Source organism: Aquarana catesbeiana, linkage group LG11 (genome assembly GCF_042186555.1).
Source record: "Aquarana catesbeiana isolate 2022-GZ linkage group LG11, ASM4218655v1, whole genome shotgun sequence".
In the NCBI taxonomy this organism is placed as follows: domain Eukaryota; kingdom Metazoa; phylum Chordata; class Amphibia; order Anura; family Ranidae; genus Aquarana; species Aquarana catesbeiana.
Window position 1 is genome coordinate 131,451,112 of NC_133334.1, and position 72,089 is coordinate 131,523,200.

Sequence of the window (72,089 nt, forward strand, 5' to 3'; positions counted from 1 at the left end):
ATAAAAGGATGAAATATACATTTTGCCTGCACTCTTGAATGCCCCTTGTTCTTTTCCCTCCCTCTTTTCCCCCTTCACTTTGAACCCTTATGGATATTGTAAGGTAATGGGTAGACCGTCATGTGAATCTCCCCTGGATGTGCATGTCCTTCTTATCATGTATGCATTATGTATGTGTTATGATGTCACAATTTAGAGTGCTGCACCTTGCGTGTAGCTGGGTGGGGTGTGTTGCGCACATGGGTGGGCAGTCTGAGCGGATGCCATATTGGCCCTGGCTCTCTATAAGAGACATCACACAACCATTGGGGGAATACCTCTGATGAAGCTGTGTGTTATCAAAACTGGTTAAATACCAACTTTCTACTTAAAGTTACTTTTTGTTAATATGAAAAACTCGCAGGATAGGGGAAGAGATGGGAGATTTGATTTTAATGGGGATTAGGTATACCTACAGGTTTTAATGTGGTTTTGTGAAGTAAATGCTCATTGATGGGGCATGGTCGAGGTCAGTTTTGTTTTATTTTTTTAGATATTTTTCGTGTAGTATTTTTTGGGGGGTTTTCCCAATACTTTGAACTATATCCATAGTAGTTCCATAAAGTAGTGTTGGATTTGGTGTGAGGCTGACATTTTTAATACAGTGCACCCTGAAGTTTTGTGGCTCCCACAGATGATACGCTAGTATCCAGTGCTGCGAGCCTGCTGCAGTAATTCTTGGGCTTTGGTGCTAAAAAAATTAAAGCAAAACTCCCCCTATATTCATTACCCTATCCTATCATAACTGTTAAATAGGTCCTTCAACTCATCGTTGTATCCACATATAGCACTGAGCTTTGTGCCCAATCTTCTTAAAACTATAAAATAATCAACCTCCCCTACATATACCAAATCCTCACCCAATACATCCAATCATGAGTGCAATTCAAAATACATTAACACTTACAATGCAAAACTACAGTTTATTCACTACAGGACTGATATTTTATTACAACAGATGGTCCTGTAGTTGTTAAACTGCTACAGTGGGGACGGAAAGTATTCAGACCCCCTTAAATTTTTCACTCTTTGTTATATTGCAGCCATTTGCTAAAATCAAGTTCATTTTTTTTCCTCATTAATGTAGACACAGCACCCCATATTGACAGAAAAACACAGAATTGTTGACATTTTTGCAGATTTATTAAAAAAGAAAAACTGAAATATCACATGGTCCTAAGTATTCAGACCCTTTGCTCAGTATTTAGTAGAAGCACCCTTTTGATCTAATACAGCCATGAGTCTTTTTGGGAAAGATGCAACAAGTTTTTCACACCTGGATTTGAGGATCCTCTGCCATTCCTCCTTGCAGATCCTCTCCAGTTCTGTCAGGTTGGATAATAAACATTGGTGGACAGCCATTTTTAGATCTCTCCAGAGATGCTCAATTGGGTTTAAGTCAGGACTCTGGCTGGGCCATTCAAGAACAGCCACGGAGTTGTTGTGAAGCCACTCCTTCATTATTTTATCTGTGTGCTTAGGGTCATTGTCTTGTTGGAAGGTAAACCTTCAGCCCAGTCTGAGGTCCTGAGCACTCTGGAGAAGGTTTTCATCCAGGATATCCCTGTACTTGGCCGCATTCATCTTTCCCTCAATTGCAACCAGTTGTCCTGTCCCTGCAGGAAAACACCTCCACAGCATGATGCTACCACCACTATGCTTCACTGTTGGGTCTGTATTGGACAGGTGATGAGCAGTGCCTGGTTTTCTCCACATATACCGCTTAGAATTAAGGCCAAAAAGTTCTATCTTGGTCTCATCAGACCAGAGAATCTTATTTCTCACCATCTTGGAGTCCTTCAGGTGTTTTTTTTAGCAAACTCCATGCGGGCTTTCATGTGTCTTGCACTGAGGAGAGGCTTCCGTCGGGCCACTCTGCCATAAAGCCCCGACTGGTGGATGGCTGCAGTGATGGTTGACTTTCTACAACTTTCTCCCATCTCCCGAATGCATCTCTGGAGCTCAGCCACAGTGATCTTTGGGTTCTTCTTTACCTCTCTCACCAAGGCTCTTCTCCCCCGATAGCTCAGTTTGGCCAGACGGCCAGCTCTAGGAAGGGTTCTGGTCGTCCCAAACGTCTTCCATTTAAGGATTATGGAGGACACTGTGCTCTTAGGAACCTTAAGTGCAGCAGAAATTTTTTTGGAACCTTGGGCAGATCTGTGTCTTGCCACAATTCTGTCTCTGAGCTCTTCAGGCAGTTCCTTTGAACTCATGATTCTCATTTGCTCTGAAATGCACTGTGAGCTGTAAGGTCTTATATAGACAGGTGTGTGGCTTTCCTAACCAAGTCCAATCAGTATAATTAAACACAGCTGGACTCAAATGAAGGTGTAGAACCATCTCAAGGATGATCAGAAGAAATGGACAGTACCTGAGTTAAATATATGAGTGTCACAGCAAAGGGTCTGAATACTTAGGACCATGTGATATATCAGTTTTTCTTTTTTAATAAATCTGCAAAAATGTCAACAATTCTGTGTTTTTCTGTCAATATGGGGTGCTATGTGTACATTAATGAGGAAAAAATGAACTTAAATGATTTTAGCAAATGGCTGCAATATAACAAAGAGTGAAAAATTTAAGGGGGGTCTGAATACTTTCTGTCCCCACTGTATATAACAAAGGTGTTGCACGATAATAACAGCCAAAAGTGATAAAACAAATGCTACAAAGCAATGTATAATAAAAATGTAAAAGCACATAGTCTACTGTGAAATAATTCCAATAAGCTTCCAGAAAAAAGACTTTATCCACAATGATCCACCACCACCAAGAGATCCAAATCTGCTCAGATGTTAATGGCTCACAAGAGTCTAACCTGCATTAAGGAAAAGTTTCCGAACTGGTCATCTCCACCGATATTCTGGAAAGTTAATCCCTGGAAAACTACTCTTACTCCTCCAGGTGACTCCTCAACACCATCCTCCCCAACAAATCAGTGCATGCAGGTGAGTACCCAAAATAAGAGAACCATATGCTCCACATAGTGTGAAAACTGTATGCATTTACTATAAAATTAAAAGTGCACTCTCAAGAATGGAATAAAAGACAGTTCTGTAAAAAAAACCCCATCAAAACAAAATTATGTTACCGGCATACTTCCGGATCACTTCCAGTCAGCGTGGTGATGTCACAGCAAGGCTCCAACCGACATGTTTCTTCATAGATTATATCATCCAGGACAGTGGTTAAACTGTATTTTTTGCACTATAAGCGCAAAAATATTCTGAGCTCCTGCCGTTAAATGTTTTTTTTTAAACTGCGCTTACATGGTAGGGGGCCCCAATGAAAGTGGCTCTGTACCATGTGATCGCTGTGACCAATTACAGTTATAACAAGTGTAAAAAATGCATGTGATCACCTTTGTGAATGGCACGGTGCTGAACACTGGCAGAAAGTACAGAGCTAATGAGAGTGACTATGCACCTTGTGATATCTGTGATCAACCACCACAATTGCACTTGTATTTATTGACTGCTATTAGGTCTGATAGCATCAGATACCTCAGATGTTCCACCACCCAGCATCATAATTTAAATGAGAGGTAGAAAAGAACCAAGAATAGTGTAAAACAGACAAACAGTGTAAAAGACAGATACAAAAACACATTTTCGTACAGTTGTGCTAAACCCAGCACTGGCTCATTTGGCCCTATCTCTGTTTCATGTTTCCATTCTCCAAAGCAAACATGAACATGCCATTTATTGATTATATGAAAGACTGTTTTTATATGAAATATTGATTGATCTATGTGTATATGCAAGTGAATTTTAAAGATTTAGGAAGGTAGGGCACTGAGCACAGTGCTATATGTGGATACACTCTGTCATATCAACACATTGACAATAAGAATAACAGCTCTTTACAGTATATAATCTATGTATAGGTGTATAGTGCAGAGAATTTGGAATATATTAACTCTTCCATTACCTGAATATTAACCCTTCCCCTAACACTTAACATTCAAGTCTTAACAAAACTACACAATGATATCTTAACCATTAACCTTATCCTAGCATTGAACCTCTGCCTAGCCCAAGGTCTAACATTTAACTTAAAGTGTTTGTTACCCCAACACTTCATATTCCTCCTGAAATGTATCTGCTGATCCATGTACTTGTATGAGAAGGTATCCTGTTCTCTTTGTATTGCTTCCTTGTATTGCTTCCTTGTGTGAAATCCCTGGTGATCCTGCTAGTCCCCTTGCTTTACTATTAAAAACTGACCAGAATAAGCAGGACAGCACAACCTGGTCAGTTCTCTAGCTATGCTAGAAACTCAGTGTACTCTTCTCCAATGATCAGACTTGTCCTGACATGCCCCCGCTGCACAGCCATTCACTGGGAAGCTCTGTGTACTGCTTTTTCTCATCCCATCTGCTCTTAAGCAGCTGAGAACAGAGAGAATGTGATCACTTATAAAAACAGGAAAAAATGTATAAGGTTTTTTTTTTATATCTATACAAAAATATTTTGCCTTTCATTTCTATTTTAAACTGAATGGGTTTTACAAGGTGATAGTATACAATCATTTTAAGCATTAAAATTAAATTAGAACTATATTCACCACTGCTGACATATTCAGCAAGTCTTCTTCCAGTATCTAATCTTTTGGCCATTTTGATTGGCCAGGGCAATGACATCACTCCTGTGCATGTGCAGGAGTTCATTCATCCTGGCAAATTCCAAAATTGTACACTGAGCAGAGTGCATAGACAAATCTCCAGTTGCCTGCTATAATATTCTGACAGCTGGCACCTGCAGCTGTCAGCATACCCAAACAGTGACTGCAGATGATTGGCTGAAGCCACTGTTCAGCTGACTTTTCTTCATCCAACTCCTACAACATCTCAATCGAAGTTTGTTGAGCCAAGTGGTGTTGGCAGGGCCACCTGGACTTGAATTTTGGCCATTTCACAGGAACCAATGGAAATTTGAGCCCTGTATGGCCAGTGTAAGACTCATCAGAGAATCTGAACCCAGGTAATGAACGTTTATATTTTTGCTAAAATACAAATTAACATCTCATGCTCTTTTATGTGTTAAATTATTTAGGAGAGAGGTTTAAAGTAAATTTAAACCCCAGATGAATCACTAAAGCACTGTGTATCAAAAACAATTTTCATTTTTATTTATTACAAACTGCTTTTCACCTTTGTTATCCTTTGCTGCATGTCAGTGCTTCTGATATTCTTTAGCCTCTTTGTAGCCACTTTGTGTTTATGTATATGCACTCCAGGGATGGCTGCCTTGTCTTCCTCTGGGTGTATTTCCTAGTGGAGACAGCAGAGGAACATTCCTGCATAATATGTTTCAAAATGGCCACTTGTAATCTCCATCATAAGCCCAAGCAACGGGTGACAATGCAAGAGAATCACTAGGAAACAGGGGCAAAGCACTGTCCTCTTATAAAAGGACATGTCAGAGAAAGAACTTTTATGGAAGGATCAGATTCAATTATTTTAATGACAACTGCAGATTTAAAAATATTGTAAATGTCTTTTGAAGCTATTTTTAAAGCTTATATAAGATTTCATTGAGTTGGTTGACATATTTGAATTACTTCTTTGATGTTGCAGCAACTTCAGGAGATTGCTCTGATCTCCAGGAGGGAACTGCAGACTGCTGGTAGGGATGGGGGGGCTGAAGACTTGATCAGTTATCATTCAAATTTTATGCATGATTAAGTCATTCCCCACCACCATTGTAACTGTGTTACTGCAGGCAGTCAGAGGATGTAATCTGCCAAGGGTTTGTTTATAGAATCCTTGTAAACTTTATGAAGATGTGATTCAGTGGCTGTACAGCCACCTGGTCACGTATAAACTTTGTGCTTTCCCCCATCCCTGTGTAATTTCACCTTCCCAATAAACAGACTCATTTTACTGCCCTGTGCCCTTGAGTCTAAATTATTACAGTTATTACATAACTGTAAGATGACTAGCTTTTAGAAAAGGAGGTTAACAATGGCAGCCACACTATTTTTCTCATGACATGTTTTCTTTAACTCCTTTAACTCTCTCCCAAACCTTAATGCTAAGGCTCCTTTCACTCAGGCTTCAAGATCAGGTCTACCTGTGAGTTTTTTTAGGTGGACATGACAAAAAACTTTGTGCAGGTTTATGGGTAGGCAGATGCAGACATCCCAAGTCTGCCGCATTTCTGCTTCGACTCCCTCACACCCGCAAGCACCTCGCGATCTCTGGAAATGATCAGTGCAGAGGGAGGGTTAGCTGTGAACACCGATCTCCCTGTAATGATTTTTAGCCAACAGCTGCTTCTCCTTCTCGTCCTACCGCGGCTGTCAGCTAAAAAGCTATACAGGGAGATCGGTGTTCACAGCCGTCCCTCCCGCTGCACCGATCACTCCCAGTTGTTCTGTGTGCTCCTCCCCACCCCCTCCATGTCCTTCTCTGCCCTCCCTGTTCTCCTCCGGCCCCTGTGTTCTCCTCCACCCCTCCTGTCCTCTTCCTCCGCCCCCCCTCATCCCCGCAGCCGGCTCCCCTCCTCTCCTTTACTGATGGCTGTAGGGGAGGAATCTGTCAGGAATTGGACACAGTGACAGAGATCACTCCTGTGTCCTGTGATAACTGAGCAGAGTAAACTGTGCTCAGTTTATGAATGAACAGGAGCCTCTGTCTCCTGTTTATTCATCTTCAGTGCTGAGAAAGGGACTGGGGAATCTGTGACCTCAGTCCTTTCTCTGTCTCAAAGGGGATATCTCACCAAAGCCCCCAAAACATATAAAACAATTTTTAAAACAATTCTAAAAAATTAAAGTGTAAAAAATAAAAACTACTGACACCACTCTCCCCTGCCCTACCAACGCTGTGACCTAAACATGACAAATCGGAGGTAGCCTGATGTAAACAAACAGAAGTCTGTTTACATCTGGCATAGATGCAACATAGGTTTGCCAATGTCTGCTGTCAAAATGCAGGCAAAAAACTAACCATCACGGACATAAGAAAACTGACATCCATCTATTTTTGCTCTTATTCAGCAGGGGATCTATAAATTGATCCCATGCTGAATGAAGCAGAGCAACCCTGTGTAAAAGGAACCTAATATTAAAAGCACAATTTCAGCACAGCCTTTTTTTTACATGTGGTCATAGTCAGGTAGGGTTAGAATTTCTGTTATACTTTTATTGTTATTTCTGTTGCCATTGAGAATATTTTCCCACACTTTCTTTTGATAACTGGAAGTGACCAAAATCTCCCTTGCATGGGCACAGATGGAAATAAAACTGTTTTAAAAATAGGGTTGGGAAGGGTAAGAACCTCTCTTGGAATTGTATTTGTCTTTGCCCCATCAGGTAGATGTCTTACTACTTACCAGGACAGAAAGTTATGGGAAATCTCCCTAACAAGTGTACAAGCAGAAATAAAAAAAAAAAACTAAAAAATGTTATGGCTGGCATTGGCTTTACCCTTGATTGTAACAATAACCTAAGCATACCTCTAACCTAATCTACAACACTATACAACAACTTCTGGGGCATACTTACCTTATCTACTGCAGAATGTGACAATGGCAAAGCATAACAGATATGCACTAAAATGCATTGCTAATATGACAGCTCTAAATATAACTGATTTGCCTAAAAGGTACTATGTGTAAACCTGCATGCAGGCAGCTCCAGATACCTGCTTTCCATGGCAACAACTGGTTAAGGTTTTTTAAAGCAGCAGATGTACAACTCACTTGTCATTTTGTGATATGTAACAGTTTGAATAATTCTATAAATATCATGTTTCTATATGTATATGTGAAAATATGGCTGAATCTTCTCAATGTTATTTCACACCCCTAACACCTATGCAAAAATCAAGCTGCTAACACAAAATGATACAATATCTAAACGTGTGTGAAACATGTGGTGCACTAAAATAAATACTGTAAAGAAGCAAAAATCTCTTACTTCATAATCAATATACATCAGAAGCAAATACATTTATCACATATACATTAAAATATTATAAATTGCAAAGTGCTTAATTCATAGATATATAACATGCAAAGTGCTTAATTTATATATACACTGAGGAAAATTATAAACGCAACACTTTTGTGTTTGCCCCTATTTATCATGAACTGAACTCAAAGATCTACGACTTTTTCTATGTACACAAAAGGCCTATTCCTCTCAAATATTGTTCACAAATCAGTCTAAATCTGTGTTAGTGAGCACTTCTTCTTTGCTGAGATAATCCATCCACCTCACAGGTGTGGCATATCAAGATGCGAATTAGACAGCATGATTATTGCACAGGTCTGCCTTAGGCCAGCCACAATAAAAGGCTGCTCTAAAATGTGCAGTTTTACTGTATTGTGGGGTTCTGGGGGGTCCAAAAACCAGTCAGTAATTGATGTGACCACCATTTGCCTCATGTAGTGCAGCATATCTTCTTCACATAGAGTTGATCAGGTTGTTGATTGTGGCCTGTGGAATGTTGATCCATTCCTCTTCAATGGCTGTGTGAAGTTGCTGGATAATGTCAGGAACTGGAATACACTGTCATATACGCCGATCCAGAGCATCCCAAACATGCTCAATGGGTGACATGTCTGGTGAGTAGGGATGAGCTTCGAGTTCGAGTCGAACTCATGTTCGACTCGAACATTGGCTGTTCGCAAGTTCGCCGAACAGCGAACAATTTCGGGTGTTCGCGGCAAATTCGAATGCCGCGGAACACCCTTTAAAAGTCTATGGGAGAAATCAAAAGTGCTAATTTTAAAGGCTAATATGCAAGTTATTGTCATAAAAAGTGTTTGGGGACCCGGGTCCTGCCCCAGGGGACATGGATCAATGCAAAAAAAAGTTTTAAAAACGGCCGTTTTTTCAGGAGCAGTGATTTTAATAATGCTTAAAGTCAAACAATAAAAGTGTAATATCCCTTTAAATTTCGTACCTGGGGGGTGTCTATAGTATGCCTGTAAAGGGGCGCATGTTTCCTGTGTTTAGAACAGTCTGACAGCAAAATGACATTTTGAAGGAAAAAACTCATTTAAAACTACCCGCGGCTATTAATGCATTGCTGACAATACGCATAGAAGTTCATTGATAAAAACGGCATGGGAATTCCCCAAAGGGGAACCCCGAACCAAAATTAAAAAAAAAAAATGACGTGGGAGTCCCCCTAAATTCCATACCAGGCCCTTCAGGTCTGGTATGGATATTAAGGGGAACCCCGGCCAAAATTTTAAAAAAAAAAATGACGTGGGGTTCCCCCTAAATTCCATACCAGACCCTTCAGGTCTGGTATGGATTTTAAGGGGAACCCCGCACCAAAAAAAAAAAAAAAACGGCGTGGGGTCCCCCCAAAAATCCATACCAGACCCTTATCCGAGCACGCAACCTGGCAGGCCGCAGGAAAAGAGGGGGGGATGAGAGTGCGCCCCCCCTCCTGAACCGTAGCCCCCAAAACACCTTGTCCCCATGTTGATGAGGACAAGGGCCTCATCCCCACAACCCCGGCCGGTGGTTGTGGGGGTCTGCGGGCGGGGGGCTTATCGGAATCTGGAAGCCCCCTTTAACAAGGGGACCCCCAGATCCCGGCCCCCCCCTGTGTGAAATGGTAAGGGGGTACAAAAGTACCCCTACCATTTCACTAAAAAACTGTCAAAAATGTTAAAAATGACAAGAGACAGTTTTTGACAATTCCTTTATTTAAATACTTCTTCTTTCTTCTATCTTCCTTCATCTTCTGGTTCTTCTGGTTCTTCTGGCTCTTCTGGTTCTTCCTCCGGCGTTCTCGTCCAGCATCTCCTCCGCGGCGTCTTCTATCTTCTTCTCCTCGGGCCGCTCCGCACCCATGGCATGGGGGGAGGCTCCCGCTCTTCTCTTCTTCTTCATCTTCTTCTCTTCTTCTCTTCTTCTTTTCTTCTCGTCTTCATTTTCTTCTCCGGGCCGCTCCGCACCCATGCTGGCATGGAGGGAGGCTCCCGCTGTGTGACGGCGCTCCTCGTCTGACAGTTCTTAAATAACGGGGGGTGGGGCCACCCGGTGACCCCGCCCCCCACTGACGCACGGCGACTTGACGGGACTTCCCTGTGACGTCACGAGGAATGCCACAGGGAAGTCCCGTCATGTCCCGTGCGTCAGAGGGGGGCGGGGTCACCGGGTGGCCCCGTCCCCCGTTATTTAAGAACTGTCAGACGAGGAGCGCCGTCACACAGCGGGAGCCTCCCTCCATGCCAGCATGGGTGCGGAGTGGCCCGGAGAAGAAAATGAAGAAGAGAAGAAGAGAAGAAGAGAAGAAAAGAAGAAGAGAAGAAGATGAAGAAGATGAAGAGAAGAGCGGGAGCCTCCCCCCCATGCCATGGGTGCGGAGCGGCCCGAGGAGAAGAAGATAGAAGACGCCGCGGAGGAGATGCTGGACGAGAACGCCGGAGGAAGAACCAGAAGAGCCAGAAGAACCAGAAGAACCAGAAGAACCAGAAGATGAAGGAAGATAGAAGAAAGAAGAAGTATTTAAATAAAGGAATTGTCAAAAACTGTCTCTTGTCATTTTTAACATTTTTGACAGTTTTTTAGTGAAATGGTAGGGGTACTTTTGTACCCCCTTACCATTTCACACAGGGGGGGGTCGGAATCTGGGGGTCCCCTTGTTAAAGGGGGCTTCCAGATTCCGATAAACCCCCCGCCCGCAGACCCCCACAACCACCGGCCAGGGTTGTGGGGATGAGGCCCTTGTCCTCATCAACATGGGGACAAGGTGTTTTGGGGGGCTACCCCAAAGCACCCTCCCAATGTTGAGGGCATGTGGCCTGGTACGGTTCAGGAGGGGGGGCCGCACTCTCATCCCCCCTCTTTTCCTGCGGCCTGCCAGGTTGCGTGCTCGGATAAGGGTCTGGTATGGATCTTTGGGGGGACCCCACGCCTTTTTTTTTTTTTTTTGGCGCGGGGTTCCCCTTAAAATCCATACCAGACCTGAAGGGTCTGGTATGGAATTTAGGGGGAACCCCACGTCATTTTTTTTTTTTCATTTTGGCCGGGGTTCCCCTTAATATCCATACCAGACCTGAAGGGCCTGGTATGGAATTTAGGGGGACTCCCACGTCATTTTTTTTTTTTAATTTTGGTTCGGGGTTCCCCTTTGGGGAATTCCCATGCCGTTTTTATCAATGAACTTCTATGTGTATTGTCGGCAATGCAATAGCCGCGGGTAGTTTTAAATGAGTTTTTTCCTTCAAAATGTCATTTTGCTGTCAGACTGTTCTAAACACAGGAAACATGCGCCCCTTTACAGGCATACTATAGACACCCCCGAGGTACGAAATTTAAAGGGATATTACACTTTTATTGTTTGACTTTAAGCATTATTAAAATCACTGCTCCTGAAAAAACGGCCGTTTTTAAAACTTTTTTTTGCATTGATCCATGTCCCCTGGGGCAGGACCCAGGTCCCCAAACACTTTTTATGACAATAACTTGCATATTAGCCTTTAAAATTAGCACTTTTGATTATTCATGTTCGTGTCCCATAGACTTTAACGGTGTTCGCGTGTTCGAACAAACTTTTTTCCTGTTCGCATGTTCTGGTGCGAACCGAACAGGGGGGTGTTCGGCTCATCCCTACTGGTGAGTATGCTGGCCATGCAAGAACTGGGATGTTTTCAGCTTCCAGGAATTGTGTAGGGATCCTGGCAACATGGGGCCGTGCATATAATGCTGCAACATGAGGTGATGGTTGTGGATGAATGGGACAACAATGGGCCTCAGGATCTCATCACAGTATCTCTGTGCATTCAAAATGCCATCAATAAAATGCACCTGTGTTTGTTGTCCATAGCATATGCCTGCCCATACCATAACCCCACCGCCACCATGGGCCACTCAATCCACAACATTGTCATCAGCAAACAGCTCACCCACACAGCACCATACACACTGTCTGCCATCTTCCCTGTACAGTGAAAACCGGGATTCATCCATGAAGAGAACACCTCTTCAAAGTGCCAGAAGTCATCTAATGTGAGCATTTGACCACTCAAATCGGTTATGACAACAAACTGCAGTCAGGTCGAGACACCGATAAGGACAATGACCATGCAGATGAGCTTCCCTGAGATGGTTTCTGACAGTTTGTGCAGAAATTCTTTGGTTATGCAAACCAATTGTTGCAGCAGCTGTCCAGTTGGCTGGTCTCAGACGATCTTGGAGGTGAAGATGCTGGATGTGGAGGTCCTGGGCTGGTGTAGTTACATGGTGGTCTGCGGTTGTGAGGCTGGTTGGATGTACTACCAAATTCTCTGAAACGCCTTTGGAGATGGCTTATGGTAGAGAAATGAACATTCAATTCAAGGACAACAGCTCTGGTGGACATTTCTGCAGTCAGCACGCTCCCTCAAAACTTGCAACATCTGTGGCATTGTGCTGCGTGATAAAACTGAAAATTTATACTGTAGAGTGGCCTTGTATTGTGGCCAGCCTAAGGCACACCTGTGCAATAATCATACTGTCTAATCAGCATCTTGATATGCCACACCTGTGAGGTGGATGGATTATCTCGGCAAAGGAGAAGTGCTCACTAACACAGAAGTGTGTGTGTGTGTGTGTGTGTGGGTGATATATCATCAGAGTATTTCGCTGATTATATATCTATGAATTAAAGAGGAACTGCAGTCTGCTCAATTTGTAATAAAAACATCTTTGCCATTATGAAGCTTCCCTCCAACCACTTTGCATATTATTTTACATATACTGTGATTCTTTACTTGCCAAATATGCTGCAGAAATCTCTCTCCACTGAGTCTGGCTGCAACCATTTTAACTGTGGGCAGCTGAAGCTGCTGCATGTTCACTTCCTGAATTTACACAGATGCACACCTCCAGCTCTGCAGCTCTCATTGGCCCTCTTATGACTCATCCCCCTCCCTTCCTTTTTTGTGAAATGGTAACGGGTACATTGTACACATTACCATTTCAAACAGGGCGGGGGCTGGGATGGGGGGGTCAGGTATAGGGGATCTGGGGATCAGGTACCTGAAGGGTCTGGTATATATTTTGAGAGGGACCACCAAGCCATTTTTTTTTTTAAATTTTGGTGCGGGGTTCCCCTATATTAGACCTGAAGGGCCTGGTATGGAATTTAGGGGAACCCCACGCATTTTAAAAAAAAAATTTGGTTCAGGGTTCCCCTGTGGGGGAATCCCATGCCGTTTTTATCAATGAACTTTTATGTGTACTCCTGGACCGACAATTCATTATAGCCGCGAGTAGTTTTAAATTACTTTTTTCCTTTAGAAATGTCATTTTGCTGTCAGACTGTTCTAAACACGGGAAACATGCGCCATTTTACAGGCATACTATAGACACCCCCCAGGTACGAAATTTAAAGGAATATTACACTTTTATTGTTTCACTTTATGCATTATTAAAATCACTGCTCCAGAAAAAACGGCCGTTTTTACAACTTTTTTTTGCATTGATACATGCCCCCTGGGGCAGGACCCAGGTCCCCAAACACTTTTTATGACAATAACTTGCATATTAACCTTTAAAATTAGCACTTTTGATTTCTCCCATAGACTTTTAAAGGGTGTTCTGAGGCTTTCGAATTTGCCGCGAAAAACCCAAATTGTTCGCTATTCGGCGAACAGCCAATTTTCAAGTCAAACTCATGTTCGACCCAAACATAAAGCCCATCCCTACTCATAGGTAGTTTGAGGCCTGGGCAACAGGGTGAAGTGTTCCTGGTTCCAGGCCTGCAGGAGAAGATCCCCCGTGCAGGGGATTTTTCCCTCTGGCAGACAAGCCAATGTAAAGACATTGAGGTCCCAGTTAAGCATAGCTGGGAGGCCTATAAGAAGATCCATTGTCCAGGGATTGAGCTGGGTAAGGAGGAAGCTCACTGGAGAGAGCCAGGAGGAAGTTGTTAGGAAGGAGTCCAACTGTCCTGCAGTTCACTAGGAAGAGTCTGTGGATATCAGAAGGAGGTAACTTGTGATCCTGTGGCTAAGTGAGTAACTGACCCCCTAATGCTGAGGAAAAGTGACAGCATGTAGCTTTTAACCTCTTGAGGGAGTACAAGCCACCAACCGCATTAAGAATCCTGTGGGGCACTCACTGTACAGCCAGCTAAGTGTGAAATGGAGCCAGAAGTACAGCCACAAGTGCAGCCAGCAGTGTGTGAAGCTGAGGAGTTCTCAAGTTGTTCAGTTACAGTTCACCAGGGTATCCCATGCTCCCTAAACCAATACTAGTTCCTGTTCCAACAAAAACCCTAGACTGTGTTCTGAGCCAGTGAATTGATTAGGAAATGCTGTGTGCCTGGCTGTGTGAGCTACAAAGGGGGAAATAGGACCACATTTACCAGCTTTTGTTTTTCTAAGCCTCCCTTCTTTCCCCATTATATAGTTTTATTACATATTGATCCTGTATCAACTATAAATCACTCACCAGGTGGCATTACACCCCAGTTAGACTACACCAAATGTTCCCCGCCAGTTCCCCATTATGCTGGAGGAACTGTGGGAACAAAGCCACTCATGCGCATATCTGGTGGTTTTGCCCACTCATTCGTCCCTTTTGGACTGCCATTTGCAATCTGATCCTACATATTTCAGATGTCAATCTACCCATGAATCCTTGGACTATCCTTTTTCATGCCACCAAAGCCCCCATAGGTTCATATAAACGTTCACTCATCCCTCACCTACTGAATGCTGCCAAAGCTTTAATTCCTACCTTATGGAGCCAAACAACAATCCCATCTATAAAAGTCTGGTTACAAAAGGTAGATGAAGTTCATCTCATGGAGAATATTACCCACAACATTAAAGGGACTTCCGGGAAACATTCGCTAACTTGGGCACCCTGGGTAAAATTTCAGTCCACCCCCTCCTATAAGGATATCATATTGCAAACTTCATAAGTCTATCAATTACGCCTTGCCATCTAAATTCCAATAACTCATAATTTTTTGGCTGATTGACATGCACGCCAACAATCCCCTCCCTCCCCTTTTCCTATCTTACCCCATCCCTCATCCACTATCCCTTCTCCCTTTCTTTATTTTCCTTCCTATCATATAGTTCTCCTAATTTCCTCTTCTCCACTTTTCCTACTTTATCTCTTTCTTCTAACTAAAGCAATGTTTCTCTTTTTGTTTTTGTATTTTGACTCAAATGCTCGCATAGAAAGAAGCCTCTGTCTACATAGTCATTACATTTGATTACACTCCTCCTCTTGTATTTCCAGAGGTAGATTTTGTATTATTGGCTCCATATCATTCGTTGTAATTCTGTGAGCATTGTTACTAATGCTGTTTTTTTTCATCAAGATTGTATTCAGCTTGTGATATAATTTATCTTTTCTCTATTTTTCTTTGATAAAAATGTATTAAACAAAAAAAATTACATATTGATCCTGCAAATAGAGCTATTATTTTTCCCCTTCCTGTAAGGGGTAAAGTGAAATGAAGTTAGTCCTAAAGGTGGATGGAGGAATATGCAGTGTGGGGACATTGGGGTTACTTAGCAAAAGGTGAGTAGGCTGTTCCCTTGTCAAGAGAATGGAGTTTAGTGAATTTGGTGAAGTTTCACAATTGAAAAGAATACCCAATCATATGCAAAGGAAATTAAAAAAGACTGCTTTTTTTTGCTTGCATGTTTTCATAGTCAGTAGAGCTTTACCTCACTAAGCTCTGGGACAATTTTTCTTGCAAAGTAAACAGCCCATTTGCCTTTTGTAAATCAACCCCATTGCGTTTTGACAGCTGCAGCTGGAAGAATACACTGATTTGCCGCTGATCGAGAACCATTTTACAACATTCCTTCAACAGAAGTTGATCAATCGATTGACTTCTGTTGAGTGGGGAGAGCCACATATTGATCAAAATTCAGCCTTTTCAGCAAGGAATTTAGATCAGTGTATGGCCAGTTTACCTACTGATAAAATAATTTTCTATGGAGACTTTGCTGTTGATTTAGAAAAAATGGACAAGGAAAATGTTGAAAATAGTGGGACAGGTGCCCTCAGCAACAACCCAATTACTTGTTTTATAGGTGAATGAATCTTAGGCTGGGCCAATGGGCTGATTGAAAAAAAATGAAGAATTTCCCTATCCACACAAGCAAGGTGGATGGAGGAATCATAGACACAGACAGTAGGGACACCTCTGCTGTCAGAATATACTGATCAGCACCACAGCAGTATGGCTTCATCCACTTATTGAATACAAATGGTTGATAAGATCAACTGTTGAGCAGGACGGCCAAAGATGGATCAAAATTCAACCAGTTCCTACTGAACCAGCCAAATTTCAACTGCTCTATGGCCAGTTTTAGTTTCATGTTTCCCAGTTACCTTTCCTTACACATCTTTGTATACTGTACTACTTTACATGCTCAATTACCTGTTAACAACCCCGGTATTGCTAGTTATGAACAAGGAGTATCATATAAAAACTGCTTAAAGTGACACATTAAAAAAAAGAAAATTCTACTCAAAGAAAAAGTACAGCCAAAGCTCATTTGGATGTACTTCTCCTATGGATCACAAGAGTGCAGTTCATTCTGCACTCCTCTGACCCATTTTAAGCAGACAGCGGGCTGAAGCAGAGCCAGTCCAGGCTGGGGAAAGATCACATTCATATGGTCAGGATCCACCTAGGAACCTGGACTGGCACCTGGCGCAGGCTCTCAGTGAACCGCTGAGAGCCTGAGCCAGCCGCTCCCACACCCTCCACAGCCCAGCGTTCCAGTGAGCATGGGCAGAGCAGAGAACCTGTGACTGACAGACATCAACTCTCTGCTCATGGAGCACTGAGAACTGAGCGATCAGCTGTTTTTTATTGCTCAGTTCTCAGTCTTAGAGCCAGCGGGGGAAAGATGCAGCATCACACCAAAGCTGCATCCACCTACTGTAGGTAAGTATTATTTCTAAAAAAAAAATCCCAAACGTCTCTTTCAATATGTACCCATAACTTAAAATACCTTCTATTGTTCCTAGCCTCCATCAAACCTCCAGTTTAAATTTTTTTCTGCTGTGATTCGACTTCCTGTTTGAGGGCGAATATGTTCATTCTTCAAGGTCCCACTGTATGTAGCAATATTGCCACCCTCTCTTGCTTGTTCCTGAGATACACTAGGCACTATGGACTAAGGGTTATGGGATTTGTAGTGTGCTTAGAGCAATGCACGTGATGGCAACTAATATACACTGCTCGTTCCAAGCGAATGCAAGTGAGAGGGAAATAGTGAGGTTTGGGGGATCACAGAGGATAGTACCAGGTGACAGAAAGACAAAGTAAGACATGATTTCATTAAAAATAGATTACAGAGCTATTAAGTTATGGATGTGTATGGATTATTTTTTGGAGAATAAGGATATTGTTTAGTGTCAATTTAAATGTTGCCAAAAGCCGGTAAATGTTCTGGTTTGCTGATGTTCCTGGTATTGCAACTTTTTTTTTCCATAACTGCATTTAATAATTGTACCAAAGGGTGATTTAATAAACATTTACTCCAGCCTAGCAAACAGTTGAATTTTAAAACATACAATGAAACTGACTAGAATTTAAAAAAAAAAGTTATTTTGGTTAAATGACTATACAGACTTTTAAACAGGTATTAAGTACAGCACAAAATGTAACAAACAGTGATGTCTTTATATTTGAGAGCGGTAAATACCAGCAGATGGTGCTGTGCAGCATCTTATCAAGTATATATCAGGAAGGATATTATCAGCTCCTAAAACTTTCAGTGTGCAGCAATTCTTGAGCTGAAACAAATGTTTGTTGAATTAAGTACTGATTTCCTTCAGTCTCGAGACTGTTTTACAGGCTGAGTTTTCAGACTGTTTGCATATGCCAAAATGTACCCCAACCACATCCAAACTGTTAAACCCTCCTACACTTGCCGTTTAACTGTTTGCACGTTCCTTTAGGATTTGTAACACGCCTTTCTTTAGTTTGCTAAAATGCTAGAGAAGACACAGAGGGGCTGAAAAATGTAAGTAAACCTTGATCCTTGCTACTTTACAACAATAAATAATTTAGGGAGAATTTTCACTGCCCATTGCAAATATAACAAATCAAAGCTGAGTGAACACAGAAAACCAATAAAACTATCAACACTTTGGCTAAACAAACCATTTCCATGATGTTCAATGCAGTCTGATCAGATATAGCACATTGGAAAAAGGAAATATAATGTTACAAGGAGTTAATCAAGGCACAGTAGAGAATTGGTCATGTGTGTGCAGGACAATATGATTGTGTCCTTGTTCTATACACGGCTGACAATTAGGCTTTCACTTCCAGTATATAGCAAAGGCTTTCTTCTTGAATGTGGCTGTGCAATAGATACATGTATATGCTTTGTGTCTTCTTGTACTTTGTTAATATTTGCATGCTTAAAACACAACATGTAGTCTGTGCAATTCTGGAAAAGATTAATGTCTTAGTTGTTTTTAATGATACATGTGGCTTAATGACATGCAATCTCCATGAAAGTAAAATATGGTAAGTGCTACTGTTATGTATGATTGTGTTAGTGCACTATATTTCTTAATAAGCAGGTGAGTAATTGTGTTGGTTTTGTCAAGCACCTTATATGTTTGTTAAACCTTTTTTTATGCAATTAATAAAAGTTTTATTAATAGGACTAATTAAGAACCCAAATTTGTGTTACTTTGTTAAAATGATGCAACAATTTGCATGAGCCCTGATTCATTTCCCCTGCCTCTAAAAATGTGTTTTATTTTCTATATCTCCAATTAATATCCTGCTAAAGCAGAGTTTAAGAACTGATAATGCTTCATTTTTTTTTCTAAATAGGTGAGTTATTAGTTCCCATTAAGCAATCAGATGTTATGTGATGGATCTTAATTAAATGAGAAAGACTCTTGTTATAGAGATGAGATGACACAGGAATTAACTTCAGCCTTCTTTTAAATGAAAGAAACACAATGAAACACTACATAAACAACAGCACAGATCAGGGCTAGAGAGAACCTGTTTTTTAGATGTCACAATTTACTGCAATAAGAATAAATGTAATACTCTTGAAGAAATGTAATTTCACAATAAAAGGATGCCATTGCAAGCATTACATTAAAGTGTAGACTCGTCTTATGTGTTTGTTTGTAGTTTAATCAAAAATGAAAATAGGCAAACAACAAAAAAACACATATTTGAAATAATGTAAAATGTGTAGTTTGATGTATTATTATTATTATTATTATTATTATTATTTGTAGAAATGTAGTAGCATAATAGTTTGAATGTCTTTTCCATTTCCTTCTAATATGCAATTAATTATTATAATTATTATTAATATTAATGAAACTACGCATTTCTTTAGATGACAAAGAATGACTTGTACTTCAGACTACAAGGTAAGCATAAATATGGTGTAAAAGCAACAAGTAACTATCACATTGACTGCAGAAGGATAATTTAGTAAAAGCTTATCAGACAATTTACTTGCAATGAAACCATAAACGTAATAGATTTAAAACAAAATATAAGAAACAATCTTTATTCAGTTAATCGACTAAGTTTATGTTAGAGGATCTGGCATAGCCTTAGCAAATACGATCTTTACACCAAAAAGAGTCACAAAAAGTTGTACTCAACTGCACAGTAGTATCTGAAGTTTGAAATGAAAATATCACAGGGGAAGTTTAAACATTTTTTTCATTATTACATTTCCCACCTTAGTTTATTCACTTCCCTTCAGTGAAGCAAGTGTAGCTAGTGACCCTAATGACAAAATGGCAGCTATATGGTCTAGGACAATGCAATGTCTTACCCCATGAAAATGTCAGCTGAATCAAAACCTTCACTATATGAGATGTAGAATTTTTTATAAAGTAATATAAAAGCTTGAGAGACATTTGGTAATATACAGTGAGACATGGCGATTGTTTCCTTCAGGAGACAACAAACAGTAAAAATTGAAATATGTCATTTATTTCTCAGTATAATGTGGCAAAAGAAATGTGATTTACAAATATAAAACTGTCTCTTAAGTTTTTCTAGGAATTCTGAGTTTTATGATGATGAGCTTTTGATGATGAGTCACTTTCCTGTGGTTTGTAATGTCTTATTATGTGATAATATCCAGAGAGAGAACCAGGCCTAATATCAGCAGAGTTAGTACAAACATGATATGATTTGGAAAAAAAAGATTTTGACGTTTACCTGACTGGATGTATGACAGTACAAATAACACTTGACCTTTCAATGTAGGTGAATATGTAGAGCCAATGACACCATTTGCTTCACTAAAATAACTTTTATTGTACACAAAGACATTAGATTTTAATGTCTTCTGTTTTATTGGGAAACACCTACAAGAGTAAAAACTTCAGCAATTCTGATGACTGCCCTTAGGGTGAATAATCACAGGGCCTCTGGGTGTTAAATGCCATTAGTGTTGCAGAATGCTTGACAATTTCAAGACATAATACTATTGGGTACAATCATCAAACATTGCTTATTTTCATTAGTTGTTTCCAAAATATGTAAAGATCACTTAGAAAGTGTCCACGTTCTAATAAGATCAGTGTTTATATGTCCATCCATAGAATAATACTGATAACAAAACAATAATATAATAAACATGTTTGGTAATCTAAAATAGTTTAGGATGATTCTTCAATAAATCTGTAAAAGTATCGGAGGTTTATTAAAGATCAATATATTAAAATTAAAATGGCATATTGTGGGTGTTTTTTTCCAAGGCACAGTTGACTCTTAATGTCACGTAATCCTTTATGAAGAATAATGTCAACTGTTGCTTTATCTTCTTTAGCCTAAAATTGCAGATAGCATAAAACTGCATGCTGCACATGGGAATTACATAAAAGTCAAATTTCTTGAATCCTGTGTGGGCATAAACACACTTGCATGTGTATTTGAGATTGTTAACTTTAAGTAAATCTTTTAATTAATCTTTTATTCATGTAATAATATTACTAATATATCTGTAGCATGAACTTTGCAAATAAACAGAACATGTTTTAGAATGCTGAGTTGCTTTTAAGTAAATGTAACTCCTTTCATAAACTGTACTCACCAAGTATATATATATATATATATAGTTATATATCTATATATATATACTGTCCATGCCAACAGAGTGTTTAAAAATACCCAGATTCTTCAAATCTTAGCAATTTAAGGCAGTGTTTTATTTTATTTAAGCAAATAATGTGGTTTACCCACTTCTTTACATAATATGGGGGCTGCTTTCACTACATTGTGGAAATGACCAACTTTGTCACACGATTCCTTGCCAGAGAACAGCTGTCAGTTAATTCCTTCTCTAACTTTTAAACATGGTGGCAGCTTTATATGTTTAGTAAGATCTGAATCATTCCTTTTTTGCAGTTCTTGGGATGGGTGAAACCAGCTTGAATCGGCTGAAAATATTAATAAATTAATTGTATAATAGAGCATTTTTAAAGGGTTTTTGCATTTTAATAAGCCTAGCTAATTTACTCCTTAAAGATAATATTATTAGCATTTAAATAGTCGGCAAAGCAAAATATAAAGTAAGTGTTTAACTTTAGAAAAAAACGAACATCAGAAGATGGTGTACAGTGCTCCTTAATGGATAAAAATGGCTGATTATTAGGAGTCAGCTGTAGACAGAGACCTTGGCTGATACAGACAGCCATATAGATAAGCAGAAAAACAGAAATAGAAGTAGATGTTTAGAGACAAGTAAATGGATGGACACATGGACAGACAGATAGATAGAAAGACACAGCTACAGTTGTTGATTGTTTTTTTTATTTTAAAATTTTACACATTCTTGATAAATAAATGAACACGCAAGTGTGCTCAATTTTAGATTTAATAATAATAATATCACTACTACTACTACTACTACTACTACTACTACTACTAATAATAATTATTACTATTATTATTATAAACATTAACAGAATGCATAAATGTTTGTTTAATAAAAAAAAAAAAATACATTAATAAGTGTGTTTTTGAGCATATGCTATAATAACAATCAGTCAATATGTGATTTCATTAAAAAGCATTACCACTGTGGTCAAAGGACAAGTAGCATAATACAAGAGCTCTGATCAATAGCACCTGCAGTTAATTGACATTATTATATGGTACTGCTTCAAATTTATATCAGTTATTCCTATTAATAAATACACTTTACAAAGCATACTTAGCCTTTTTTCTGTCCAAAGTATATCCAAAAATGGAAATTACAATATCTATAAATTCAAATAATATGTAATGTTTTTCCAGGCTTCATAGTTAATGAGTAAAAAGAAAACCGCAGAGTAATTTTCACGCAGACAATTAACAAGCTACATCGGCCCTGTAGCCAATGTAACCTTTTCACATACGTCTTGTACACCTTCCAAATGATTCTGTCTATTTTTAATTTTAAGTGGATTACTTTTCTAGTACGTTCCTTTCACAGCACTCCCTCAGATGCTCTATATTATTAGGTACAATAAGTTCAGCTTCACAAATCTGTTAATACATAATATAATCCTCTTATGTTTAAACCAGGTTAGAGGGAAGACATAAGATTTATATTTGATCATGCAGAAGTGCCCTTAATCAGATTTACTTATTTCTTCTGCGTTAGTGTTTTTGCAATTATCATAATTGTTGTTCTAAATATGTTTGTCTTAATGTCTGACTTTGGGTATAATCTTCTCTCTACAAGCTGTCTTCATGGCAGCGACTGAAATTCCTGTACAGAAAAGACCTAATTAATATTAACATGGCGTCCCTAATGCTTTTACAAGCAAGGAGCAGCTGAGCTGACTGTAACATTTTAAGCACACAGTACTATAGTGATCAAGGAGCTTCTCTTACAGCCATACAACTCAATAATCCCTTTCTCAGAAAGTCAAAATTCCCTGAGAGATAAGGGGAAAATCAAAGCTGTACATCACAAAGAAAATGACTGGTTCAGCCTCTCTATTAAAATGCAAAAGTTATGGATTTTTGTAAGGGTGATGGGAACCTTTGCTGTTCCATCGATTCCTTTTTATAGTTTGGTGATTTTGTTAAGATCACCTTAAAAGCTTAAAGAAAAAAGACATTTCATCAAAAGGTATCTTAAGTCATATTAACAACAGTACAGTAACACAGTGTGTGTGCGTGTGTTACTTTGCATTTGTTGATATGACTTATTATACTGCATCTTTTTTTGGTATGTCTCATTGTATTTTAAAGTAGATCTCAACCAAATCACTAACATCTTTAATGTTTATTTTGTAATGTTAATGTAATTTTAAAAGTAAAATTTTATTAAAAGTAATTTTATTAAAATAATAGCTGCTGATTATGCACTGAAGGTCCTTATTCAGTTATTTCTTGTTATTGGGTTGACACCAGTCTCCAAGTTGTGGTCCTTATTTGTTGCCTTATCATGTGCACCCTTGATGATTCCAGGTGGCCATGAAGACACATAGCTGTCACTTTTAGAAAACTAGTCGAGAGCAATGATGTTTGATGTTTGGCTAACACTAGTGCAAGTGCCTGTGAACAGTAAGTACCTGAAAGGGGCTGAAGGAAGCAGTAAAGCTGAAATTAAAGATATGATAAAAAATAAAACATACTCTACTCTACTTTAACATATACCTAAAGACAACACTTTGGACATAGTGGTGAAGCGTTAGAGGCACTGTGAGGTTTTTATTGTTGTCCATGACTCAGTTAGGGAGATTCACCCTCTGTATCTGTCCTGATCACCAATGCTGGAAAAAAGTGATGGTAAATCCAACATTTTGAGTTTCAACCAGAACAACAAGTGGAGGCACATACACAGATGGCAAAAAAAAAAAAAAAAAAACCTGACAACAACCCTCCCTATTGAGTAGGACCCCATTTTGCTACCAAAACAGTCCTGACCCATCACAGCATGGATGCTACTGAACCTCTGAAAGTATGCTGTGGTATCTGGCACCAAGCCATCAGTAGCAGATCATACATCATACAGCCCATCATACATCCTCATACAGCCCTCTCATGCAAAATGGTTTAACCCTCTACTTACTGCTCATGCCGAACTGCAGAAACTTGATTGTACATGTGCTATTTTAATGTTGTAATAAACAATACCAGCTTTTAATTGGATCCGGCACTCCTGTGTTTATGTCTTTCTGTCAGCCTGGATCTTTTTGAAGGTAGCTGCAGGACCCATTGGCTGTTTACCCAAACCCTATTTGGCCTTTTGATGGACTGCTGACTCTGCACCTGTCACCAGAGGTTGTAAGCGGATGTTTGATTGTGTGCTAAAGTTGTTGTTTTTTTCTTATTCTGTTGAAAGACACCACTGCCTTCAGGGAATACTGTTTCCATGGAGGGATGTAAGTACTTACTTACTTACTTGCAACATTGTTTAGGTACAGTAGGTGGTAAGGGTCAAATAACAGCCACATGAATGGCAGGACCCAAGGTTTCCCAGCTTGCCTTCTTCCCATACTGCATCCTGGTGCCATCTCTGTTCCAGGTAAGTGATGTACAGGCGCCAGGCTATCCACATGATGTAAAAGAAAAATGTAATTGATCAGACCAGGTCACCTTCTTCCATTGCTTTGTGGTCCAGTTCTGATGCTGACTTGCCCATTGCAAGCACTTTTGGCTGTGGACAGGGCTCAGTATAGGCACACTGACTACACAGCCCCATACACAACAAACTGCAATGCCCATTTTTTTTTTCTCTTTCAACACATCAACATCATGAACAGCATGTTTATTTGCTGCCTAATGTAGCCAACTTTCAGGTGCCAAACTGAACAAGATGATAAGTGTTATTCACTTTACCACTGTCAGTGATTTAATCAGTAGATCAGTGTTTATATATATATATATATATATATATATATATATATATATATATATATATATCTATCTTGTAAGCTTATCAATACAGTGGAGTTGACTAAAAACTCTGGATTGTGCAAAATCTGGTGTAGCTCTGCATAGAAACTGACAAGCTTCCAGGGTTTTTGTCGAAGCTTCATTGAATTTACAAGGAGATGTCTGTGACAATAAGGGACAGAGTTTAGTAAATTTGTAAACATTTTGTTTTGAGTGTCTGATTTTTTTTAATGCATGCACATGTTTTTTGCATCTTTTCAGCATCACAGAAACTGACAACCCATTAAGCAAACCTTCAACTTTAATATATTAGACTTGTGAAGCTCCTTTTTTAATAACTGCAAGGCTATCTTTTTTGTTTAAATGATAATGCATTCACTCATAAGTTCAAACTAATGTTGCACATATTAGTTCCTAGTCACTAAAATCCAGGTCAAGCACCCCAAGGTGTTAAGCAGTGATGACTGACAAAATGGTGTTCACATGTCCAAGTGTCTTTGTTAAATGGCAACATACAGGTGAATCATAGCAGTGTTCAATAGTTAATTCCAGTACCCATAATAGTATAATTACAAATAAGAGGACACATGTAACCCAACTCCATTATTCTCCAACGATAGACAGTATAAAATTGTCTAAGCACAATTAGGTTTTGGGCCATTTCATACATTTCAATTTAAAGTTTACATTTAAAAAAAATAGTGCATGAATGAATCCAAAATAAATCCTTTTCAAATATCCAACATTAAATATTCTCTGTAATATGTAAAACCATATTTATGGTAGTATGAATCACTTACAATTACTTTGAAAATAATTTAGGTTCAAACTAAATTCTAGAAACAATTGCAGTCCATGTAATACTGCAAGAAGCTGCTTTCCAGATAAAATGATGTTGTATCTTTAAGACAGAAAAAAAACATAGTGTTGGAACTGCTTAGTTTTATCTTAGACCCAATTTTACATTGCTGCCTCTAATAGTCTGTCCCACAATCCCTCTGTAGGTTGCCTCTGTAAAGCCACTAAATGTGGCCCTGCTTTCTATACTGTTGTTGAATGATAATAAGCCAAAGTCAGCAGGGCATTATCTCATTCTCATTCACTAAGCTCTGGTGAAAATTCCCTTACAAAGTACCACTTCCTTTGCAAAGTAAACAGTCTATGTGCCTTTAGTAAATCAACCCCGTTAAGTATTGGCAGGTTTATGTTACTTGTGTAGTACTAATGTTTATAATTTAATACAAACTCCACTCACCCATTCCTACCAACATTGCAAATTAGCTGCAAGAGCTGTGGATCAGCTAATACTGGGCTGCTGAACAAAATTTTAGTGACATTACAAGCAAAAGCTGCTTTCCAGCTTTTATTACAATTTTACATGTCAGTATTGTTATTTTTGTTTCTACACTGCTTTATGTGACCCCAACATTTGAAGAGACAAACCACTAAACTGCAATTTAAACAGTTTATTTTAAAATTGTTTCTTTTAATGACTTACACCCATACATTGCAGATTTTTTAAGGGGAGCCTGGGTTTAGGCTTTAATTAGATTCAGCACTACTTTTTTCCCCTCTACTGAACTGATTTGAAGGATCAGACATAAGCAGTGTACAACAGCACTAAGTGGATACATGCACGTTGACCATTAAAAGGGTAAACTGTATTAAGTGGCTGACTACAAGCTCAAGAGATCTATAGAGATTTTCAGAATAACCATTATGGGAACCTTTCATTGGTTCAGGGCAATTACTATTCTCTTTCTTAAGCAGAGTTTAAAAAATAACCCCCCCCCCCCAGGAGTTTTCAGCCATAATGCACTAGTATGCATAGCATACAGTACATTATGGCAGATTTACCTTGGAAGCGATCCACTAAACCAATATAGAGTCAGCGCTTCTGACAATCATTGGCACTTCCATCTTCTCCCAGTCTTCTTCCTGGGTTCAGACCCTTTGCCTGCATGATTGGCTGAGTCAGGATGACATCACTACAGAACATGCATAAGTGTACACTGAGCTGCACAAGGGTGTTTCAGTGTATACAAATGCTAACAAGCAAAGTAAAGCAGTTATGACAGGAGAAAGCAGTAGGGTCTGACATTTTTTAATTTTTAAATGTAACTCTGCTTTAACCTATATGCAACCCAAGCATTACATTTTCTTTGAAGCTTTAAAAATATAATGCAATTTTCCAAAGTCATTTTAAATATTTCAAAATCTACAACTATAAAAAAAAAAAAAAAGAGTAGTATAACAATGCTGTTTCTCAGAATTGTTCTTCTGCATTGTCACCGTGTGAAAACTTCTTCCAGTGGAGACTTCAATCAGCCATGACAACATACACTGCACCATCGAGAAACCGACCTTGAGAAATGTCCTGTCACAGGAGCAAGTACATGTAGACAGAATGTAGCTGCAAAAGGCTGTGGGAGATAAACAGTTCTGATTACAATTAAAGAAAAAAAATGGTGAACACAGTATTTTATTTTCCCACTTGCCACCCATCAACAGTACCTTAACTGCAAACTACCGTAGCTGCAAGCTAAGAGATGTACTGGTACATCGCTTAGCACATGCACACTGGAGCACCCCCTGAGCACACAGTGGCACAGTCCCATAACAGCTGTGTTCACTGGATTCGGTAACTGGCCGCTGTGAGTGGCTGAGGTATCATGTGATCGCTATGACCAATCATAGCGATCACATGAGTACATGTAAGCAAACTGAAGCAGTCTGCTTACTATTGTGATGCTGTGTTTGCCCACAGCTATCACATAGTACCTGCATCAATCACAGCACTCTGTACCATGTGACAAGCTGTAGTCAATAACATTATCACAAGAGTAAGGAAACTGTCATGAATGAAAGCTAATCATAGTATTTAAAACTATTGCTTATAACAGTGATCATCACTGTTAAAAGCATATTTTTTTTTATATGCTATCATCAGTCAGTATACCTGATCACTGCTCCACCAGTCATATGATGATGCTGTACTGCACTGGTGACAGTATGTAAAAAAATGTGAGAAACAAAAAAAAATTAAATTAAATTTCTTAATATTCCAAAAAGTGATGACAAAAAATTACAACTTCAAAAAACTTGTCATGTCTCTTACTAAATACCTAAGACTGTCTACTTTCAAAAATGGGGTCATTTTGAAGGTATTTGTAATGCCCTGGCATTTTGGGACCTTAAGAAATTAGATAGGCCATAAGTACATCAGGATTGATCAAATATACTGTATATACCATACAGTAGTTTAGTAAAGAGAATGAAGGGCGCATCTGGATAGCAGCATCTGACAAGAGAAAGCGTCCCCAAAAGGAGCAGGTGTAAATCTGTCTGATAATGTCAATTCAGGGCACTGAGGCAGCACTTCAAGAGGAAAGCAACAACTCTGAAAAGAAAGAATAAAAAAGAAGGTGCCTCTAAGTACAGAAACACCATGACTTTAATAGCCTAAAGATTAAAAACACTTACTAGAGAACTGTAATAAAAAGACACATCATGTATAAGAGTCCAGCAATAGTGGTCCAGCGTCCTATGCTGGTTCCAAACAGAATGGCAGCTTCCTCACTAGTCTTTTTCCTAGCAGCTTCCCTCTGCTGGATGGCTGGGATATTCAACACCTTGCTGCAGATCAGACCTTTCCAGGATTACCACTATTGCTGGACTCTTTTATACTACAGTTCTCTAGTAAGTGTTTTTAATCTTTTGGCTATTAAAGTCGTGGTGTTTCTGCACTTAGAGGCGCCTTCTTTTTTTATTATTTATTCTATACAGTAGTTTGCAGACTCTATAACTTTCACACAGACTAAATAATATACACTGATTTGGGTTATTTTTGCCAAAGATATGTAGAAGATTATATTTTGGCCTAAATTTATAAAGAAAGATTTTTTGCAAAATTCAAAGAAAATTCAAAGAAATGTTTTTTTTTTCAAACTTTTTGGTATTTTTTTTGTTTATATAGCAAAAAAAAAAAAAAAAACAGTGGTAGTTAAATACCATCAAAAGAAAGGTATATTTGTGCGATAAAAATTATATATATTTAATTTGCGTATAGTGTTGCATGACCGAGCAATTGGCAGTTAAATTGTAAAGTCTCTTTTTTTTTTAATTAAAATAACAAACATTTTATACTTACCTGCTCTGTGCAGTGGTTTAGCACAGGGCAGCCCGGATAGTCCTCTTTTCGAGTCACTGGCTGGAGCTCCTGGCCCCTCCCTCCTGCCCCCCCAACTGTCTCCTAACTGTCTACCTTGTCTGGAGAGGTATGGATGGTGGGCTCTTGCTACATTCACCAGCTCTAGCCGTAAGACTGTTGGAGCTTTATTGGCCTCTTACACTTGAAGTGGATTCTATATAGGGATAGCCATTATGGGCCTTCACTTCACAAGTGTATGCTACTTGTGCCTATCTGTTTCAAAGTTCCTTAGTTTGGCTGTTGAGGATTTGGTGACCACCCCTGTCCTAAACAATCTATAAAGATATCTTGCTCTATACTGCTTAAGGCATGAGAAGGACCTGAAGAAGGAGACCACGCCTCCGACACATGTTGTCATAGCAACCGCTTGTATGCGTGTCAGAGGAGTTAGCAGATTGACAGTGAATTCTCTCTCTGGCCACGAGTGATGTCACGCAGCGCCGGCTGGTCCGTGCGAGTGTAAAGTGGCATGTGAGATAAGGAAGTGGGCTTTTAGTACCAACAGCTACAACCCTTCACCACACTGCAAGTCGCTGTGAGCCAATTGATTTACACAGACCAGGAGAGGAGGCTTGCATCGAGCTATTCATGCTAATTTACACTGGATGTTTGTGAGTGCAACTCTTGATTTTATGATTATTTTATCAATAAATACAGTATAACACTAGGGCCAGCTTGAGCTCTCTCTTGCCTTGTATACTTTCAGATTTATGTCCACCACCCAGTGAGTGGACTTGTGGGAGAGCTGTAGCACCTAGAGCAGAGAATGTTCACAGAGACTGATACTGTTGTAATAGAAGCAGTGGGGACAGCGCTGAATTTGGTTTGTTTTGTGTTTTTACTAAGACTAGAAAGTACAAAATTTGGTGCAGCTCTGCATAGAAACCAATCAGATTCCAGGATTTTTGGCAAAGTTTAATTGAACAAGCTAAAGTTAGAAGTTGATTGGCTATCATGCACAGATGCACCGGATTTTGCACTCTCCAGTTTTTGTAAATCAACCCCATTGCGTGCAGGTGACATTCAACCATACAATATAATGGGTATCATGTCAATACCACTCTCTGCACCATTGAGGACCATCCAGGCCATAGAAAAAATGAGGAGGAAGAGGAACCTGTGTCATCACCCATCCAACCTAAAGACTTCTGGAAAAAAAATCATACAATGCTGCCTTAGGGGCCTTCAGGGGGAGCAAAGGCACTTGGGAAGTGGGGGCCCTGGGCTCTAAAGTTGGACTTTAACAACTTTTAGGATAAAAACTACATAGTGAAAGCAATGTTTTCAATGATTGAGCCAATTAAGACATTTACATTGTGAGAAAAATCAGTATGGTGTTGGTACAGTATGTAGGTAGAAAAGGCTGTGTATGTAATGAGCAAGTATGGTTGGTCCCATGTAAACAAAAATGTAAAATTATACAGGAACAAATTTTTTAAGAAAGAAAATAGTCCATATTTCCCTTACACCTGGGCTCCTCTTAAACTGTCTGCCTAAACATTATTATTATATATTATTATAAATTAAAACATATGCAAAAACACACACAGGAGGGTGTAAGCTCCTACTGCGTTACCACCATACAACTTTATTTGTTACTAAAAAACAATTACATACACACCAACATAAGTCGCACTAAAGGCATCACATAAAATATCCAGACTTAGGTGATGTCATCTAGCCATGTAGTACTATGTGGGAAGCTGACGCATTTCGGTGGACATGCATCCTTCTTCAGAGCTAAACCAACCATAAGCAATGCTACAGCTCAAATTGTCTCACATCAAATGAATCAAACTTCCTCAATGAGCATATGGGTGGAGCTAAAGATACCAAAAACACAGGTTCACCCCCTCAATGTAAGAACCCACTGCACATGATCTATTGTCCATTGTGTATTGTTTTTTGATATTTTTTTTGTTGATATTTTTGTATTTTGTTATTTATGTGTGGAGGGCATCCTATGTGTATTTTTGGTCAACTCTCTCCTTTTTCTCCTGGGGTAGGTGGGTGTCATGGGCAGTGCATTGGGGTTTTGGAGCAGGCTCTTTCACAGTTATGGAATACAGCTTAATTCGGCTATGAGGTTTGCAGAGCCAGGCGTGCGTTCCAGCAGTCCGCTCCTCGACATTACACGGGAGCTGCACCCCTGGTCTGACATACTTCTGGTGCTCACGTGCATTCCAGCGGCTGATGCTTGGATTGCAGGAGCTGGAGCCAGAAGCCACATGGATTATTAGGAACAGTTCCATTTGTATTGTTATTATTTTTTGCTCAGATATTGCCACAAACCTATTGTTTATCTGCAAAAACCGTTCATGAGGTGGTCCAACAATTGTCACATGCTCCTATGGGCTATAACATTGCTACTGGGGTGAGTTCCATCTGTCACAGCACTTAAGTTTATTAGTAAAGACTGCTTATAAAGTTGTGTAACAGCTGTTGTGTGTACATATGACTAATGGGGATTTGTAATTCAGTTTGTTATGTGGACAATAGATCCTGTGCAGTGGGTTCTTACACTGAGGGGGTGGACCTTTGTTTTTGATATCCTTATCTCCGCCCATATGGTCATTGAGAGGTTAAATTGTTTGATGTGAGACTATTTAAGCTGTACCATTGCTTGTGGCTGGTTAAACTCTGAAGAAGGGGGTATGTTCCTAAACATGTCAACCGTGCTCTACATGGCTCGATTATATTCCCTACAGCTGTAGATTTTATGTGATATGCCTGTTGCTATTTATGTTTGTGTGCGTGTAATTGTCTTTTAGTAACATATAAAGTTGTATGGTGGTAATGCGCTAGGCATTTGCACGCTCCTGTGTGTGTTTTTGCAGTTGCTTGAAAATTTCCTGATCTGTGGAGGGCTACACCGGATGGAGCATTATGTTTGAACACCATTAGGAGTACCACCACTTGTGTGCTTGAGTGTTATTGAGACTTTACTGAAAAACATATCTTCTTTGGTAATGTTTGGCTTTAACACTATTTAAGTAATATAAAAAATAAAACATACATAACATACTGTAAGTATGATAATAATTTAAAGCTAATCATTTTCAGTTTTACCATCCTGCAAAAATCAGAGCAGTACTCATTCAATTTTTTTTATGAAACTCTTACATTTTTATAAAAACATAAAGGCAACTGGAGAACATACACACAGCATTCAGCTTTTATTAGACATAAAATTGAGCCTAACAAATCTACTTCTACGTAATAGTAAGCACAGAATTCACAGTTAAAAGCGAGGCATTCGAAGGCTTCTCTTGTGAGCTCACCAAAAACAAGATGTACTGAGATGCAATAAAAGGGTATACTACAAAGCTCCCTAGCACTTAACCTTAGTCAAAAGAGGACCTATAAACATATTTATAAATGACAATTACTAATTTAAAAAAGAGAAAATTTAGCTGCACAATTCAGGTGGAAGCTACACAAGACACCTCTGTGGACGGCAATCCAGCCCAAATCCATAGGAATATGCACAATGGGAACTATGTAGCAATAAACAGACAACCTTACAGTTACTTTTATCCACCTGATGGAACATTATATCACTTCTATGTTTGAGTTGCATTTTTTACCCATCTGTTTGGTGTGTAGATCTCAGGAATGTTTATTGTTGTAATGATTAGCTGTTACAGTAGTGGCTTGGAAGACACGTATGTAACACTTTGTTTCTGAGGCATTCTTCTTTATAGTAACTTTATAGTATCTCATTTTTGAAAAAATAAATAAATAAATAACAAACACGCTGCAAGAGGAAAATGTTGATATTGCTCTCTCTTTCCTTGTCAAAAGAAGTTTATTGAGTATACAATGTTATAAAGATACATAAAGTAAGTTTACAAGGATCTATAAAGTAAGCTCATTGTTTTACAGTAGGGTTTATATAGGTAAATATCATGAAATTTCAAATATTAAACATTGGGTTCACGTAAACCTAAATTAAAGATATATATCATTTCCTTAGTTACTTTTGTAGGTATTTAAATGATTTATACCTACTATACATATTGTTTACAAGTAGAGTGTATATAGGTCAAATAAATTCTGATAATGAGCTTTAATCGTAAGGTGGAGAAAAGGAAAGAGAAAGAAGAAAAAGGGTTGAAAGGTAGAGGTATGGTCCACAAGGTTGTCCCGCTCGTCAGTTTATTATTCTTTTTAGTTCTCTTTGAAGCCTTAGAATGGGTGTCTCTGTAAGTCATTTAATCTGTTACCATGGCAACAGGACAGAGTCATTGAAATTTGACAGGAACTGTTGTTTTATCCAAGGATGCCAAAGTTTTTCAAATTTTGGAATTTGATTTTGATCGATGGCTACCATTTTAGCATGGGACATTGTATTATTCATTCTGTGAATTGTTTCTGCTAGTACCAATGTAGGAGATTTCCATGCCTTGGCCACTGTTTGTTTTGCAGCCGTTATTAGTTGGATCATAAGTTTGAATTGAGAGAGTGTTAACCATTCCGGTTTTAGATTAAGTAAAGTTAAATATGGATCTGGTTGTATTATTTTTTTAAATATTTTAGATGCAATCACGAAGACTTCCTTCCAGAAGGTTTGGATTACTGGGCACGTCCACCATATGTGTAAATATGTGCCTATTTCTGGGCATCCTCAAAAACAAAGAGTTGAGGTATTAGGTGAATATTTTGCCACTCTAGCGGGTACAAGGTACCAGCGAGTTAGGACTTTATAATTTGTCTCCAGTGCTAAGATGTTGGGTGAAGATGACTTAGATGTGAGCCATATATTAGACCAGTCCGTGTCTTCTAAAGTTCGTCCCAGGTCCTCCTCCCACCTCTGAACGTAAGAGGGTCTATTAAGATTTGCTACTCCATATAATTGATTATAAAGTGATGAAATTGTACCTTTAGCAAATGGATCTTTTGTACAGATTGATTCAAAAATGGATAATTGGGATAATGGTGTATCCCCCTTTAGGAATGGTGTATAGAAATTTTTGATTTGGAGATATCTAAATATCTCAGAGTTTGGTAGATCATATTTTTCTCTAAGCGATGGGAATGAAAGGAATGATTTAGATGCTATGAAGTCATTTAGTGTCTGAATGCCTGATGTTGTCCAAGCTTTAAAAGAATTTGGGTAGATCCATGCCGGATAAAAGGCTGGATTTCTGATAAAAGAAAGGAGAGGATTGTGTGGAGATTGTAACTGATATTTGGTTTTTAGTTTATCCCAGAGAGATAAGAAGTGTTTAGTTATGGGATTATGAATTTTAAAGCGGTCTTTAGGATCAAGCCATAATAAATTTGATATTAATAGAGGGTCATTTTCTGAAGCCTCTATAAATACCCATAATGGGATTTCCTGTTTTGCATGGTATTTGGACAGACTGGCCAAATGTGCTGCTCTGTAGTAGTTAGTAAAATTAGGGTATCCCAGGCCTCCTTTATTTTTGGGAAGATGTAGTGTGTGTATAGGTATACGTGGTTTAGAAGAGCCCCATATAAACGAAGTTGCTCTTTTTTGTACTATTCTCAAAAAATAGGAAGGAATTGGAATAGGGAGGACTCTGAATAGATAAAGCAATTTGGGTAGAATAGTCATTTTGATTGCATTAATCTTCCCTATCCAGGATAAAGGAAGTTGCGACCATTGTTTTATTAGATTTGTGATCTGTCTTAATACAGGAGGATAATTGGTTGAGAATAAGTCAGAATGAGATGTTGTTAAATGAATTCCAAGATATGGGATTGATTTTTCTGCCCATGTGAATGGGAGTGCAGCCCTAGCCGGGATCAATTCCGTGTTTGTGAGTGAAATATTAAGCACTAGGCATTTCTTAGGATTAATCATAAGGCCGGATAGGGCTGCAAATCCATCAAGAGCTGGTATTAAGTTAGGACCAGAGACCTGTGGTGATGATAGAAAAAGTAATATATCGTCTGCAAATATACATAATTTGTGTGTAATACCTCCTACTTCAATGCCAGTTATAGTTTGGTTTGTTCTGATGTATTGGGCCATGGGTTCAAGTATAAGGGCAAATAATAAGGGAGATAATGGGCAACCCTGTCGGGTACCTCTTTCGATATTAAAGGCTTCAGATTTGTATCCAGCATATTTTATATAGGCTTTGGGTTTATTATATAATGCTTTGATCCATGTTAAAAAGTGGGGTCCAAAACCCCATTTTTGTAATGAATATTGCATATATTGCCAGGATACTGTGTCAAATGCCCTCTTAATATCGAGAGATAGAAAACATGAAGGGATTTTCCGTTTTTTAGCAATATGTGCCAATAACACTGCCCTGCGTATATTATCGCCTGCCTGTCTATTTGGCATGAAGCCTACTTGATCTCTATGTATTAATTTTCCTATAATGCTACTGAGGCGTTTTGCTATTATTTTTGCTAATAATTTAATATCGAGGTTTAACAGAGAGATAGGCCCATAATTCACACAGGAAGTATCATCAGAAAGGGGTTTTGGGATCATACAAACAATTGCCATTAGTGTTTCTTGCCGAAAAGAATGTCCATCTAGAAGTTTGTTAAAAGTTTCAGTGAGAATGGGAGAGAGTATTTCTGAGAATGTTTTATAGTATAAAGCCGAGTAGCCATCTGGGCCTGGTCTTTTGTTAAGTTTTAGGTCTTTTATGGCGTTAGCAACTTCATCTATAGTTATAGGCTCATCCAAACTGCTTTTTTGATTCTGAGATAACTCAGGTAAGGTTATTTTTGAGAAGAAGGATTCAGCCTCTGTAGGATTAAATTCATTGTTTGTCTTGTATAAAGTTGCGAGATGTGAGTGAAATTTATGGACTATTTTAACTGGATTACAAGTGTAAACATTTTTTGATAATTTCAAACGTATTGGTTTGAAAGATTTGTTAGTTGAATTTAATGCCCGAGCCAAATATGTACCTGGTTTGTTTGTAGATATTGCTCTCTCTTTCAACTCATTCATGAACTCTTCAATGTCTAACACTGGGAGTGTCAGATTCTTGTGTCCCATCCCCAACTTGTGCTGAGGGTCTATTTGGTAGACTCAACAATACAATACAAAAACAAAGAAAAAAAAACAGTAACCCAACAAGATACTTTTTATTAAGATATTTTTTTATTGAGGTCTGATCAAAGAAAATAGATTCTTCTTTTTCCTTCCAAATGAAGATCCTTAGCTGTGAATATCTCCATATTTGATTAATTTATTGGAGTAAAATGATGCCAATTTTTTTACAAACCACATTTTTGTATTCTTTAATATATTAAAACAAATATAGCAAGGGGAACCTGTGCCCAGATTATGCACATTAATGTGTTACATATTTTTAACTAATAAATGCACTTTCACAAGCCCTTGTTCAGCTCTGTAGCTGTATGTATTATGAAGAAATTCATCTTAAAATATTCACAACAGGGATACTGAAATCACAAATCCGTCCCTCTTTACATTTTCCTTGTCAAATTTGTTCATTGGTATTTAAGTAAAGCAAAATATAATAAAATCGTTTCATACACAAGGAATGGTAAAATAGGGGAGCAGATATCTTTTCCATTGTGTCACAAAGGTATAGATATAAAACTGCATAAGTCGAGAACTAGCATTGCAGTAGGGCTAACAGAAGTTTACTATTGAAGGAGCTGATGGAGTAGGGCTGAAACAACTAATCGATTAATCGACAATGAATCGATTATGAAATTAATCGATTACTATTTTCATAATCGATTAATCGGCCAGTAACATAATGGGGTTAAAAATATAAAATTAGCCCTTTATAGTACAAAAAGAGCAAATAATCGCTACTGTAAATATTACTTTCAACGTTCTGCAGTAAAAAAATGAACCCCTTACAGTAGCGATTATTTGCTTTTTTTGTACTATAAAGGGTTCATTTTAGTTTCTTTTAACCCCATTATGTTACTAAACGAACGTCTTATGCCTGGTTCACACCTATGTGTTTTTTGGTGCTTTTTGCAGAAACACACTACAGTTCATTTAACATGGTTTCCTATGGGACACGTTTACATCTATGCTTTTTTTCAGCCGCTGCGTATTTGGAAAGGGTCAGGGACTTTTTTTTTTTTTTTTTTTTTTTTTTACGCAAAACGGTGCTTTTTAGGTTCAATATACTTCAATGGAGAAGCTGTAGAAAAGCATATAATGCATTTTTGCAGCAATTTGTATTTTTTAATCTGCCCAACAACAAATTGGCCAAAAAACAGTATTTCTCTTCTAATAGTGTATATACCGTATATCTCTTCTGTCTGTTATTCTCAGAGGGGATTCAATATTTTGCTCCCTAACCATATAGTTGGTTGTTTATATTTACCACTGCATAGAGATATTTAAGAATAAATTGCCTTTTTTTAAACTTTACATTTTAACTAAATTATACACCACACTTTTTTTTTAAGTTTATTAACCGATTAATCAAAACAATAATCGGCCAACTAATCGATTATGAAAATAATCATAGTTGCAGCACTATGATGGAGTAAATATTGCATAGACAAAAACAAATACTTCAGACAGATTACCAGCCTTCACTGCTATCACAGTAGGTAGGAACTAGCAAAGATAAAGTCAAGCTTGTAAAAACAAAGTTTAGAAAGCAAAAACAAAGAAATGAGTTAGGATAGTAAAGAAGAAAGGGAAGGAAGTGGAAAGTGAGGTAAGAAGAAGGGTGTATAGGTGTATATGTATAGCATAGGCAAGCGGAGATAATAAGCAATGTTTAATCCACAGGTGCCATTTCTTTTCAAATTTACGAACTTTGTCACTCCCGATAACTTCCATTTTAGCATAAATCAGGGCTTGGTTCACTCTATTCTTGGTTTCAGCTATGAGTTGGGGATTTCCAGGCTTTAGCCATGGTTTGTTTTGTGGCTGTAAGAAGCTGTATAAAAAGTCTTCATTGGATGCGTGTCAAGATAGCCGGAGAGCTACAGATGGATCTGGCTAGATAGTAGTCTTTAATATTGGTGAGGCTAGGTCAAAGATGGCCTTCCAATATTCGTGGGCCATCGGGCATTACCACCATGTATGTAGGTGTGTGCCTGTATGAGTACAGCTGCGAAAACAAGCCGCTGAGTATTTGGGAACATATTTTGTAATCCTGGCTGGGACTAGGTACCACCAAGTAAGGACCTTATTTGTTTCAACCGCCACAAAGTTTAGTGAGGAGGACTTGGCAGACCATATTTCAGCCCATTCTGCTATGTCCAGGGTGTGGGCAATGTCATGTTCCCACTTGGCAAAATATAAGGGTGGACCAACATCGGGTTTAACAACTAGCTGAGTGTAGAGAATCGAAATAAGTCCTCTTGTGTTGGGGTCATGTTTTCAAGTAGATTCAAAGGGGGTCATCTGTGTAAGATTGGCCCCGGTTCAAACATATAGCATACAGATGTTTTTTATCTGCAGGCATCGAAACAGTTTAGAATGAGGGAGGCCATGAGTCTCACAGAGAGTAGTGAATGATTTAACCAATGTCACTGTTACTAGTTTATGTAGCCAAAATAAATGAGCTGTGGTTCATGCCTGAAAGGAAGTCAGAGAATTCTAGGCTGGATAGAAGAAGGGGTTTCTAAGGAAAGAAATATATGAGGTGATTGGAGGCAATAGGAAAGTTTAAACTTGTCCCAAATATTCAGAGAGTGTCTAATTATAACGTTGCGAAGGGAGGTATGATCCGAAACACAACAAATTAGCCATAGAGATAGGGTAGCTGTCGACATGGCAGCCCAAAGTGACAACCTCAATGGCAACCCAAAGTGGGATTTCCTGAACGGCATGATATTTGCGAAGATTTGCTAAATGTGCCACCCAATAATAGACGGAAAAATTTGGGAGCCCTAAGCCTTCCCTAAGTTTAGAAAGATAAATAGAAGATAATAGAGTAGATTTAGGGAAGCAGAGCTTAGAAGCATCCCAAACAAATGTCATAACCCTACATTGTACAATACGGAGGAAATATGATTGTACTGCGGTTGGTAGGACCCTGAAAAGATAACGGTGCTTGGGCAGTATAGCCATTTTAGGCATGTTTATTTTTCCTATCCAAAACAATGGAAGTGAGGACCATTATGTCATATGAATGGTGACTTGCTTGGCTTGAGAGGAAAATTGGCCACGAAAAAAGATCAGAAAGGTTAGCTGTGAGTTGTATACCTAAATAAGGGAGACAATTAGATGACCATGAGAATGGTAGAGCCGCCTTAGCTTGTTGGAGTTCTGATGGGGATAGGGAGATATTCAATGCAGTAGATTTTTGTGGATTAATGGTTAGGCCCAATGTCTGAACAAAACGATCAAGATTCAAGATGTTTAAGGAGGTTAGAAGCAGAAATATGAGGTGAAGACAGGAAGTCCAGGATGTCATCTGCGAAAAGACATAACTTATGTTTATATTCACCTAGTTCGAGACCTTTGACATTGGGGTTCATGTGGATTAATTGGGCTAGGGGTTCAATGAGTAGGGCGAAAAGCAAAGTGGAAAGAGGGCAACCCTGGTGTGTTCCTCTCCCAACATCAAACAGGGACAACTTATAGCTGGCATATTTTACATATGCCCCTGGCTTATGACACCATGTCAAATGCCTTTATTATGTCGAGGGATAGAAGAAATGTTGGAATACGGCTTGATTTGGCAGCGTGGATAAGCATGAGCGTCTCTCCGAACATTACCTCCTAGTTGCCACATTGGTATAAAACTGACTTGATTGCGATGGATCAGATCCTCAATGATGCGGTTTAAATGCATTGCCAGAACCTTTGCTAGGAGTTTAATATCAAGATAAAGAAGTAAGATATGGCGAGAATTTGCTCAAGAAGTATCTTTAAAGCGGGGCTTATGCAACATAGAGATTATGGCTGTGATTTGGGATGGGCAAACGGTTCAGCCTGAGCATAAGTTCAGGCTGCATGCTCTCAACATGGGGAGAATTCTTTGGAGTAGCATGCAAAACATCTTGTCCCCATGTTGATGGGGACAAGGGCCTCATCCCCACAACCCTTCCCCGGTGACTGTGGGGTCTGCAGGGGGAGGGCTTATCGGAATCTGGAAGCCCCCTTTAACAAGGGGACCCCCAGTTCCCGCCCCCCATGTGAATTGGTAATGGGTACATTGTACCCCTACCAATTCACAACAAAGAAGTTAAAGGTGTTAGTCAGGAGAGGAGCCAAGATATCTGCAAATTTCTTGCAATAAGTAGCCAATCAGCCATCTGGGCCTGGGCGTTTATTAGATTCCAAAGCCTTTATAGTAGCGTTAGGTTCAGTTTCAATGATCAGGCTTTCCAATCGGTCCATTTTGACAGAGGAAAGAGTTGGAAGAGTTATCTGGGAGAACAAAGCGTCTGCAGCAGTTCTGTCTAGTGTGGGGCTGGGTGCATAAAAGAGTAGCGAGGTGCGTTTGCAAAGTTTGGATTACCCGAATAAGTATCTCAAAACAATTTTAAGCAGATGGGTTTAGTTGGTCTGTCTAATGTTTTAAGGCTTTGCACCAAAAAGGTGTCCAGCTTATTAGATTTTAGAAAATAAGTGTGTGTCTAGCTTTTTGTTTTAATTTTATCTGCAGAATAAGTCAAGAAAAGATCAAGACGGGCCATCACATAGCATGTGTTAAAGTTTATTTCCAGCTTTGGCTGTAGAAGTTTCCTTTCCCACTTGAAAAAGGCTGCTTGGCAGAGACACACTCTATGAATCACAAGTTTGTGAGCCTTCCAAAATGTTAACGGAGAAACATCGGAGGAAGTACTGTATTATGGGTGAGATAGTCCTTGAGTTTCAATACCTGCTTTGTGAGTTGGATTAGATAATATGGTATCATTGATTTACCAGGTGGGGTGTTGTGCCTTCGGAATAAGGGAGGCAAAAGTAGTAAATTTAACTGAACTGTGGTCAGACCAAGTGAGAGGTAGAAAAATAGACCTAAGAAGTTCAGGAGCCGTACCCACTGTGAGTAAAATATGGTCTATCCTGGAGAATGTCTTATGAGGGTGAGAGTCATAAGTATACTGTTGCTTAATAGGATTAGATTCATGCCAGGAGTCAATGGGATTATATTTATAAGTAGCTGTTGAAACATCAGTTTAGTGGGACTAGGGTTAGGCGAGGCTGGGCATTTATCCAAAAGGGGGAGGGGGACTTGGTTAGAAACTTACAAATCAATATGGTACCCATCTTATGAGCATCAACTACATGTAAAAGTTGGGAGAAAAAAGGACCTAATGGTGATAGCAGAATCCAACAAATGGGCAGTAAGCATAAGGTATCTCCTTTTGGGGTCTTTAATCTCAGCTGCAAGAGTAAATAGTTAGAGTGATTGATAGCAACTAGAACTCCCCTTTGCTTAGTGGTAGCCAAAGCCATGTAGACTTGGGGATATGAGGAACTAAAGAATTTTGAGGGTAGTCTTGGGAATAAAATGTGTCTCCTGTGTGCAAACGATGTGAACCTTCATAGAGAAAGGATCCAAATGCCTTAGTGCATTTATGTGGCGTGTTGAGACCTTGAACATTCTAGGTAAGGATTTCCAGGTGGCCATAATTTAATCTAAAGAACATATAAGCTAGTATGTATGAGTATGAGCCATAGGACCACATCTACCTCAAAGGGAAGGAGCAGGGAGAAAAAGAAAATGAAGAAAAGATAAAGAAAGCAAGAACAGAAAAACACAGTACTGTAAACAATCATTTAGAACATAACATTGTAATGAAAAACCAGACTGGAGGAGTGGAAAATAGTCTGCTAGAGGCCATAAATCTACCTTTGGATGTCCACATAATATGAGTGGGAATTCGGGGGTAGCTAAATGGGGGTACAGTGACAATCCCCAGAGGGAACGCAAATCAGTAATGTCAATCCATACAATAGGTATTATCATCAAAGCCCTTTACACATTTTACCTTAAACTAACAATAGAAGGAGGATTGGGGGAAGAAATGGGGAGGGTGGAAAAAAAAGGGGGGGTAGGAACCAGAGGCAAGATATTTAGTATGTAAAAAGCATCGTGGTAACCACAGCAAGAGTTAACTGAACCTAGAGCTGTAACCATTAAACTGCATTGGTCGGTCATTGAGCTCTAGGGCAAGGAGTGTAAAACAGCATCACATACTATAATGCAACTAGAACATAATCAGTAGCAACAGAGGTAGGGAGTTTAAAATAGCACAGAACGATCAAATAATTAGTACTGGGGGAGTGGGATATTGAGGGGGGAGGAGAGGGGGAAGGATGGGGATAGAGGGAAAGGGAATATGGGAAAGGAAAGGAAATCACTAGGAGTCACTAATATTGATAAGAACAAAAACAATATTGGGTGTAGTTATGAAACACTTGCATAAAACCAACTTAAAGTATAACTAAAGGCAAAACTTTTTTTTAGTTTTGGAAAGAGGGGAGAAGAATGAGAATATCTGTCAGTTTTTATTACTGTCTGTGCACCTGTTAAGGAGATTCACCCTCTCTATTTGTCCTGTTTACCATTATCATTGAAAGTGAAAGTAAAAGAAAACTCCAAAGTTTGGGTTGTCCCCAGAAAAGTAATAGAGGGGAAATCTTCCAATGGTGACACTAGTTTTGGTCACCTGGGGGTCCCCAAGTAATTCCCTTAATTTTCAGGGATTTCCTCTCACTTCCCATTTGGCTATGGGACAGGAAGTGAAAGGAAATCTCCCCAATGGGACAAAGATGGCAAAAATAAACTTTACAGTTGTTATAACCCTTCCTTTCTCTATCTAATACAAAAAAAGTTATGCCTATAGTTCTACTTTTAAGGCGGGAGTGAAAAGACTAGTTCAGTGGTTCTTCCATCTTTACTGTTGGATAAAGTAGTAAAGAAACTAAAACAGGTCTTGGTAAAATAATCAGTCCATAGCATTCATATGGACCAGAGAGGGGGAGAACAGGAAGCTGAGCATTGGTGGGGACCATTCAGACCTACGGGACGATCTATCAGTTTAAGATCCTGGACAGTAGCTTGAAGTTCCTCAGAAGACCAACATACAAATTTGGGTTACACATTAGGTGAAGCAGATGGAGAACAGGAAACCCCATTGATAAGTTATTTGATGACACTGGAGAACTATAAGATGAGGCTTCAGGGCATGATATTTAGAGATTGGGAGTGGGAAGAGATTTACAAAAAGCTGTAAGTGTGGACCTGAAAGATCAGTGAGTCCCTGTCCCTAGCCGCAGCCAAAAGTTGCTCCTTGGTGAGGAAATAGTGAAATGTGGTTATTATATTGTGGGGCAGACCTTTAGACTTGCAGGGGTGATGGCTCTGTGAACTCTGTCCATCTCTAACGTGCTCTACAGGGATGGATGTTTGTAGTTCTTTCAATAAAGCTATCATAGTAGCCTATAGGTCAAGGACAGTCTCAGAAATTCTGCAAATGTGCAAGTTGGAAGTTTGTGCCCTGTTTTCATGATCTTCTAAACGCATATGAAGGATCAAGTTTTCATCTTTGAGGTATTCCAATTCTGAGGTGTAGGTCTGAGCATGGCATTCCAGATCATCAACCCTTAGCTCCAAGTATGCTGTGCGTTGGCCCAGCTTATGGATCTCATAAGTCAAGCTGTCAGAGCCTTCTGGAGCATTTTCTCAAACTATTTAAGTAAAATGGGGCACTGGGTGTCAGAGTGCATCACTGCCGATGTAGTGCCAATATCAAAATCTGATTTACTCTGTGCCTTAGCAGCCAACAGTAAGAATTTGGAAAAGCCAGGGAGAAAAGATGGAGATGGCACTGGATTGCGAACTAATTCTTCCTTGATTGCTTTTGGCTTTGCCTTTGGCCGGGCCCACTCCAGGTGATGCACTGGAACAAGGTAGCGCTGCTGGTGCAGATAGACAGTCCGGGCGGATGTGTTATGCAGTTGTATTGTCCCTCGGGAAGCAGAGCTCTACAGAGGCATGTCCGCTTAGCAGGCTCCACTCCCTGCAAAAGGGGCCAGCCTGGAGTCATCTATCAGGACCTAATTTTCTGACTAAAGTTCCACTTTAGGGATAAATTGTTTTTCTCTTCCTAATTAGTGTCAAACTAAAGAAGTAATGCTCCTGTTAAATGTCCACAGCATCATATTTGTGTATGAAGTGTTTCATTGTTTTATACAACATGAAGCTATAGAGCTCACATGTTTTAAAGTTTTTTTTCATTGCTTATTAAAGTGAGCTAACAGCAAAAAATAAGAATTGCAAAAAGGTAGGATTTTATTGCAGAAAAGACATGTATATAAGATTAACGACTAAGTACAGCTACCAACACACCTGATATAGACACAGGTGACTCTATGAGCACCATGCAACTATATGGAAGCTAGGGCTATACAAAATAATCTTTAAAATGCCTTTCACTGAATTAATGGGCCAGTTAACTATTTAAACCCTTGCAATTAACAATGTTATCAACCTAAAATTTTGAGCAAAATAATATCCATATACTTTACTTTTTATGCAAATAACAATTGATCCTAGACAGGATGCTGAGCTTTTTTTGGTTAAAGCTATATATTCTGTAAATCAACTTGGTGTACACTTACACTAGCCATGATCTTCAGCTATTGCATAGAGAAATATAGATAGCCAGGGATGGGATCCCAGGATATAAAATTAAACATGTTTAATAAGTGTGATGAATTTCCCCATTAGTGGCAGCAATCCCAGCCCTATTCATTGTTGCAAAGGTAAGCTAGTCATTACTAAAACGCTCACTTCACTCTTGCTACACATGGCTAAGTATATAGTATGATGGTGTATGCATCATATTACTTCCACAAACATGCATGTGTCTGCCTCACTAGAGCGTGTTATCAGTGCATTTTCAACATTCCATCTATCACCAGGTGTTTTTGTGCCAAACACTACACAAGCATACCTACAGTCATGTTATAAAAATAGCAATAGTTTATTTTGGAAAAACTATTTCAGTTTATCCACTGAGTGATATGCAGGTATAGGTTCACTTTATAATGTTAAGCTGACCATAGATGGTTCAGCAGGCTTAATGAAGACAAAAACAAACAGATGCCCCCATTCAAGCAAGGTAGATAAAATAATCCCCCTCATTAGGATATTGTTTTCTGACAGCAGCTCCTGGTGGTGTCAGAATGCACTGATCAGTGGCTACAGCTGCAGATCAGTGTTTTCTGACACCTACTTACAATAGGAAGAAGAATCTACTAAATGAGCAATTAATCTGCTTCTCCATTGACATTTATTGAGAAGAGGCAAATAATTGCTGTTACTTTTTGCTAAGCAATTAAATAGGGGTTATTACACAATCATAGGAAATTGATGATCTATTGTTTCTTAAAATTTCTGTGTATCAGCTTTTAGTGAAATTAATACATGGAAAGAAAGCAAATGTTTACTCAACAGATCAAGCTCAAAATTAAAAACCAAGTGACTCATCTCCTCTCTCTTCCCTTCACTGCCTGCTGTGTTTGGATGGGGCAGCACAAGATTACAATATGCGAGATAGAGAGAGACTGAAGGCAAGCAGCTTCTTGTTTGCTGTTTCTTTAGAAAACTCACAATGCTATATTATTCATGTATCATGGGTACATTGTTTTCCTTTATGCAGCAGATTCCCTTTAAAATAACACATCTCAAGGTTCTTGTTTTGATAGACTCAAAGAGAGATATGGAAAGTACTGAATCACCTGAAATACCTGACTGATCCTGCCTGGTTCTGCCCTCCCCCTGTAAACTGACCATGGTTTGTCATGGCTGCTGAGCCCTGACACAGTGGTCAGTTTACGTGCCTCCGTCATCCGCAGCTTTCCTCTGTCCTCCCTCCCTGCCTGTTAGCTGTGTCAGTGCCCACTCCTTCCCTCCTGTTGCACACATTATTGTTTTCTTCCTATAATCCAATGTGTTACAGTATATTCAAGTATGTTATTTATTTTAAAAAATGACACTTTATATCTAATTTCAGAGCGCCGCTGGACGCTCACGTGACCGCCCGCAGCTCTCCTCCCGGCTGAAGTCAGCCAGGTATTCTCAGCCTGCCCGGTCATGTGAGCACCAAGGGGCACGCTGAAATTAGATATGAAGCGGCATTTATTTTATAAACAACATGCACTGGGGCACATGCTTTAAGATAACACATTGGATTAAGAAAAGTGGCTTTATAACCACTTTAATGAATTTGTGAAGTATATCGATGTCTTTGGCAGATGTTGATGTCTGAAGTTGCCAGAGATAACATACAGTTTATATTACAGCTTGATATTAAATTTTTATGATAACCTGTTTAGGGCACAGTACTCAAGTGTTCCATGTTAAGAGTATTTTTGATTCCTTTACTCACAAATGAAGTGCTCATTTCTAGAAACTAGAGTAAATTAAACTGCAGTAAAATGTGGGACTGTTCCCCATAGCAACCAGTGCTCATATTTCTCAACCCTGTACTAGGAAATAAAATTGGTGATTGAATTTGTCCCAGTGGGTTTCTATTACAATCATCAACAAAATAATTGCTTTTTAGATAAACAAATCTAAAATGCTGAATGAAATTTAGTTTTCTATTTTTCTTCCTTCTCAAATTATTCCTCTTTTAAGTAAATGTGTGTGTATTCATGTGACAGACACCCAGTACATTATATTATTGGGTCTCTACAAAATTGCTTAAAAAAAACAAACTAATAAAAGCAGACCTAAACCCTGATGACAAGTCTGTTTTTGTATATTTCTCATAACTTCTGTAACATCTGTATAATCTGTTAAAAAAAGTCACATTACCACTGTCAAGAAGTAGGAGGTATGTAAATGAGGAGCCATCAATTGGCCAGCAGCCACCACGTGACCTGCAATTTGAGCTTGGAGAAGTGGTGCAAAACTATGGAAAATCGTTATCTAAAATAATCTAAATATTTATTTAGAACCTTTAGAATATTTATTCTGTTCTACAACTTAACAAAATGTCAGGTTGTTCCTTGTTTCATGTCTGACCCGGATACGTGTGGCCATCTCTCCTTAAGTGCTTGATCGGAGGTATCACTGGACTTGCTGAGACAGATCTCCATTTTCCAAAGTTGTTATGATCTCTGTAATAGGGATCATCTTCATCTAGTGAGTAGGCTGAGTGCTTGGTGTTGGTGGAGGATTCCTACAGTTACCCATTCATTGGATTAATGAAATCACCTTCTCACTGGAAAATATCTGATGAGCTTCTTTGGACTTAAACTATTTACTTTATCTTGGTTTTTTGGACATTATTGTTTTGTGATTGTTATCAAGTTGATGGAATGTATATGTTTGATCACTGTTTTATGTACACTTATGTTTGTTATTTAGTGTTTGATCAACTTTCCATTAGAGTAAATTCGGTGGTTGTACCATTTTATTTTGCACTGTACGCACTTTATATTAAGGTATTAAAACATAGGGAGCGCGGTTCATCACACACATACTTTCATTTTGTGAATGTTCACTTCAGTTATATAAATCAAAATCCCTGTTTGCTTTAAATATCCAATCAGGTGCAGATGTTTTTCTTATAGTTGGATAATTTAGGTGAATATCACATAATTCTTTGACTAATAATTCCCAACCCCTTTAATAAACCAGCCTCTCCATATCATAAAGCCCTGGAAGGTTTTACCCCCTTAATGACCAGGCCTTTTTTGCGATATGGCACTGAGTTACTTTAACTGACAATTGGGTCATGCGACACTGTAACCAGATAAGATGTCCTTTTTTCCCCCACAAATAGAACTTTCTTTTGGTGGTATTTGATCACCTCTGCAGTTTTTATTTTTTACACTATAAACAAAAAAAAGAGCGACAATTTTGAAAAAAAAACAAAAAACAATATTTTTTACTTTCTGCTATAAAACAAATGTAAAAAAATCGAATTTCTTCATCAATTTAGGCCAATATGTATTCTGCTACATATTTTTGGTGAAAAAAAAAATCCCAATAAGCGTATTGGTTTGCGCAAAAGTTATAGCAGCTACAAACTATGGGATATTTTAATGACTTTTTTTTACTAATAATGACAGTGATCTGCGATTTTTAGCGGGGCTGCAACATTGTGGCGGACAGATTGGACACCTAACTGACACATTTGACACTTTTTGGGGAACCAGTGACATTATTACAGTGACGTGAACAGTGCTAAAAATATACACTGTTACTGTACTAATGACACTGGCTGCAAAGGAGTTAACATCAGGGGTGATCAAAGGGATGTGTGTCCCTAGGAGGTGCTTACTAACTGTGTGGGGGATGGACTGACTGGGGGAACACAGTGATCCGTGTTCTTGCTTAGCAGGAACAGAAAATCTCTGTGTCCTCCCCTGACAGAACATCAATCTACCTTGTTACATTGCCATTCTGCCTCTCTGGGGAATGAATGCAGGTGGCCTGCCAGATATTGCCAATTGGCTCCCCCTCTGTCCAATGGGCACGTGCGTGCATCCCCAGTATCTATTGCACAAAGTGAAGTACAGGTAATTGATTGTGCGCAATAGAGCCACCCTGCCACAGTATATATGGTAAACTTATATCCACTTTAACTGCGTTTTGTTTTTTTTTATGCAGTTTTTATATAATCAGACATTTTATGATACATGATGGTTATTTATCAGGATTTATTATATAGTCATGTGTTGTTTAGAATTGACATTAATAATTTGAATTCATTTTAATGTGATAGTGTGGTATAAATGGTTTTAGTTTGTTAGATTTTTTTACCTAGAACTAACAAAAAATGTGGTTAAACTCCAAGGTAGGCACCAACATATAAAGGTGATTACAGTATTGTACCAGACATACTGTATCTGTATTATGCAAGGATGATAGAACTCTGTGAGAATCTCTCAGTAGTAATTATCACGCCATGCACCCCATTGGTACAAATACACTAAACTCCTAATTAACATCCATAAGATTAGATTCCCCACGTGTTACATTTGTAGGAGCAAGGTTGAGTGAAGCATTTTAACAGTTTCAAAACATTGCAGTCTCTTCATTACAATTTTTACAGTTCGGTAAAGATCAGTTTCGGTTAATATGCACTTCAAAATAATCCAGCACTGTCATCAAATATAGGAGTGAGAAGGTAATTGTAGTGTCTTCTAGGTAAAACTAGACAGTAAATGTCATAGGACCAAATGTTTGAATAATCCCATATAAAACCTTTGTCATTTATCAATTATATTTTTAAACTTGTAGCTAGTACATTTACATTGGACCTGAAACCTATTTTGGCCCAGTAGTCAAACATTTAATGATATATTATTATTATTATTATTACTATACAGTATTTATATAGTGCCAACAGTTTGTGCAGCTCTAAACAACACGGGAGCAGACAGTACATTTAAAATACAATTCAATACAAGAGGAATCAGAGGGCCCTGCTTGTTAGAGCTTACAGTCTAAGAGGGAGGGTCAAGTGATACAAAAGTTAATAGCTGTGGGGGGTGAGCTGATGGAGAAAATAAAATGTAAAGTTGTTAGGTGAGGGCAGGATATGCTTCTCTGAAGAGAATGTCTAAAAGCATACAGAGTAGGAGATAGTTGGACAAATGGACGAGGCTTGCAAAGTCTTGGAGGTGAGCATGGGAGGAGGTGACAAGGGAGCTAGAGAGCAGAAGGTCTTGGGACGAACAAAGTGACTGATTTGGATGGTATTTTGAAACTAGGTTAGTGATGTAGCTGGGGCTGCATTGTGGATATGGCTTTGTAAGTTGTGTTTAGTATTTTAAATTTATTAGGTATGTCAGCAGAAGCCAGTTGGATTGACAAAGAAGAGTAGCAGACACTGAACGGTTGGTAAGGTGGATGAGCCTGGCAGCAGTATTCATGATGGACTTAAGGGGGATAGCCTATGTAAGGATAATCCAATGAGGAGAGAGTTGCAGTAGTTCAGGTGAGAGATGGCTAGGAAGTGAATTAGAAGCTTTGTGGTGTCATTGGTTAGGAAGGGGCATATTTTGGAGGCGGCAAGCTTTGAATAGTGATTGGATGAAGGGCCCAACTAAAAAGATAGTTCAGAGTTCAGGATAACACCCAGAACCTTGGGATGCAGGGATGGGTTGATAGTTGTGCCATTAATCTTGACAGAGAAGTCAGGGGAAGAGGCACATGGGGGAGCAAATATTTTGAGCTTAGGTTTTGGATAGATTGAGTTTAAGGAAGTTGTACGTGACATCCAGGCTGATATGTCTGTTAGTAAATTAGTGATGCGTGTGGAGACTGATGGAGTTAGCTGAGATGTAGAGAGATAGATTTGAGTGTCATCAGCAAAGAAATTGTGTTGGAAGCCATGGGAGGCTATTAACTGTATAAACCCAAAGCCTCCATGCTCTGCCACTAAACTGATAAAGTGATATATGCTCCCTTTTGAGCTGTTGCAATCACCTCAGTGCATTCTCCACCTTGTCTGATAATATAATACTAATTAATGTGTTTCGCTTCTGACAATATAAAAGCGATTAAAAAGATAAAAATAAAATAGAACTTCAATTATTCACTTTACCACCGTGTCTGTGTGTGATTGACATAAACATACAAATTCTCATGTACAACAGTGCATATAATTGACATGCCTAACTGTCCATATAGTCCAAAGTGCCTTCAATCAACTTCAGATTTACTCTTCCACCAACATCAAATTGTGATTCCAAATACCACTACTGTATTCACATGGACACTGATCCCACGCTCCCAGTGCTGCAAAATATTCTTCACACTTTGTGCAAAAACCCAAAAAGTGTCCAAGATTGTGCTTTCCCTTTAAAGCCTTGACCTATAAGTAAAATATAGGTCTCTAGATCTCATCACAAATTGCATCCATCCTATTTTTAAGTGTTTGGTGATCTCCTGGGCAGTGAGTGAGTTAGTGGGTGGAGCCACAGAACTATTGCTGCTTTAAATTCAAATAAATCAAGGTTTTTTATTACTCATTACTCATACATTGAAGATTTTTAATCTAGTTTGTTATTGTGAAGGGTTCATATCCAATCTCAATTTAAGCCTATACTAACAAACAATTCACATACATGTATCTTGGGTTAATATGATTTTTCTTGACTAGATAGCCATATTTCTTTGGCCATTTCTAGAGTGCTAATTGTGATACACACAATGATTGTGCTTATATGGGTTTCTGACCAACCTCCAACTTTTGATTTTTTGCTGCTGGAACTAGACAGAATCATTGCTTTTGTAAAAAAACATCAATCTCTGGGTTCTACTTGTAGCTGTAGCCATGGTTTTGATGGCTGGCCTATCAGTCATCCCCATCAGCCATTCATGCACTGAGAGTACAGTAACCCTTTACACTTCTCTTGCTAAGATTTCTGATATAGACAGAACTCCTACTCCTACTAGCTTAGATATTGTGTTTAGGTATCTTACTGAAGTACTTCATATGCCGATACATGTTGATATGTAATCTGCTAAAGCCTTCTCCTTTGTACCTGACAATATCATTACTATACATGAAATTTACTTTGTCTGAAAATCTGGCAGATTTTTATTGCACCATTTGTATAGAGTACCTCTCTGTAACGTGTGTGTACCTTTTTCTTTTGTTTTGTCTTTTGCTTGTTTTTGTTAAAAACTTAAATCAATAAACATTAACTTATTAAAAACGTTTTTTTTTTATGAATATAATGTGTTCCTACATCTTATCAACCTCTAGTAAACTCTATAAAGCACTAATAACTTATTTCCCCTTCTCCCCGTTATTTGTTGCTACTTTTTTTATTTGTGTATTTTTTGTTGCCAGTAATATTTATTCTTTTATTGGTTTGTTTGGTAATTTTTTAATGTTGTATTAAAAATATAATGGTATAGTACAGTGGTTTGTACTATAATCAGGATTATCAGGATTGTAACGTCACTATAAATGGGACAGATTATTGATTAACATTTCTTTGGTCTATGGATTGCATAGAAAATAAAATACTTTTTGCAAGACAATATCCACCAAAAGAAAACCTTGTTTATCTAAAAAAAAAAAGAATATATATGTATTACTTTGGTTATCTTACCAAATAATCAGGTCCATCACAAAAATGTTAAAAGAATATGGGCTCTTTTTTACAAAGAAGAGCCATACCTATGTTCCACAGCCCAAACTCTCATAGCGATAGAGACCGGTCAAAGGTTCAGACTTTCCCACACTCTCTTTGTATTTAGGGATTTATTTTTCTTTGTCTTCACCTATATATTGTATAGTGTCAATAAAATAGCATACTTCTTGTCCTAGAATGACAACAATGTTCACCCACTGTACTGTATCTTTGAGGGAGCAGCATTGTCACACCAGGACATTAAATATTTAGGACTACAAGACACCTCCCCTTCTCATCTTCTCTACAGCATAGGGAGAGATGTTTTGTATTCCACATAGATAACTGGAAAATGATAAGAGTACAGCACAGACAGAAAAGACAGGAAGGTATCAGCTCACAAGATTTCTGGCAAGATCAACAGGTGTTTTTTGGCAATCATTGAACAAATATAACAAATCACTTTCAAGGCATATTTAACACACCAAAAAGGAGCAAATAAGAATAAGGGTTAGTGTGCCATTGACAGCCTGGAAAGTTGTTTCTGGTCTGTGCTAATAGATCTTATTTCTATCAGTGTTCTTCTACAGTGCACCAAGAATAAGCCTAAATGAATTAGACTGTGATTTTCTCCATGTGTCACAACTGACAACTTGCCAACAAGCTGTGCTAGAATCATGTGTTTTGTTCTCAACCCATCTATGACATCTTGTCATGTTTAACAGCATGTACTGTACTTCATCTCTTATAGAACCTCAGTACAGGCTTCTTAAGATCTATGCAGTTGTGGATTCTGCTTAAGCAGGTTGAGAGAAGACACAAATACTATTGTATGAAGACAATTCCTTTACAAAAGATATTACAACAGGATAAAAATAAAGTGGTTGTTAATGAAAAGAAGATGGACAAGAGGTCACAGATTCCACAATCTCATAACTATATCAAAACTCAGTAACATTTACAGATCTATAGGTGGGCAATTCAAATTGGGTACTGTATATATAATAAAAAAATACAAAGTACAGATTATAAGTTGCTGCAAAATATTGTTTTTTTTTTCTAAAACTGGAGCATGTAAAATCTGGTGCAGCTCTGCATAGGAGCCAATCAGCTTGCAGGTTTAATTTTCAAAGCTTAATTGTACAAGCTGAAGTTACAAGCTGATTGGCTGCCATGCACAGCTGCACCAGATTCTGAGTGCAATAGCTTTAGTAAATCTCCCTCTATATCTTGCTTTAGTTTATGCAAAACTTTTCTTATGTGAGATGAAGCTTGGCACTACTATTCTTCTATTGGTTTATTAGGTCATCTATTACATTAAAGTGCCAATAGGCAGAATTTGGAGGAGAAATGTGTGAGCCCAAGTTCAGCTTTTGAAGATATTCAGTCATAAGATATGAAGGTTGTGAATGCTGACCTTTCCTTCTAAAAATGCAAGTTGCTTGGCTGTTGTTCTGACTCTCTAGCTATTACATACAATGTGGACGACAAGTTAATGAGAGGGTTTCCCTTACATCTCCTGTCCAATTTTCCTTGGAATTTATGACAAAGTATAACAGGGCACAGAGTGGCAGGCGTGCCTTCAGAGGATCCTTGCTGGGAAACACTGAAGTCTGTGTAGCAGACAAACTGGTACCTGGCAGATTCAGGAACTCTGGTGCAGGGTCAGATAGTCAGGGATTGGCAACAACCAAGCAGCAGAAGTACAGAATCAGGAAAAAGAAGCAAAATCAAAGCTGGCCTGAGGTCAATGTCCAGTAAGCAGAGAAGGTCGTGCAGTACCAGGCAGGAGACAAGGTCGAAACACAAGCTGGAGTCAGAGATAGAGTATCAAGAGTAAGCAGAGTCAAATGAAGCTGGGTCAGAACCCAAAAGCAAGCAATAGATCAGGCCACAGGCCATAGGATCGGATGACTACTCATTGATCTTCTGCACTCCTGTGCAGCTTTAAATAGGCCACTGGGTGCCAAAATGTTTATGCTCACATGCACACTCACCCACACTAACATGCGTGCACATGCATATAGTGTACATGCATTGATATACAGTATCTCACAAAAGTGAGAACACCCCCTCACATTTTTGTAAATATTTTATTGTATCTTTTCATGTGACAACACTGAAGAAATAACACTGTACAATGTAAAGTAGTGAGTGTACAGCTTGTATAACAGTGTAAATTTGCTGTCCCCTCAAAATAACTCAACACACAGCCATTAGCCGCTTCAGCCCCGGAAGATTTTACCCCCTTACTGACCAGAGCGTTTTTTGTGATTCGGCACTGCGTCGCTTTAACTGACAATTGTGCAGGCGTGCGACTTGGCTCCCAAACAAAATTGACATCCTTTTTTTCCCACAAATAGAGCTTTCTTTTGGTGGTATTTGATCGCATCTGCGATTTTTATTTTTTGGGCTATAAACAATATAAGAGCGACAATTTTGAAAAAACGCATTATTTTTTACATTTTGCTATAATAAATATCCCCCACAAATATATAAAAAAAAATTTTTTTCCTCAGTTTAGGCCGATCGTATTCTTCTACATATTTTTGGTAAAAAAAAATCGCAATAAGCGTTGATTGATTGGTTTGCGCAAAAGTTATAGCGTTAAATATCCCCTAAATAGGGGATAGTTTTATAGCATTTTTTATTAAAATTTTTTTTTTTACTAGAAATTTATTGTGACCGCGACGTTATGACGGACATGTCGGACATTTTTGACACATTTTTGGGACCATTGTCATTTATACAGCGATCAGTGCGATTAAAAATGCATTGATTACTGTGTAAATGACACTGGCAGTGAAGGGGTTAACCACTAGGGGGCGGGGAGGGGTTAAGTGTGTCCTAGGGGAGTGATTTCTAACTGTCAGGGGGATGGACTGGTGTGTGACGTCACTGATCTCTGCTCCCAATGACAGGGAGCAGAGATCGAGTGACACTAGCATCTCCCCGTTCGTCCTCTCTGTGAGGCGATCGCGGGTGTCCCCGCGGCGATCGAGTCCGCGGGACCCGCAACCCGACTCACGGAGCTCCCGGCCGGCGGGGAATTCAAATGGACGTACAGGTACGTCCATTTCTCCAGCCGTGCCATTCTGCCGACGTACATCGGCGTGTGCTGGTCGGGAACCGGTTAATGTCTACTTTAAAATGTGAGGGGTGGACTCACTTTTGTGAGATACTGTATGTATAGTTCCTCCTCTGTGTGCATATCTTCATGCACAGCTGCGCATGTGATTATAACATATATATTATAACATTGTCTTGCAGGAGGAAACTTTTTTTAAAATAAGTTTACTACCACTTAAAAGAGAATTTAGAGGGGGCTTGGTCTTGGCATGGAAGCGTGAAGCGGTGTCTTCCCTGAGCTCCCGGTCCACGGCTCTTCAGCAGCTCTTTCGAACAGCTCTGACCAGCCACATGTCCAGGGCCTGCAGCACAAGTGGAGTGCTTCTCTAACCTTGACTGGCCTACTGAGCATGGCTATTGTTCCTGACCTGATGGTTCCCCAGTTCGCTTGTTGAGACCGCATCTCCTACTGCAAGTTCCCCTATCTACATGAGCAGGCACTCATGTTTCTCCTGTCCCTCGGCACCCTCTGTTCCACTTTCAGTGGGGCCTGGGCTAGAGATACAAGAGAGGCCTACCTCGGCTTGCCCGACACTGCATCCTTGATCGCATGATATGAAGAGGTAAAAACATAATAGATGAAAAGTAACATCAGGTATGGCTTATAGCTCGACGCGTTTCATGAATAGGTTCACTCATCAGGAGCAGATACTATAATTTGCCTATAGAATAATAAACATGGTAAACCAACTCTGTATAGAGGAGGATAGAAATAAATATTCATAGCCATGAATGGTTAACCAAGCACACTTACCAAGGCAGCAGTAAATGCGGCATGTGGTGGCCGGCATGAGGTGCACAGGAGGCATGGACCTTGCCGCGGGAGCTGAGGTGGCGTGCACATAGGGTTGCAGCGTCAGATGGTATGGGAAAGTGCATGGGTGCATGGATGGTATCCACGTGGCAAAGAAGGTGATGTGGCTCATCGGATGTGAATATCTGAAAATAAATGTAGTGTTAATGTTGGGACAAAAAAAAAAAAAAAAATATATATATATATATATATATATATATATATGAATTGATAGTGTAATGAATGATGGACACAGTGCTTCCATGGGGAGTCGTCATAGATTGTATGTGGGATGGAATCAAAACTAAAGTGATGTGATATTTGGTATTTAAATGAACCCAATGAGGTTCGATGAAATGTGATGGTGGAAAATGAGTGTGACTAAGAGTGTATAGGACCTGGTGATATGTCAAAGTGATGCATGCTGATAAACTCATATAAATAATGGGGTGAATGAAAAACTACAAGGGAAAAAAATATATATGTGATGTGACTAAAACCATAACCATAACTACCGGGGTGAACTGAAACAGGAAACACTTACCCATAAGCTGCATCCATGCGATACCGGTGGAGAAATCAGCCGGTACGCAAGAGACCCCAGGAGGAGACAGGCCATGGAGACAGCCCGCTCCAAATGGGGTATGTATATGTGCATGCCACCAGCGTCACGTGCGTGCATGGTGGGAGGGGCGGCGACTGCACCCGAGCTGAACAACCGCTCAGCGATTGGGGCCAATTCCTCCCCGCAATGAGCACATGGGTGGAAAATCGATACGTAGGTGCGGCGACGCCAAAAATGACGTCACAAGCACGACGCAGATTATATTGTAAGCTCTCAGGAGCAGGGCCCTCCTAACCCTCTTGTATTGAATTGTATTGTTGCTGTGCTGTCTCCCTTTATATTGTAAAGTGTTGAACAAATTGTTAACACTGTATAAATCCTGAATAATAATAATGACATATATCAAGGGAGATTAAGACCAGAACCACTATTCTTGCCCCCAGATGGGCTATTATGGCACCTGAAAAGGCCCACAGATGTTGATTTTTTTGAGGGTGTCCCCTCATCCTCAGAATGGAGTGTTTGCTGCAACATTGTGTTCTTATATACTAAAAATGTAAAAGGACTAAAACCACCGGTTCCTCTTTCACTTAGGAGGCTGGGTAAGCTTATCTTATCAGGGTACTCCAGACTTAGGCTCTCAGGGCCAATGTTATAAATAAGAATGTGATAAACAACCCATATACATTCACTTCTATGAACACTGTATAGTATAAGGTAAAGTATGTATAATACAATATAAATAGGGAGAAATATAAATGCATGTATTCCAGGCAGTCAGAAGCTTGGTGCTTTTAAAATCACTTCTGTGTGATCTCAGATTGTGTACACAGGTTGGACAGGCAACCTCAAAGTCAAGGTCACCAGAAACGGTAGAGAACCAAGTACACTTATCCACAAAGTATAACAATAGAGCTTTTGAAATCCAGCGATTTAAAAAAAAATGGGAACATCTTAAAGCAAGACTTTGTTTTAGGCGAGATCTTCAATGCAGACCAAATTTGGTTTAGAGATTTAGGGGCATGATTGCTCCCAGCAGGGTCAAGAAAACTGCCAGGGAGGTTCATTATTCAACCAAAAGGGAAACTATAGGTGTGAGATAAGGAATTGTGGGGCATATAAGTACATATGGCATCCTAAGAAAGAGGTCATGGGGACAGATGGTAAAAACCATGCACCCCTGAGAGTCAGGTTCTGGGAATACAAGCGCAGTATAACAAATAGAAGTGATAAATACTCTATTGCCCACCAGTTTTGAGGGTCTTTGGTATTGAAACCTTCACAGGTGATCTTGATAGTGGCATAAAACATCAAAAGCTCAGTAGGAGATAAACATATTGGATTTATAGCCTGGGGAGTCTAATTCCCAAGGGTTTGAATGAAGACAGAAGTACACACAGTGAGGTGAGTCTAATGGGACGTACGCACGGTCCAACTTTTTGGCTACAAAAGTCCGACAGCCTGTCCGACAGACTTTCGACAGACTTTTGACGGACTTTTGGCGGACTTTAAACAGACTTTCTAACAACCGGACTTGCCTACACACGATCACACCAAAGTCCAACGGATTCGTACGTGATGACGTACACCAGACTAAAATAAGGAAGTTGATAGCCAGTAGCCAATAGCTGTCCTAGCATTGGTTTTTGTCCGTTAGACTAGCATACAGACGAGCGGATTTCTGGGTCCAGTTACGACGTAAAGATTTGAAGCAAGTTCCAAATCTAAAGTCCATCAGATTTGCAACTTGAAAAGTCCGCTGAAAGTCTGGGGAAGCCCACACACGAAATATTTGGTCCGTCGGCGTCCGTCGGACTTTTGTAGCCGAAAAGTCCGACCGTGTGTATGCCCTATTAGGCTCCATTTACACCAATTAATTTTTCATGCTTTTTGCAGAATTTTTTAATTTGGTTTCCTATGGAACACATTCACATCAATGTACTTTTGTGCTTCTACATTTTTGGAAAGGATCAGGGACTTTTTTAAATGCAAATTATTGTTTTTTTTGGTTCAATAGACTTTAATGGAGAAGCTACAGAAAAGCATGTAGTGCATTTTTGCCACGATTTGCGTTTTGCATTTTTTTAATCTGCCCAACAACAAATTTTCTCAAAAAACCCCAAAACATAAAAAACACAAATTGCTGCAAATTTGCGGTAAAATCACAGAAAACACAGCAAAAAGCACTGCAGAAATATTCAAAATCAAACTGCATAGGTGTGAATGGAGCCTTGTGTTTCAGTTCCTTCCCTGGCTAGCATTTTTAAATACGGATAGATGGGAGTTTTTCAGTATGACAGTATGACAGTGAGTCTAGATGGTACATGGCCCAGATTTCCCCTTGTGGATGTGGAGATGTTTAAATTTCCTGGCTGTTACTTATCCCCGTACGGGATTTGTACATCTCCTTATTCATTTTTGATAGCCACAGTGGTTGGGGTTGATTACATACATAATGGGGAGTCTATATATATATATATATATATATATATATATATACACAGTGGGGACGGAAAGTATTCAGACCCCCTTAAATTTTTCACTCTTTGTTATATTGCAGCCATTTGCTAAAATCATTTAAATTAATTTTTTTTTCCTCATTAATGTACACACAGCACCCAATATTGACAGAAAAACACAGAATTGATGACATTTTTACAGATTTATTACAAAAGAAAAACTGAAATATCACATGGTCCTAAGTATTCAGACCTTTTGCTGTGACACTCATATATTTAACTCAGGTGCTGTCCATTTCTTCTGATTATCCTTGAGATGGTTCTACACCTTCATTTGAGTCCAGCTGTGTTTGATTATACTGACTGGACTTGATTAGGAAAGCCACACACCTGTCTATATAAGACATTACAGCTCACAGTGCATGTCAGAGCAAATGAGAATCATGAGGTCAAAGGAACTGCCTGAAGAGCTCAGAGACAGAATTGTGGCAAGGCACAGATCTGGCCAAGGTTACAAAAAAATTTCTGCTGCACTTTAGTTTCCTAAGAGCACAGTGGCCTCCATAATCCTTAAATGGAAGACGTTTGGGATGACCAGAACCCTTCCTTGAGCTGGCCATCCGGCCAAACTGAGCTATCGGGGGAGAAGAGCCTTGGTGAGAGAGGTAAAGAAGAACCCAAAGACCACTGTAGCTGAGCTCCAGAGATGCAGTCGGGAGATGGGAGAAAGTTGTAGAAAGTCAACCATCACTGCAGCCCTCCACCAGTTGGGGCTTTATGGCAGAGTGGCCTGACGGAAGCCTCTCCTCAGTGCAGGACACATGAAAGCCCGCATGGAGTTTGCTAAAAAAAACACCTGAAGGACTCCAAGATGGTGAGAAATAAGATTCTCTGGTCTGATGAGACCAAGATAGAACTTTTTGGCCTGACCTAAGCGGTATGTGTGGAGAAAAACAGGCACTGCTCATCACCTGTCCAATACAGTCTCAACAGTGAAGCATGGTGGTGGCAGCATCATGCTGTGGAGGTGTTTTTCAGCTGCAGGGACAGGACGACTGGTTGCAATCGAGGGAAAGATAAATGCGGCCAAGTACAGGGATATCCTGGACGAAAACCTTCTCCAGAGTGCTCAGGACCTCAGACTGGGCCAAAGGTTTACCTTCCAACAAGACAATGACCCTAAGCATACAGCTAAAATAACGAAGGAGTGGCTTCAAAACAACTCCGTGACTGTTCTTGAATATCCCCGCCAGAGCCCTGACTTAAACCCAATTGAGCATCTCTGGAGAGACCTAAAAAATGGCTGTCCACCAACGTTTACCATCCAACCTGACAGAACTGGAGAGAATCTGAAAGGAGGAATGGCAGAGGATCCCCAAATTCAGGTGTGAAAAACTTGTTGCATCTTTCCCAAAAAGACTCATGGCTGTATTAGATAAAAGGGGTGCTTCTACTAAATACTGAGCAAAGGGTCTGAATACTTAGGACCATGTGATATTTCAGTTTTTCTTGTTTTGATAAATCTGCAAAAATGTCAACAATTCTGTGTTTTTCTGTCAATATGGGGCGCTGTGTGTACATTAATGAGGAAAAAAAATGAACTTAAATGATTTTAGCAAATGGCTGCAATATAACAAAGAGTGAAAAATTTAAGGGGGTCTGAATACTTTCCATCCCCACTGTATATATATATATATATATAATGAGTGGGACTTATGTTGTGCACTTACAATATTTCACCCTTTTCCCTCCCGCTCCACTTCCCACCTGCTTTTTTTTGTTTTTATTTTTGTTAAAAGCTGAAAGGTATTTTGAGATTTTTCTCTGAAGAGGTTCACCCCGAATGACCAGGTTTTATGATTTTATGAGTACACATGTATATATATAGATATATAGTAGAAACTGTGTGAACTTTGTGTGAAAAATTGATATAAATTTGATTTGTGTACATCATTGCATGACCATGCAACTGTCATTTAAAGTAACGCAGTGCCAAAAAAAAAATAATGGCCTGGTCATGAATGAGAGTAAATCTTCTGGAAGGTCAAGTGGATAGTAATGCTGACAGTCCAGTAATGAAGGAACAGCTAGATCACTACATAACAGCTGCAGTAGTTAAGGGCTAAGTTCACCTTAGTATGATTTCACTTTTCATAAGAAGTAGAAACCAGTTCTAATGTCCTTTCTGCCCCAGCCATCCCAATGTGCTTATTTCTCACTTAAATCATCCACGGCAGGCACACACCTGCTACCCACACTTGGGGTTCCATTAACATGTAATGACAACGTAAGTTCAACGATTGTTTCAGTGCACTTCCAAAACGCACGGCAAAGTGCACCTTTTCTGTGTGGTTTGCCATGTGTTCGGAAATGTGCAGATGTGAATGGAACCGCATTATACTCGTGTAAACACACCAATTTCAAATTTAGGCCACATTAACATTTAGAGTACTGGGAACGCAAGTTTTTGGGCTCATTTTTTTTATTTCAATGGGCTATTTCATACAGTAGATCATGGGACATTTTGATGTGTTGCGGTTTGCATGTTTTTACTGTGTTTTTTTTGCTGCGTTTGTCGCCTATTTTTTAACACCTTAAAATGTGTGTTTGCTTCTATATTTGGGGTGGCATTCAAAATTAAGGACAATAAAAGCGCAACTAGTTCATTTCAGGTGTATAAAGGTGGCCATACACTATACAATCTGATTGTACAATCTCTGTATCATCTCCTTTAGATTTACCAAAACTATATAATATGAGGACACACCATCTATCCAATCACTCTGTATACAATCGGCAGGCCCTTGCATTACATAGTTGATGGTAGATCTAAAGGTGATTGTACATCAGATTGTATAGTGTATGATGAGCTTCACAGACTTTTAGGGACACATTTCTTCTGTTTTCAATGCTACTACTACTCCAAATAAGCCGTTATCACTCGGCTCCTGCACACTCTGCCAAATGAACAATCTGTGAAAGAAGACAGCAACAAACAAAAAGAGGAAGTGCCTGGGTGTGTATTCAGTGAGAACAGAGCTGACATTGCCTGCACTGGAAAGCAGTAACTGCAGGGTGACTGCGTGGGAGCAATTTCCTAGAGGAGGAGGGCAGGTGCAAGGTGTGTGTTCATGAGGTCAGCTGGTGAACTACTTCCCTGTACTGGATTTTCCATCCAAATACCACATTCAGGATGTGTAATGGAGGTAGTTTGGACAGGAAGCTGGAGAAGTTTTTTTTCTTTTCTGCAAAAAAGATACATGAATGTTTTTTTTGGTATATAACAGAGCTGGAATTTAGAAAAAAAAGTGAACTTAGCCTTTAAGCAACTTTCATCCTGGATCGTATCACTGAGGATATGATCTTAGACTGTAGATATTAGACCTGTCCCTCCTGTTCTGATTGGATGTAGCCCCGATATAGGAAACTGGAAGGGCAGGTCGGAGCGCTCAGCCCATTGACACTTCAGCTTGTCAGGTCCACTGTGCATATCAACTCAGTGGTGGCCATTTTTGATAATCTTAGAGCACAGAAATAATTTCAAAGGCACCAAGCTCCCGAGTGGCTGGAATACATGCATATATATTTATCCCTTGCTTGCCCCATTGCCTGTTTGGAATCTGTACATTATTCCATCTGAAATCCCCTAAACAGTGATGCAAGATTATGTGGATTATAAGGCAGCTTGTATGTCCAATGGTGCCATTATTGTAGGGACTGCCCATTTATCAATGAACTTTTATGTGTATTGTCGGGCCGACAACTCATTAATAGTCGCAAGTAGTTTTAAATGACTTTTTTTCCTTTGAAATGTCATTTTGCTGTCAGACTGGAAACATGCGCCCCTTTACAGGCATACTATAGACACCCCCCAAGTATGAAATTTAAAGGAATATTACACTTTTATTGTTTCACTTTAAGCATTATTAAAACCACTGCTCCCGAAAAAACGGCCCTTTTTAAAACTTTTTTTTGCATTGATACATGTCCCCTGGGGAAGGACACAGGTCCCCAAACACTTTTTATGATAATACCATGCATATAAGCCTTTAAAATTAGCACTTTTAAAGGGTGTTCCGCGGCTTTCGAATTTGCTGCGACCACCCCAAATTGTTCGCTGTTCGGCGTACTGGCGAACAGCCAATGTTCAAGTCGAACATGAGTTTGACTCGAACTCGAAACTCATCCCTACTCTTTAGCTTCAAATCAGCATCAATTCTTCTAGGTACGCACAGGGGTTGATTTACTAAAACTGGAGAGTGCAAAATCTGGTGCAGCTTTGCATAAAAACAAATAAGATTCCAGGTTTTTTTTTTTTTTGGACAGAGCTTAATTGAACAAGCTGAATTTAGAAGCTGATTGGCTACCGTGCAAAGCTGTACCAGATTTTGCACTCTCCAGTTTTAGTAATTCAACACCACAGTGCTTGTGCACACAGTTTTTGAAGGAACTCCAAAGGTAGGTTGTTTCAAACATCTTATCGAACTAACCACAGATCTTCTGTGGATGTAGGTTGCCTGCAATCCTTCAGCCTCTTCATGTAATCCTAAAAAGACTTGATGATGTTGAGATCAGGGCTCAGTGGGGGCTAAACCTTCACTTCCAGGACTCCTTGTTCTTCTTTACTCTTAAGATAGTTGACAACATTGGCTGTATGTTTGGGGTTGTTGTCCTGTCGTAAAATCACTTTTGGGGCCAATAACATGTATCCCTGATGGTATGGCATGATGGATAAGTATCTGCTTGTATTTCTCAGCATTGAGGACAACATTTCCAAATCCGTTTACAGAAATGCAGCTCCAAACTCGCAAGGAACCCCCACCATGCTTCACTTCTGCCTGCAGACACTCATTATTGTACTGCTCTTCAGCGCTTTGGCAAACAAACTACCTCTTGTTACAACCAAATATTTCACATTTTGACTTATCAGTCCAGAGCATCTGGATTTGTTCCCCATTGGAGGGGGATTGCAGTGAGGAGGAACATTTCCAAATTGGAAACCAAATGTTTGGTCTTAATGTAAATTAAGACAGTAGCCTCCCTGTCAGTATGATTATCTCAGATTTTTTAATCTGAAAGTGGTACATTGTTTTGCATAGAAATTTGGCGTTTTATATTGTAGGCCTGTAATTCTTAGGAATAACTCACTTAAAGATGTCCAAACAAGAGTCTAGTAGACATCCTGGGTATGATAAAGTTTGAATCATGAAATCATAAATTATAAGATAATAAATAACTATAAATAATTATAAAAGATAATGGGCGGCACAGTGGTGTAGTGGGTAACATCCTCACCTAGCAGTAAGAAGGGTCGCTGGTTCGAATCCCAACCGGGACACTACCTGCCTGGAGTTTGCATGTTCTCCCTGTGTCTGTGTGGGTTTCCTCCGGGTACTCCGGTTTCCTCCCACACTCCAAAGACATGCTGGTAGGTTAATTGGATCCTGTCTAAATTGTCCCTAGTATGTATGAATGTGAGTTAGGGACCTTAGATTGTAAGCTCCTTGAGGGTAAGGACTGATGTGAATGTACAATGTATATGTAAAGCGCTGCGTAAATTGATGGCGCTATATAAGTACATAAAATAATAAAATAAATAAAAAATAATAATATAATAATAATAAAATTAATTTCCCCACGATTCACTATCACTCAATTCTGCAAGTGTTATAATTTACTATTGCTGTTTTCTAGCTGGTATAAAACCACTTTTGATTTAAAGGGACACTTTTTGGTTGCCATGGACAATCTCAAGTTTTCAGGCAGAAAGAACAGTATATATAATATAAAAGTGCATGCAGGGCACTGGACAAAGCACTAGGGACAAAAGGGATGTGAAATGATTTCATAAATTAATTTGATCTGTAAGATTACAGTGTACTGTCTGTGTTATGTTTTATGTACTTTTTGAATTTGCAGCTGGGCTCCACCCCCATGTGTTGCAATGCTCACAAGGAACAGAGCCCGGAACACAGGACATCAGGCAGATGATCCGGCGGAGGACACAGCGGGGGGACATTGCAGGATCCTGGTGACAAGGTAAGTATACGGCACCAGGATTCTGCAATGCAATCCTGAGTGTAGCTCGGGGTTACCGCTAATGGTACTGAAATTTAACTCTCGAGCCACACTCGAGAATACAGCTAGGAGGGTTAATGTATTTATAAATAATGCATGACGTCCCTTTTTATTTTTATTGTTTTTGTTGTTGGGTTAAGACCTATCTCTACTCTCAAATTTTTGGATTTTATATAAGGTTTATAGGGCTGGCCCCATTTATGGTTTATGGGTTATTGCTATTTAACTTTTTGTTTGTTTTTTAGTATTTGTCCTTCAGTTTTTTATATAGCCCTAGGGGTGTTGAGGTTTATCTTTTTTATATGCTTATTGTGGTATATAGTCCCTTAAAAAAAAAAAAAAATTATAAAAATGTAGCTTAGCCTTAGATGTAAATTGCTTTTTTTAGACAGTACCAGTTAAAGACCGTTAAGTGGCCTCCTGTGATACGTCTTTAATATATATTTTTGTGTGCTTTTTATATATATACATTTTTTCATTTTCTTTTTCTATTTTTCTTTTTTCATTCTTATCTCAGCATGCTTCAAGTTTTTTTTCCTTATGTGGGACATGAGGATTGCATTATAACTATATTTACTCTCCTGGGTGAGGATGAGGTTAAAAAAACTGATTTGTTTTTTAATTTACAATTGCTGAATGTTAGATTGATTGTATGCTCCCAGAGAGACGCTTGGTCACATAGCCCATATGTTCATTGCTAATTCAAGAGGTGACATGAGCAAAATTGTGAAAGAGGCCTGACTTTTTTATATAAATGCGTGATGACACAGGAGGGTCCCCATCCCCTGTAAGATGTCCTTTTCCTGATAATTTGGGTCAGACAGAGCCTCCTATTAATGTCATCATGTACCGGAAGTGAACCAGAACAACGAGACGATTATCCGATTCGGATTTCTTAGCAATGTGCATTGTTCTTATACTTATGTAGGTGTAATTTTAACTTAATAAATGTATTTATTAATTATTTATTAATTAGCGTGATCTGATGAAGAAGAACATCCCTTCGAAATGCGTCAGCCTGCAGGGACCCGGGTGGGGCCCCTATGCTTAGGTCTTTGGCCAATCTGGAATTGTATAGTCACTGAGCATTGCCTGAGTTGAGCACTGTTATTACCTATGCTAGTGAGTAGTATTTTATTATATTATTAATAAAAAATTTGTGAGATATGCACTAGGCCAGTGTGCCCTTTTTTCTTTTATTTTTCTAGTGGTTGAGGATGATCCCAGTCCTAGAGGGCAGCAAGGCTTCAGGAGATAATTCCTATTGGGCTATCCCACTCATGCACAGGAGATTATTGGTGTTGTTAGCGATTAGATGGGTGTACCTGGGTACTACTGGTTTCTACCGGCTCTGTGCTGATGGCACTGCTGGAATCTTCTGATGTCCAAGGGAAGTAAGCATGATGTGTCTTCCATCTGCTGTATTAAGGTTCCTTGGCCGACCACTGTGTCTACGATCCTCAACTTTGCCCTGATCAATGGTGTCCTCAATGCTGAGAAATACAGTGAGATACTTAGCCATCATTCTACTGTATACCATCAGGGAGGCATGTGATTGGCCCCAAAATGTATTCTGCAGCAGGAAAAATACCCCAAACATACAGCCAATATCATTAGGAAATATCTTCAGTGTAAAGAAGAACACAGTCCTGAAGGTTTTACATGAACATGAAAAAAGTTATTGACAGTTCTTTCAACAACAGTGCGCACACAAGCACTGTGTAAAAAACAACAAAAAACAAGAAAAACAAGAGAAGGGCGCACGACCTAGTGCAATTCCATTAAAACATTTACTAAAGCATAAAGATATCACAAAACATACTCACAAACATAGGTGATATAAAAGCATGTCAAAGCACGATATGAACTGCACACCTCCAGGACTACTGGAATGTTTGGATGGGTTGGCAACCTTGGATGGGATGTGTGGGGGCATGAAGGTGTGAACTCGTTCTGAGAGCACAGATGGACGTTCCCAGGCACTTGCATGCTCTCTTGTGCACACACTTACGTGCATCAATCACCGCCTACCCTTTTCTATTTGAGGGACACTAGTTCTACAAATTAACTCTTTTTTGGTTATAGGTCTATTAACCCCCCCTCCTTTTTTTTTTTTTAGGTAAGGACTATTATGTCCTATTTTTTAGAGTAGTTATTATTAGATTTTGTCTACCTATTGAAATTCTATTTCTCTATTTTAATTCTATTTTATCTATTGTATTTTAACCAACTTTGTTTCCTTGCGGTCCATTCGCATTAAGAAGGACTGTAGATATTTACGTATCTATGTTTATGTTTATGTGTGGTTCTTCGTCTCATTAAAACCAACCAATGAGCCCTAATATTAATATAGATATTTTTAGCTGTGTAAATTAGGTCTTTACCTATGTGTCCCAGTTTCAACCTTTTTAAGTCTAGGACAGTTTGGTCCCTATTAAATCTGTTTTAAATGTGTCTTTTAACTAATTGTGAGTTCATTATGTTTGAGTACTATCGAGTTTATTACTATATGGAAAGGGGAAGGTTACACAGATGGGAGATTACTTAGGTGAAGCCGTCTCCTTTGGTGCTGTTGCACCTTCATGATAATGATCCTTTGAAGTATTTAATAATTTTGGGTATTTATACATGTGTGTATTTGTATATAAATATATTTATATATGTGTGCATATGCGTGTGTAGGCATGTGCGTGTATGTATATATATATATTTGTGTATATATATATATATATATATATATTACTCCCCCTTTTTGGGTTTATTTGTTTTATGAGACAGGTACAGTAATCCAATCTAAGTAGTCATTAATGACTTTAAGTATTGCCCCATAGGAACCTGATCATAAGGATTAAATTCATATAGAGACGTGTGTACGTGTGTGTGTTCTTCCTTTAAACTACATAAGTCTTTGTTTCCCTGTAGATTCCACCCAAATTCAAATGACTCTCTTGCACTATATGCATGTGAAACTGACATTATGCAGAGGACATGCTGTGTAGGCACTGCCTCTATATGGCCCCGCATCATCAGTTATTTCTAGCCTGAGGGTTTGGCAAGGTGGAAGTTATTGGATCAGGTCCACCCCTCGCTTCTTGTACCATCAATGTTAATGGACTAGGTCTGCCCCCACCTACTGTATCATTTACGTTGACCCTGGTGTCTGGTGTGATTGGATATAATGCTGCCCGATATCCGTAAGTGACACATTGATCGGTGGTATGCAGATCCGCCTACACTTCTGTGTTTACAGGTGGGTAGGGATGAGCCGAACACCCCCCGGTTCGGTTCGCACCAGAACCCGCGAACGGACCGAAAGTTCGCACGAACGTTAGAACCCCATTGACGTCTATGGGACTCGAACGTTCGAAATCAAAAGTGCTCATTTTAAAGGCTAATTTGCATGGTATTGTCCTAAAAAGGGTTTGGGGACCCGGGTCCTACCCCAGGGGACATGTATCAATGCAAAAAAAACTTTTAAAAACGGCCGTTTTTTCGGGAGCAGTGATTTTAATGATGCTTAAAGTAAAAAAAAAAAAGTGAAATATTCCTTTAAATATCGTACCTGGGGGGTGTCTATAGTATGCCTGTAAAGTGACGCGTGTTTCCCATGTTTAGAACAGTCCCTGCACCAAATGTCATTTTTAAAGGAAAAAATCTCATTTAAAACTGCTTGCGGGTTTAATGTCATGTCGGGTCATGGCAATATGGATGAAAATCAGTGAGACAAACGGCATGGGTACCCCCCAGTCCATTACCAGGCCCTTTGGGTCTTGTATGGATATTAAGGGGAACCCCGCACCCAAATTAAAATAAGGAAAGGTGTGGGGCCACCAGGCCCTATATACTCTGAACAGCAGTATACAGGCGGTGCAAACAAGACAGGGACTGTAGGTTTGTTGTTAAGTAGAATCTGTTTGTAATTTTGAACATTTTTAACGTGTTTAGCTCCAGCCAAAAAATCTTTTCTAAGCTTTTTGGAAAACATAGGGAAGGGTTATCACCCCTGTGACATTTGTTTTGCTGTCTTTCCTCCTCTTCAGAAGATTTCACCTCACTTTTTTGTCCCAATGAAAAATGTTTTTTGAAAATTTGGGTTTTTTTGTGGAACAAGGATTGGAAAGCATCAGTGGAAAGGAGAAATTGTTTTCCCATATTAACTCTTACAGGAGAGAATTTCCCTTCCTAGGGGTAGATTTCATCTCACTTCCTGTTGTCTCCTTCCGTTTGCAAGTAGGAGTCGTTTGTAAGTTAGATGTTTGAAAGTAGGGTCCTGCCCTATATACTCAGCAGAAATTTGGGCCTTAGGTGTTGCTGTGGCCACAACACTGTAAGCCCTCACAGGGCCCTGCTGTGAAATATTAGATCAAGAATTGTAATTACATGCCCCTGTTGAACAGGAGCTGAAAAATTAGGCCTTAGGCACTGGTGCTGGTGCCACAACACTGCAACCCCTCACAGACACTCTAGTTGGAACGCAGGAACGAGCCCTGCTGCAAATTATTGCTTCAAAAATTGTAATTACACGCCCCTGTTAGACAGGGGCAGAAAAATTGGGCCTTAGGCACTGGTGCTGGTGCCACAACACTGCAACCCCTCACAGACACTCTAGTTGGAACGCAGGAACGAGCCCTGCTGCAAAGTATTGCATCAAAAATTGTAATTACACGCCCCTGTTAGACAGGGGCAGAAAAATTGGGCCTTAGGCACTGGTGCTGGTGCCACAACACTGCAACCCCTCACAGACACTCTAGTTGGAACGCAGGAACGAGCCCTGCTGCAAAGTATTGCATCAAAAATTGTAATTACACGCCCCTGTTAGACAGGGGCAGAAAAATTGGGCCCTAGGCACTGGTGCTGGTGCCACAACACTGCAACCCCTCACAGACACTCTAGTTGGAATGCAGGAACGAGCCCTGCTGCAAAGTATTACATCAAAAATTGTAATTACACGCCCCTGTTAAACAGGGGCTGAAAAATTGTGCCTTAGGCACTGGTGGTGGCGCCCAGAACCAAAAATGTTCTTACAAGCTATCAGCGTGATGATTGAGGAGGAAGAGGATAATTACTCAGGGATAGTCACTCAGCATCAGCATAGGCAGTCTTTGAAGGGATCTGAGATTTCAAAAAAAATTATTCGGTTACATCAGCATCAGGTGCTTGGTAGCTGGTGGTGATCCAAGACTCATTCATTTTTATGAAGGTCAGCCGATCGACCGAGTCGGTGGACAGACGCACCCTGTGATCGGTTACCACGCCTCCAGCAGCACTGAATGTGCGTTCCGAAAGAACGCTGGATGCAGGACAGGCCAGTAGCTCAATTGCATACTGTGCAAGCTCTGGCCAGTGATCCATCCTCAAGACCCAGTAACCCAGAGGATTTTCGGTGGGAAAGGTGTCCAAGTCTGATCTTGCCCCTAGGTATTCCTGCACCATGTAAAACAGACGCTGGCGATGGTTGCTGGAACCGATCATACCTTGGGGCTGCGGACCAAAAAATTGTCTGAACGCATCGGTCAGACGGCCACCTTCTCCACCGCTCCTTCTTTGACTGACCGAAGCCTCAGCAACACGTTGTCCAGAAACAGGAGTTTGTAACCTCCCAGTCTCTGGGAACGCGTTGCACAGACCTTTCTGCAAGGCCTCCCGAAGATGTTTCATCCTCTGCTCCCTCTGCGATGGCAAGATAAGGTCCGCAACCTTACCCTTGTAACGTGGATCAAGGAGGGTTGCCAGCCAGTATTGGTCCTTCTCCTTGATACCACGAATACGAGGATCCTTACGCAGGCTTTGCAGGATCAGGGAGGCCATGCAGCGTAGGTTTGCTGAGGCATTCGGTCCGGAGTCCTCTGGGTCACTAAGAACGACATGGTCCGCAGCCACCTCCTCCCAGCCACGTACAAGTCCATGTGTTTCTTGGGACTGATCCCTTAAAGACTGCTGCTGATGCTGAGTGCCAGGCTCCACCTCCATACTGACACAATCTTCCTCCTCCTCCTCTTCCTCCTCGTCCTCTTCCTGTGTGATCGGCGGGCACGCAGGAACACTGTCTGGATAAAGGGGGCCTTGAGAGCTAAGGAAGTCCTCCTCTTCCTGCCTCTGTTCTGCCTCAAGTGCCCTGTCCATTATTCCACGCAGCGTGTGCTCCAACAGGTGGACAAGGGGGACAGTGTCACTGATGCATGCACTGTCACTGCTCACCATCCTCGTGGCCTCCTCGAATGGTGACAGGACAGTGCATGCATCCCTGATCATGGCCCACTGGCGTGGGGAAAAAAAACCAAGCTCCCCTGACCCTGTCCTGGTGCCATAGTCGCACAGGTACTCATTGATGGCCCTCTGCTGCGTGTGCAGCCGCTGCAGCATGGCCAACGTTGAGTTCCACCTGGTGGGCATGTCACAGATTAGGCGGTTCTTGGGCAGGTTAAACTCCTTTTGGAGGTCCGTCAGCCGAGCACTGGCATTATATGACCGGCGGAAATGCACACAGACTTTCCTGGCCTGCCTCAGGACATCCTGTAAGCCCGGGTACCTGCCCAAGAACCGCTGCACCACCAAGTTAAGGACGTGAGCCAAACAGGGCACATGGGTCATTTGTCCCTGTCGGAGGGCAGAGAGGAGGTTGGTGCCATTGTCGCAAACCACCATTCCTGCCTTAAGTTGGCGTGGCGTCAACCACCTCTGAACCTGCCCCTGCAGAGCTGACAGAACCTCTGCCCCAGTGTGGCTCCTGTCCCCCAAGCACACCAGCTCAAGCACCGCATGGCATCTTTTGGCCTGCGTACTTGCGTAGCCCCTTGAACGCCTACGGAGCACCGCTGGTTCCGAGGAAGAGGCCATGGAGGAAGAAGAAGAGGAGGGGGTGGAGGAGAGAGGTGTGTCACAATCAGCATTTTGGAGGCGTGGTGGCAGAACAACCTCCAACACTACTGCACCTTGTCCTGCATCCTTCCCAGCTGCCAGCAGAGTC